Raw genomic sequence first — 72089 nt, 5'->3', positions numbered from 1 at the left:
TGTATCATGGCATCTCCACCTAGAAATCCCCTTCCAGCCGAAGATGATGTCCACAACGATGCTGCAGCACCAGAACCAGCAGACCAGAATCTAGCCATCATCGTTCATCCTGTCAACCTTGAAGCTATGCCGATTAGCTTTTTTTGAGCCCGGAGACGAGCTGAATCCGATTGACCCAGACAACTTCGAGTACGTGGGTCCCTCTTCCACTGCAGGAAGATTTCCAACTCGCCGGTCCAAGCGCATGAATCCTTTCCCAGATCTGAATGCTACTGGGTCACAACGCCGAAGGGAAGAAAATTCTCCCAGCAGAGGCGACAGAGGTGGAAGAAGAGGCGGCAGAGGCAGCCGTACTCCAGTTAGGCCAAACCCACCAAGAGGCCTTCATTTGGTTGATGAAGAAACCGATGATGAAGAAGGAGATCCAACCTTTGCAGAACCAGAAGCCCAAGCTCTCTCCTCAAGCTTTGCTGAGTCATCCTCCAACGACTCAACTCCACCAGCATCAACTCAGGGGGAGACACTTCAGCCTAACATGGCAGCAGCCTCTTCTCAAACATCCTGTTTCCGAAGATGTTGCTGCACATGTTCCTGAAAATGCTGCCGCACCTACTGTCTCAGACAATGCCCTTCAGAATGCTGCTGAGGATGCTGTTCCCTACCAGGATGAGGAAATGCCTGACTTTTCTGGGATGTCTTCTGCTGAGCATGTAGACATTCCCACTGTTGATGCCCAAGATTTCACCACCACTGAAGAAACACCCTCTGCTCCACATGAAAATCCACTGGAAACTCCGGCAGAGGCAGTTGTTCAAGTGGATGCATCACCTTCTCAGGCTGAAGAAGAAGAGAAAAGTGATGATAGCTGGGAAGTTCCCCTTGTCTCATTTCGCAAAAATTTGCCACCCTCAGAGTCAGACAGTGACTCGTCTGAGGAATTCTCTCAGATGCAGGAAAATGTTGTCCCACGTGTTGCATCACCTGAGCCAACATACATCCCAGATGAACTTGAAGACTCAGAAGAAGAGGAATCTTCTGAGGAAGAAGAGCTGAAATTGGATGGGAATGATCTGTCAACTCCTTTTGAGGTAAACAATGCTTTCAGTACAACCTTTTATTTTGAATCTGATTCAAATTTGAGTCCTCAAATCATGAATTGCCAATTCATTGAGGAGAAGAAAATTTCCAAGGATGAGTTTAATAGACATAGGATTACTGATTTTCTTGATCAAAGAAAAATCCTTAGTCTAGTTGAGATTGCCTGTCCTTATGATCCCTCTGTTGTGAAGGAATTTTATGCCAATTTACAAACCTCTTTTTTTAAAGAAAAATTCTCCAAACTTTGGCAAAGTTTTTGTGCGAAATTCTATTTTTTCCCTTTTCTCCCAAAATTATCAACTCTCATTTACAAACTCCTACTGTGATTGATGAGGATAATTATGGTGATTTTACTGAGGTTTGTAAGACTCCTTCTGGCAATCGTTTAAAATGTTGGCCTGCTCACCCCAGAAAATTCAAAGTTTCTCAACTCACTGCATTTTATTCTGTCTTGTTCAGACTCACAGTGATGAATTGGATTCCATCCAAAAATGTCTCTGTGATTACTAAACCTCATGCAGTACTCATGTACAAATTGGGGATGAGATCTTGCCCATAAAATTTCATCCTCCACTCATTTTCCTTATTCTTCTCTCATCTACTCCATTCTGCTTTCTCAAAATTTGGGCCAAGATGAATCAGAATATCTTCACACTCCACTTGGCATGATAACTGTTTCTCAAAATTTTCTCAAAACTCCTCATGTCCAAGATCTTCCCTGGAATGGAGATAATTTTTCTCTCAACTGAATCAGGTCAAAATAATCTTGGTACTGAAGGTGTTGCTCCTCATGTTGACAACACCCCTGACAATCTTGTTTCTGTTCCTCGAGATCTTTTGTTACAACAGCTTACTCACTCCCTAGCTCAGATCACTTATCACCAGTCCATGGTGGAAATGCTTCGAAAAGCTCTTTCTGATCAAAAAGGGGGAGAAAAAGTTAGTCATGCAGTTGAAGCAGGGACTTCTTATCCTTTGGATGCCAGAGGCAGAGAGCAAGGAGTCAGTGAAGAAGGAGCAAAGAATGAAGGAGAAGTTCAAGGAGCAGAGGAAAGCAGTGGGATCCAATGCTGATGATGGAGGAGCAGCAGCTGATACTGAGGAGACTTTGGATATTCTACTTTAATTATTTTTATGAACATTGTTGACTTTGTTCTGTTTTTTTTTTCCTCTGAACGTTTATGTCTATGTTGGTTGTCAAATTCAGGGGGAGTTCAAGCAATGACTCAGGGGGAGTTAAGCTAAAATTTAGTTTTGATCAGAAAGTTAAAAAGGGGGAGTTTGAAACACGTGGATTATTTCCACGTTGTGTTTTTAACTTTCTTATTTTTTAAACTAAATTTTAGTTATGGAATAAGTAGTGCTTAGTGGGTTAAGTATAGTGCTTAGTGGGCTAAGTAGTGCTTAGTGGATTTAATTGTGGATTTTATTCTAACTTCCTAACTAACCCACTAACCCATTTTCTTGAGTGCTCTTGTGGTTGGTTTTCTTGCAGATCATGGGCTGAGGAGTGGAAGCTTGAAATGTCTATAAATACCGATTTCAATACTCAATGCTTTTTATCGATTATATGAAATAAAAAAACCGAGAGCTGAAAAGAATACATGAGTGTTTTAGAGTGGTTTTAGAATCGGTCGTTTGTACTCCTCATGAGTACAATCTTTACGTACTCCTTATGAGTACATTCTTTACGTACTTCTCATTAAGTACATTCTTTGTAGTCTAGATTGTATAGTATATATGTTTCTAGACTTGGTTGTAAGAATGATCAAGATAGTGATTCATTCATAAGTTCTTTACGTACTCCTTATGAGTACATTCTTTGAAATCTAGAATTTTTAATATTTTTCTTTTAGTATCTAGATTTGATTGTAAGAATGATCTTGAAAAAGATTCATTCATAAGGAAGAATTTTTCGCACCTCTTCTGTTTGTATTCTTGGAATACTGATTTTAATATATTTTTCCGTCCTGTAAAGGGCAAGTTCACAAGTCTTTACTTGTGAACATTTTTAATTCTGAGCATTTTCTTTTATCTTTATATTTCCGCTGCATGTTTTCTCAAGTGTCATAACACTTCAGATAACATCTCTGTATTAAACGAATTCGGGACCATAAATTCTTTCAATGTCCGTAGAGGTGAATTCATTGTTTCAAGCGCCTATCTTTCAAATTTTGGCGTAATCACCTAAATTCAAGAAGAATAGCCACATATACCCATATTTCCTACCTCGAACCAAAGAGCCTAACAATTGAAAGCCATAAAGCCCCAATGATCCCAATAGCTTAATGTTCGATATTAGTAGAGTAGAATAATTTGGTGAGTATTTGGAGTCAAGCATATGCATGTAAGTATAAATTATTTCTATTTTTAATTTGCAAATATTGGATGCTTGAAGCAATTGCATGAATTGTGGTTTTTGGTAATGGTGAGTGACTAAGTGTTGTTGAATTTTGAGCTTGCGAATGCCTAAGAATTGTCATTATAATTACAAGTTCTGAAAACGTGAAGTTGACCATTGATCTATGTGATGAGATGTTATCGTTGAGTTATTTGCTTATTGGTAGATTTTGCTTGAGGACAAGCAAAAGTTCAAGTTTGGGGGTGTGTTAAGTGTATATTTTTACACTTTATCGTATCTTTTTATTTGAGCTTTTGGTGTGTTTTAACGATAATTGATGCTTAAAAAGTTGATTTATTGTATTTTAGGTACAAATTGAAGAATTGAAAAAGTATGGGGTCAAAACTGTAATTTTGGCGAAAATATGGGTCAAAAGTGAAAATATCAAAATTCTGAAGATTTAAGGCTCGGACCCCGTCCCAGTTTTAGTGCAAATTGTGGGACCCCCGTCCGAGACTCCGAAGCTGCGCAGTAAAGGGATTTTAATTGCACAAGGAAACTGCCTTCTTCCCCAAGTTTTTCACCCTATATAAGACCAAGCCAAGCACACAATTGTGGATCGATCTTTTTACGCAAATTCAAGAGCAAAGAAGATCAACGAAGATTCAAGCATAGTTTTTCTTATTCAATTATTTTATTTTATTTTATTTATCATAAGAATTACGAGTAGCTAAGTCTTTATTTCTAGGATTTTGTTTGGAACCCTATGTGGGATTTATGAACCCTTTTCTATGATTTTATGCAAGTTTTAATTCCGGATTATTTCTTCTACTTGTTTTATTAAGTGCATGAACTTGATCAACTTATGTGCTTTTATGTTATTGTTAATCGCATGAATCGGAAGATCGGGTTAATAATTAGAACTGTGGTAGAAGAGCCTTTGCGGTATTAACATAGGAATATAGTTAATCTCTTAGGTAGCCATTATTGAGATTTGTGCTTAATGTTGTGTTCTAGAATTAATTGCATAGGAATATAGTAATTGAATCTAGAGTATTAGAATCGTAATACACGCGGAAGCGGGTTATGATTATTTTAGCATCTCAGGTTAATAATCCGGGTTAATTGCTAGCATAATTGAAGGAATTGGGGGAATAATAATCACATAGGGGGAAGAATAAAATCCTAGGCTTGCTTATCTTGATTAAATCTTCGTTTTAAATTGCTTTCTTGTTTTTGCTTGCCTTTTAATTTAGTTTAGTTTAATTTAGTTAATTTTCTCTCTAAAGTCGACTGTGTAGGGTGGGCTTGATAATAATTGGTAGAATTTAACGTCTAGGATTATGTAATTAAATATTCCCTGTGGGTTCGATATCCGGACTTAATTGTCCACTATATTACTTGTACGATACGTGCACTTGCGTGTAGGTATTTCGCCCAACAAGCAACGACGGCCGGCACAAGGCCGTGGCGGAGCAACGACGGCCGGCATAAGGCCGTGGCGGAGCAGCGACGCAAGGCGGCGGCGGAGCAGCGGTGGTGGAGCAGCGACGGCAGCAACGCAAAGAGGTGAGGGGAGCAGCGACGACGGCGGCACAAGGAGGTGGGGGAGCTAGCCGCGACGGCGGAGGGTTGTGGGCAGTGATACGCGTAAAACCTACGTATAAATAACCGCAAGTGTACAGTATCGCGTTTTGCAGAATAGTGAATTCCGGATATCGATCCACAGGGAATTAAGTTCATAAATCTACCAAGTACCGTAATTATACTATCCTAAACTTTATCTAGATGGGAGAAAAAGATGGGAGATGACATGAAGCCAAAATGAAAAAAAAATAAAAACAACGGTCCGCCAGTACAAGCGAGGAATTCCGACGTGTGATGGCTTATAGGGTAAAATCCACCAGTATACTATCGATAAAGATCTACAAATCCGAATCTATTGTCAATTCTATGTTCGCTAACCCAAACACTAAAATACCCTAACCCCCGTCTCCAGTGTAGTTAGAGTCTACCCACAGGTCCGACGTCTCCGTTCAGAAACCTGATATTAAGAGAGCATTTAGGTCAAGTCCTTAAGGGCTACCCGAGGTGCATCACGTCTCCGTTTCCACAACCCGAGCTATGTTTTCCTAAAATCAAACGAGAAATCCTCTCTCGAGTTCATTCCCATTTAGAATCAATTCAACTGTTGGCCAAACAATCGAAAGCATTTAATACAGGAAAACATAAACATAATCAAAGAACGACAAATAGATCACAAATCTGGAAATCAAAATCAATATATACAAGGTTTCATTTCCCTAAAGGAAAATGCTCAGTTCATTACAAACATAGCATCAAAATGAAGAACACGAGAAATTATAAACTAAACGTAAAGAAAAGCTTATGAAAAACCCGAGTCGAAACCCTCGTCGAAGTTTCCCGCGAAGAACTGGCGAAAACCGAAGAGAAAACCGAAGCAAAAGTTGAAGCCGGAAGTGTTAGACGTCTAAATGGAGAGGAAGCTTGTTCTATTTATAGGGGGCTTGCAAAAACACAAATATCTTGCCTCGAAAATTGTGCACCGCCATGCCAGATCGCGATCCATGAATGTGGATCGCGATCTGGATCTTGACCCATTTCAGCTCTGTCGGACCCCCCAGATCGCGATCCGACTTCCTGGATCGCGATCTGGATCTTCAATCATTTCAGCTCTGTCGGACCCCCCAGATCGCGATCCGGAATGCTGGATCGCGATCTGGGCTTCTGTGCCATCTTCAAACACTGTTTTGACCATTTTTTAGCCCGAATTTGACAATTTTTCATTTCACAAAAGTTGTAGATATTGAAGTTAGATTTCTCAGGCCACTTGAATCAGCTCAATCGGAGGTCGTATGAAAGAGTTATGCTGGAAATACGAAACAATGCCACAATCCGCGAGAATGCACTTTTGCACGTGTTTGGTTTGATTTTCGGCTTCGCTTCCAAAATCGTTTCGAATCGGCAAAAATAGCTTCTCTTTACCTAAAATATAAATAAAACAAAAACAACATAATATATACAAATAAAGCCGAAAACACGGACGAACGAAGACCAAAACTCGAAGAATTGATAAGTGAAAATCATGCAAAATGAACACTTATCAGGCAGCCACAGAGAGAGAGAGAGAGAAAAAGAGTGAGAAAGAAAGAGAAGAGAGAGAGTTAGAGAGAGATGAAGAGAGAGAGTGGGTGAGGGGAAATGGCGGCACAAAAAAGGGGAAGGGAGTTGGAGAAAAAGATTAGGGGTTAGGGTTTTAAATTATAACTAAAAGGGCAAAACGTGTATTTTAATTTGTCTAGGGGGTCTATCAAATTAAGATTAGAATTTGGGTTTTTGACTAGAGAAGAAAAATCCATAGGACCTATCCCTATATATTTTCAAAACTAGGGGGTTATCTCACATTTCCCCATATAATAATGTATATTTTTCGTTTAAAAACTAGAAAATTTACTTATAATATTATAGATAAATTAATTTGATTTACCCAACAAATATACTTATTGCATTTAAAAAAGAAAAAGGCAAACTGAACGTCGCCCCCTGTAAATTTCTAACTTTTGCATTTTACCCCCTCAAAATTTAAAAAAGTGAATGTTCCTCTTCAAAATGTTATTCTTGTTGCACATTGATGAATCATTCTCCGGAAGTGAGCGTTTTTGTTGCACGTTGCCCCCCTAAAAAATATTTTTCTACACATTACCCCTTTAAAATATTATTTTTGTTGCACGTACGATGCCCACCAAAAAATATTTTTTGGAGGAAAGTCCAATGGAAACAATATTTCGAGAGGGATAATCTCTTTTTTGAATTTGTAGGGGTGAAAATGCGAAAATGCAAAATTTATAAGGGGGTGAAGTGCATTTTGTTCTTAAAGAAATCCACACATCTTATTTGAATATAAAAATGTATATGGAATACATATTTGATTTGCAATAAAAAACATTAACTTAACAATAAGACGAAGGCATCGGTAACTAAAATAACACGAAGTGGTGATATTTTTCATCGACATCTTGAACTATCGAGTTGTAAAATATTCATTATTGTTTTTGAATTGTATACGAACTCGAAGTTTGACGTTTCCAAGACTCTCTTGTTCCTCCAGTATTCTAGCGGCTGAAACGGATGCTGATTCGCTACAGTTGAACATCTGAATAATGTCAAGTGTAGGTATTTCCCCAATGCCTGAAGGAATCTCATCCAGTTGGAATATTCCATTAAGAACAAGATTCTCCGCATTCTAATGTTTCAGTTCGAAACAGCTGATAAATAAATATTTTAGGCGAATAAATTCCCCCTCAACAGGGTTCCATTCGGATCCTCTAACTGAACCAATTCCCAATAGGAGACCTTCAAGATTTGGCAACGAACCAATCATTGTCAAATCTTCCCAATCAAGACCGCTACCAATTTAGCTCAACTTCTTGAGCGAAGTTGGAAATTTGACGTTCCGCAGTAAATTCGAGTTCTCGGTATTTTCCAACACCGACAAGTCACCAAAATCAATACATAGTAGTTCGAGTTTATGCAACATGCTAGTATTGTAGAGATTGTTGTAACAAGAGCTTTTTGAGAAACCTTCGTACACTATGTTCAATTTCTTGACATTGGGGATTCTCTTACATACCTCTTCACTCAAATTCAAATTCACTACTTTCTTAATTGTTTGCAAATTTTTCAAAACAATGAACTCATCATTTTCTTGGCTTCTCAAAAGAGGTTCTGGAAGATTGATCCCTGCAGAGAACTCCACATGCCTAAGTTGTGGCATTGACCATATTACAGACGGTGCGACAAATCGTTGTGTACCTCCAATTTTCAATGTTTGCACAATTCGGAGTAGAGGGTCGCAATTTACCTCTGGAAATTTGTCAAGATGTAAAATGCGGCCCTTCTTATGCAAAAACTGAAACTTCTCCTTTTTATATGCATTTACGCATAAGTCTCTTACAAGATCGTGTACAGTGCAAGTTTTTATTTTTCCATTCCACCTCAACCTACCAACTAAAAAAAGATTCTTCTCAACAAGATCCTTTAAGTATCCCTCTGCAACATCTTCCAAACTTTGGGTTTTATTTGCTTTTATAAATCCCTCACCAATCCAAAGTTTGATAAGGTGGGACACACTAATTTCTCTGTCTTCTGGAAAAGTTATTCCCGTATAAAGAAAACACGGTTTTAAATGGACAGGTACTGATGCAAATGGAACCATAAGAGACGAAGTCCACCAAGAGACACTAAGCTTGCCAAGCGGACCAATCACAATGCTTAGAGCCAAGCGTTTCAAGGAAGCATTATATGGGCTGATTCAAGAAGAAGTTGAGATGGCAAACAATTGGAGGCCCAACATGAGTTCAAATCCATGTACAAGCCCATTCACAATTCAAATGGACCCAAATCATGTTGGAGGGAAGTCAATCACAAAGATATCAGTTATAGAAGGGTCTAATTGAAGCAATGACGTTTTTCAAGGCTTTGGAGAGTCCTTCACTTGTGCAATTTCAGCTTTAGAATATCAATATTCTGATTTAGATGTTACCTTAATTTAGAATCAATAATTGTTAATTAGATTGGCTTATTTGTGGCTGATTTGATTAGATAGATAATAATTCCTTATTCTTAGTTTATTTCCATAGATTAGAGAATATTGAACCCTATATAAAGGGGCTAAGTTGTATGTTTCAGCAATCAATTCATAAATCATTTTTGTGAGATATTAGTATTCTTCTTTCTATCTTGAAAGAGCTTTTCAACTTATCAAGTTATCTTGTGGCGTTCAAACAATCAGACTTATCATCAAGATTCTTGAATCCATCTTGAACTCTTGGTGTGGCGTCTTCGTATCTATTGTAACCTTGGTTCGTGATTTACTAATCATTGGGTCAAGGTTCGACAAACTTGTTTCTTTGGGGGGTCTTGGGGTTCCAAAACCATGTATTGTTATTGGGTTTCGTCACATGTTGATGTAGTTCATATCAGGTACGTGCTTATAACTCAAAGACAATATGTCGAGGTTTTGCTCCTCCTCTATTAAACTCGGAATCGAATTTATATCTTTTGAAATAATCTCCCATAATTCTTGTGACCTAGAAGACTTTCTAAGAAGTCCTCCAATCACAAGAATCAAAAGAGGAAGCCCTTTGCATTTTTTAGCAATATTCTTTCCAATTTCCTCTAATTCAGAAGGGCAACAAGCTTCTTGTGGAAATGCCGTTTCGCAAAACAACTTCCAACTTTCACCTTCATCTAGAAGTTTCTTTGAAAAGTACGATGAGACAAAATGACTAGCAACATTTGACAGCCTAGTGGTTACGATAATTCGACTCCCATTGTTGTTATCCGGAAAATAAGACTTAATCTTTTCCCAAACTTCGATACTCCAAATATCGTCCAATATAATCAAATATTTCCTACCTATTAGACTTTGATACAATTGTTGTGCTAATTGTTATTCTGTTTTTTGACCTTATTCACCAACAGATTGACTACTTTGGTGAGAAAGAAACTTTGAAAAGATATCGTTCACACTATACCCTTGAGATATTGTAACCCAAGCACGAAAATCAAAGTATCCAAAATAAGCGAACTATCATAAAAATAGCTAGCAAGAGTAGTCTTACCAATGCCGCCCATGCCTACAATTGGAATGATTTGCAGACTCGATTGTTGTTCGGTGAGTGCTTCCGAAAGTTGAACCAACTCCTCATCAAATCGCACCATCTTGCTTTTTCCGTTACTTGATGAAGTACTAGGATTAGGCAATGAATATGTGGGGCCCTCTGGAACATCATCTTTAAATATCCATTCTTTAACAATGAGAACCTTATCCTTGACATAATCCATGTCATGCATTGTTGTCTGTAGATCGAGCAACGAAATCGAACCGGAGTGAATTTGGTCAACTACGTGAGATTCAATTGCATCTTCGGCTGCATGAGCTGCACGTGCAATTTGGCTCTCCAGAAGTTCTGCTTCGTTGTTATAAGCTCCATGAGAATGATTACTCTCTACAAAATCTAACAAGAAACTGAGATGAACGGAAAGAGATTCCATATGTTTCTTGTCGATGGAGTTGCAAAGAAGAGGATGAATTTGGATGTGATCAATAGTATTCATAAGAGAAACTAAAGCCGCATAAGCTGCCATATTTAGTCCTCTGGCCTTTCTTAAAACAATATTTGTAACAAGAGGCAAAATAATTGTTGTTAATGTGAGAATGTGTGTGATTGATGATATATGGTAAATTGTGTTGCTTATAAAGAGTGTTCCAAGACATTTCTAGTCCACACGTATGTTGTTGATTTTATTTGGTTTGCGCGTAAGATGACGCTTCTGCGCGTAAGATGACGCTTCTAAATAACAACTGCTCAAACATTCAAAATAACAATTAGTCATGCCTCAATTATTGTAATGTTCATTTTCTCTAAGCGCAATTGGTTTTTTGGGAGAAAATGTCTAAACTTTTGACTTGTTAACATTGAATTGTAGAGAAGATTATTCAAACAAATATATTTTTGATGTCTTAATATCATATAATGTTTGAAAGCTACTTAGTGTTTCTTCTTGTCTTCACATCATATGACAAGTATATAATAAGCATATCCTTCCATTGAATTTTTCAAAGTCTAAAAATTTGAAATCCAAGTTTTTTCTCTACAAAATAATAAAGACATGCATAATGATATTATTTTTTTTCATTTAGTTAAATTTATTGAAGTCAAGAGGGCTTTGATGGTTTCAATAGCTTTGGGATATTTGATGCATCAGATGTAGTTCGATCAGGAGTGTAAAGTGTATTTAACCGTTGTTTTTAACTATAACTCAAACTCTAGAATTACATTAAATGATGTGCATAATATTTGTTTGTTAAACTCACACCATGCATGAATATATAACTAAGTTCTGCAAATAAGCTCTGTATCTAATTCTTTCAAACTAAACTCTAACTATGATCTCTAAATAAGCTCTCTATTCAATTCTTTCTAGCTAAACTCTAACTATGATCTCTAACGAAGCTTTTGCTTACGCTGTCGGTTTAATTCACACACTTTTAATAATAAACGTTACTATAAAACCCCTCAAACTTAACGGCATGGCCGAGGGGTTTGGAAGGCCATATGCAAGGATAAAAAAATGAGGCCTTATAATACTTTTAGGCCTCGTTTGGTTGAGTAGATTAGCCATTACTAACTGAATAATTGAACTTTCTTTGATGTTTGTATAGGAGAAATAGATTTTGGAGAAAAGAGAGAATGAGTATCTCTCACGTATATTAATCATATATATAGTTACATGTACGAAACCCTAACCTACTACACAAGGTAACATATTATACAAGGTAACTAGAATAAATAAGAATAATAATAATATACGTAATATATATAATATATACGCTAATACACCCCCGCAGTCGAAACAGGAAAGGAAAGGACGTGGAGACTGTAGACAAACTGTTGGAACAGTTGAGTAGGGAGTCCTTTCGTGAAGATATCGGCAAACTGGTAGGCGGATGGGACGTGAAGAACTCGAATGTGTCCCAAAGCAACTTTGTCTCGGACAAAGTGGATATCGATCTCCACATGTTTCGTACGAGAGTGTTGAATAGGATTGCTGGATAGGTAGACGGCACTGACGTCGTCACAGTAGACAATAGTGGCTTTCGAAAGTGGGCAGAGCAACTCAGAGAGTAGGTTGCGTAACCAAGTCGTTTCGGCGACGGCATTTGCGACAACTCGATATTCGGCCTCCGCACTCGATCGAGAAGTAGTGACCTGTCGTTTGGAGGACCAAGATATGAGGTTGTTGCCAAGGAAAACACAATAGCCCGATGTCGAACGACGAGTGTCAGGGCAGCCACCCCAATCGGCGTCGGAGTAAGCGATAAGGGAGAGGTCCGGATTGGGGGAGAGCTGAAGGCCGTGATCGAGAGTGGCACGAATGTAGCGAAGGCTATGCTTGAGAGCATCCATATGAGGTTCCCTCGGATCATGCATGAATAAACATATTTGTTGCACAACATAGCAGATGTCGGGACGAGTGAACGTGAGGTATTGCAGTGCACCGGCAAGGCTGCGATAAAGAGTAGGGTCAGCAACGGGGGGTCCAGTGGTCGAAGACAACTTGCTCTTTGTGTCAGCCGGCGTAAGACAAGGGTTGCAGGAAGCCATGTGTGCACGCTCTAGTATCTCGTCGGCGTACTTGCGTTGAGAGAGAAATAGCCCCTTCGACGAGCGAGTAACTGAGATGCCGAGAAAGTAGTGAAGGTCGCCAAGATCCTTCATTGCGAACTCTTGATTGAGGGCAGCGGTGATAGAGCGGATCAATTCAGGTATGGAGGCCGTAAGTACAATGTCATCGACATACAGCAGAAGGTAGGCGCATGAACTGTTGCGACAGTCGCGTGAACTGTTGCAACAGTCGCGTGAACTGTTGCGACAGTACACAAAGAGTGAAGTGTCGGACTTGCATTCTCTGAACCCCATGGTAGTAATGTGAGATGCAAAACGCATGTACCAAGCACGTGGTGCCTGCTTGAGACCGTAGAGTGCTTTGTTGAGACGATACACGTGAGTGGGGCGAGATGGATCGACGAATCCGGGAGGTTGCTCGCAGTAGACAGTTTCAGAGAGATTGCCATGTAAGAAGGCATTTTTCACATCAAGCTGGTGGATTGGCCATGATCTCGAGAGAGCAATACTGAGAACTGTTCGAACAGTGGCTGGTTTGACAAATGGGCTAAAAGTCTCGTCGAAATTGATGCCAGCCTGCTGGTGAAACCCACGAACAACCCATCGTGCTTTGTATCGCTCAAGGGAGCCATCAGACTTGAGTTTTTGTTTGTATATCCACTTACCAGAAATAACTTTAGTGAACAGGGGGCGGGGCACAACATTCCAAGTATTGTTTTTAATTAAAACAGTATATTCCTCAATCATGGCGTTTCGCCAATTTTGGTTAAGAAGAGCTTGACGATAGTTGGTGGGAATGGAAGAGGTAGAGGACGCAACAAGAGAGAAAGGGACTTTGGGTTTGTGGATGCCCATTTTACTACGAGTCACCATAGGGTGAGCAGAGGGAGGTGTGGGAGTAGGAGAAGGAGACGTGGGAGTAGGAGAAGGGGTTGTGAGCTGGTCGTGGTCGAGAGGTGGTGCTGCAGGTGAAACAGGTGTTGGCTGTGTTATAGGACTGTTGGACGAACTGTTGGAACAGGGTGGTTCACTGTTGGAATAGTTGGAGGTACTGATGCAAAAGTTAGACGAAGTCTGAGGGAGGAGGAACATGGAGGGTTTGTTTTCGTCCAAAGCAAAGGTAGGAAGTGTGTTTTGGGGGAAGTTGACTCAGCAAAAGGAAAGCGAGTTTCGTCGAAGGTAACATGACGAGAAATTATGATTCGGCCAGTGGATCTATCAAGGCAACGATAGCCTTTGTGAGAGGAAGGGTGACCGAGATAGACACAAAGAGTAGAACGGGGGGCGAGTTTATGTGGTGTGGTGGCGGTGAGGTTGGGATAACAGAGACAGCCGAATACTCGAAGATGAGAGTATGTAAATTTGATGAGGTAAAGAGCTTCGTGAGGAGTCCGGTTTTGTGTGGTTTTGGTAGGTAAGATATTTAGTAGGTGTGTGGCCATATGAAGGGCTTCGACCCAATAAGTAGGAGGAAGATGAGCTTGAAAGATGAGGGATCGAATCATGTTAGAAATAGTGCGGATCATTCGTTCTGCGTGTCCGTTTTGAGGGGAGGTGCGGGGACACGAGAAACGATTTAGGATGCCGTGTTTAGTGAAGTAGTTTTGAAAATCCGCATTTTTTAATTCACGACCATTATCACTTTGTAAGGCTTTCGGGGATGTTGGAATTGATTTTTGAGAAATGTATGAAAATTGACAAAGGTTGTAAAAACGTCAGATTTATTTCGAAGAGGAAAAGTCCATAAATAATGGGTAAAATCATCAACTAACACAAGGTAATATTTGAAACCCGTAAGACTAGAAACAGGATAAGTCCATAAATCAGCATGAATAATTTGGAATGGAGCAACAGTAGTAGATTTTTGAGAAAAAAATGGTAGACGAAAATGTTTGCCTAATTGACAGGCATTACAAAGAGACTCCCTATGGTCTTTATTATAGGAAAGAAAAGTGCTAGAAAATAAACGGGACATGACGTGTTTGCCGGGATGGCCTAGACGCCGACGCCATAGAGTGCGAGGCGAAGGTGTTGCGACAGTGACGAAAGCAGTGGGAGGTGAGGTGGGAGGAGGAACGCCAATGGATATAGGTCACCGGAGCTATTGCACCTGAAAATCTCGACTCGACTCCGAAGATCCTTCACATAAACACCAAATGGGTCAAATTCAACCGAACATGAGTTATCGCGGGTGAACTTTCGAACATAGATAAGGTGTTTGACGATATTGGGTGTGACATAGACATTTGTGAGGCGGAAAAGAGTGGTGGGAAGAATTGTGTGGCCTATGTGGGTTATAGGAAGGGTGGAACCATTACCGACGACGACATGTTTGGGGAAATTACTGCCAGGATTAAAAACAAAATTGAAATTACCTGAGTGTGGTGCCATATGAGAGGTCGCCCCGCTGTCCATGAACCACTGTGACTCGGTATGTGACTCGGTAGGCTGCTGAAGTGTCACCGTATTCAAACGGTTTGCGAGATCCACCACGTTGGCACTGTTGCAGGAACTGTTGCAACTGTTGATGAAACTGTTAGAGCCGTGGCATGGTTGCTGGTGCGGATGAACCTGAGTAAGAGCCGAGTGGCCGGTGTAGGGTTCAGGTGGTCCAGTAAAGTAGGCTTGAGCCGCTGGAGTGGATGGGTGGCCCGACGTATTTGGAGCGGATCCCAGAATTGACGGGTGTCGGTAAGATGCGCGCCAGAGGTGAGATGTACCATGAGCACTATGGTAGCCGTAGTGCTGCATGGGGTGACGGTCAGTGCTGCGACCTCCGCGACGGTTGGATCGGCCACCCCCGCGCTGATAGTGCGAAGAACTACCTCCGCGGGAACTGTTGCAGGAACCGTTGCAACTGTTGGATGGACAGTTCGCGTTGGAGGCGTAGAAAACAGCAGCGGTCTGCTCCGGTTCAGCAATTCTTGTTTCTTCCATCTGAAGAAGCGATCGAGTCTGTAGAAAGGTGGGAAGGGAATTCTGAAAGGAGATGAGGTTGGCGACGGTCTCGTAATTTTTCGGAAGGCCGTGTAGGGTTTGTAGGACGAGTTGTTTGTCGGAGATTGGATTTCCGACATCGGCCAAGTTGTCCGCCGTGGTTTTGATTATTTGGCAATAATCGTGAATGGAGAGAGTGCCTTTCTTGAGGGACTTGAATTTTTCTTCAAGTTGAATGGCTCGATAATCTTTGTTATCGGTGAAGAGGGAAGAGATGGCGGTCTATAGATCACTGGCGGTGGAAGTTTTTGAGAGAACCATGCTGGACAAATCATCGGAGATGGTGCCGTAGATCCAATATTGGAGGAGATAGTCGGCGCGCTGCCATTCATCGGCAGAAATCGAATCCGGTCGGGGTTTTCCATGTAGAAGATCGGACATGTAGAAGATCGGAGAGGCAGAAACGACTGACGGTAATTGTGAAAAAGTGGCTCCACTTTTGATAATTGGGATTTTTCAGATCTAGAGTAACGGGGATAAGAGATTTGATATTAGAGATGACATGAGCAAGGTGAAAGGGATTGAGAGGGGCGGTGGAGGGAGAAGAAGTGTCGCCGGCCATGGAGAAGAAGGGGGGGCGACGGCTATGGAGAAGAAGGGGTGGTGACGGCTAGGTTAACCTAGTGTATGATACCATATAGGAGAAATATTTTGGAGAAAAGAGAGAATGAGTATCTCTCACGTATATTAATCATATATATAGTTACATGTAGGAAACTCTAACCTACTACACAAGGTAACCTATTATACAAGGTAACTAGAATAAATAAGAATAATAATAATATACGTAATATATATAATATATACGCTAATAGTTTGATATCCTCAATAACTTACCGGGTTGATCCGCAAATATTATGTTATCATGGCTTATTTTAAAACTCCGATACCTAGCTATCAAAGGCTTTGGGAGAAATATATGTTGGCTGGTCATATCACATACTATCTATCATTTTCTTACATTTGAAGGATTTTTTTCGGCATACAAGATAAATTAACTGGGGCTCGATCTCCACTAGCATAATGCACATAATATAAGTCAATATTAGCATTTTTGCTGGATCGGGATGAATTTTCAATGTCCAAATATTTAGAATCGGATTCGGGATCAATTCATTACCGACCTTGCTGAATAGCCATTCTCTTGGCATAGAAAAAACATGTAGACAACAGCAATGACGCTTTATATATCATTAATTACACGTCGCAAAAAAAGAAAAAAAAGCAAATTCTAAGAATGTTGTAACAATTTATACCTTGATATATTTATATTGACGCCTAGTTCGTTTTTTGACCGTAGCATACGGCTATTTAGGAACGCTAGTTTTTGAAGGGCCACATCTTTCTTTCATGGCATTGTAGAGTTGCTCTCCGTTCTGTATGCCACGAAGAAACACGACTGTCAAATATTGAGGGTTATAAGCAAATAATAAGACGGCTAAAAATTCTACGGAAACTTACAAATATTACTGGGAAGAAGTGAATTTGTCCTTCGGGTTTTGTTTGTGTCTCCTTAAAGTAAACCAAGATTGGGAAACTAGGCCACCAGAGCTCCCAATTCACAAATGTTGAATATCTAGCAATTTTATTTAAATAGTAAAACAATTGCTTTAGTGTGAGGAAATGAATCAGGTTACTAAAAGTAAAAGGGTATATACTTACTTCCAGCGGTTTTTGCCACCTACAAAAGCATTTTCACCCGAGTCTTGGAGCTCATCACCGACTTTTACCTCCTGCGATCACGTTTCTTGGAATAAATACGATATGTATAGAGATGCCGTATATCAAGATGTAAAACAACCGTGCTAATTGTTTATGCTGATTTCTGTTTATATATATATATAAATGCAGAAGGTGATTAGACGGCGCTACGACATCTGAAACTCGTATATGGGGCAAAATGCACCAAGTTGTATGTTTCGAAGCGGGACAGTCTCATTTTTGTATTTTGAGGGGGGAAGTGCAAAAAAGGATTCTTTTGAGGGGGCGAAGTGCAATTTGCCCCTAATCAAATGCAAGATTATAAAATGCATCGGTCATGATTGTAGATTGTTCTGGGCTGAGAAAACAAACCAGGGAATTTTCATCAAACACGAATCTCACTCTCGTTGCCTGAAACAAGAAAATCAAAATTACTGATTTTCAATTTTCAAATGATAAAAAAATCAACTAGGAAGAATATCAACTCTATGATTTTCGATTGAAAAATTACCTGTACTAAGAGGAGTAACCCTAGAAGGCCAAAAGGGGCGGCTGCTGCTAAATTATCCGTATAAACAAAACCGCCACTCATACCTGCCCAAGTTAAGAGACTCCGACATTAAGAACGTAACCATTATATGCGAGCTTCTACACATGTGTGTGTGGAACATATATAAAACACATCGAACAATGTAAGAGATCGTAAAAATGAAAAATAGAAATGAACATCGATAAACTATGTGCATCTCGGTTGTGAGGACCCACCGAGAAGTACGATTGGAATGCGGTAATCGGGTTCGGGAATGATTGTCCGTTTCTTAACTCCCTTTCCGAGCTGCAAAACGCGAAAACTAGTTAGTTCTTGCATTTTAAGGATGCGGTTTTATAAGCTTCAAATCCGGAGAAAAGGCAATAAAATTGTTGCCTCAGACCATAAGTTTCCATCCAATTGCAAAAGCATTTCCGGAAATTTTCTTCACTGACATTCAAAAAGGTTAAAAGCTATGTAGCACGGAAACTTCAACTTCCTAACGTATCCGCGTTTCGTTTCCAACACTCGAGGACACCTGCCGGACACTTTATGGACCATTTTGCAATTTCTGAAAAGTTAGAAACATGCTTGACTACCGAATTTCCAAATAGTGTTTTTACTTCCCTAATTATTTACATGATTTAATGATCAATTGCGAATTGATAGTTTGATAATAATATATATATTGAATATATTTGTATAGAAATGTTAAAAAGAACTTATATTTAAATAAAATCTTAAATGTTTATATAGCATATTTATAAGGGCAAATTACCAAAACCCCCCTGAGGTAAGCCTAAATAACGAAAATCTCCCTCACGTTCTCGTAATTACGAAAACCCCCCTTGACTAACGGTTGACCGAATTTTTTTAACCGAAAACGTGAAATGTCTATTATATCCTTCTGTTAAATATGTAAAAAATAAAGGGCAAATTACCAAAACCCCCCTGGGGTAAGCCTAAATAACGAAAATCCCCCCTGACATCCCTTTCACTTGATGATTTATTGCTTTTATAAATTTATTTATTACTTTGTAATTTGTATTGATAATTTGATATTATAATTTTTTTATTTTTTTTATTTATATATTTTAATTGATTTTATTTATCCAGAGGAGAATGGTTATGTTTTTCGGTGTAGTAACGAGCTTTGGTGTTTTTTTCACTATTTTAACGAATATTTTTAGCTAAAATAATGAATAAATAGAAATTAAATAATAAAAGTACCCGAATAATATAAATAATAATTACTATTTCGTAAAAGAACTATCCACAGTACCTTTCCACTCTTCAAACCTCATACCCGAATTAATATTCTCTAATTATTATCTATTTTTTGAATTAAAATAATAAAAATATGTAATTAAAAATCATAAAAATATAATAAAAATTTCATAAATTCATGTAACTTCAGTAGGAGCCATATGGGATAATTTTCGTGATTTTTTGAATATATTTTGATATTTTTCTCTATTTATTATCTATTTTACTGTATTTCTTGAATTAAAATAATAAAAAAATATAATTAAAAACCAGAAAAATAAAATAAAATTTCAATAATTCTTGAATAATCAACAGGAACTAATTGGCATAACTTTCGTGATTTTTAAAATATATTTCGATATTTTTCTCTATTTATTATCTATTTTATTGTATTTTTTTGAATTAATATAATAAAAAATATAATTACAAACCAGAAAAATATAAAAAAAATTCAACAATTATTTTAATATCAACAGGAATTATTTGGCATAATTTTCGTGATTTTTAAAATGTATATTGATATTTTTCTCTATTTATTTGGTAAATAAAATGCTTACAATTACCCCCCTAAGGGTAATTTCGTGTACAAGGGCAAAATTGGTATTATCGGAGGAATATTCGGGAGAATCAAAAAGATTCTATCGAGTTTAACACCGTTAGAGCGATTTGTAAGATGTCTGCATACCTCAGGGGGGTTTTCGTAATTACGAGAACGTGAGGGGGATTTTCGTTATTTAGGCTTACCTCAGGGGGGTTTTGGTAATTTGCCCTATTTATAATTTTAGAGACATGTCATTTCCCTGTATCGCCGTTTCTGTTTCCATGTCAGTGCTACATAGGTTAAAAGTGATTTTTTTTCAACATAATTTGATGATTCTAACATGAAATACACATTGTTTGAGATAATATGAAAAAAATAAAATCTCAAGAAAAAAAAACATTTCTCACTTCTCAAAAAAAAAAAAAAAAAAATCAAAAATAGCGATTAATGAAAAATGAGAGAAAAATACGAACCGCAGAAGAAACAACTGCACGCCTTCTCGGAGCAATTCCTGAATTTCTCGTAGAAAGGGAAAATGTGTACATAAATTTGCCGCTCAGCAAATTGTGAGATGATTGGCTTCCAGAAACGCCTACTTTGTCATAATCTGATAAGAGAAGAAGCTTAATCGCTCAAATTGCAACAGAAGTAATGAAGAAAATTGAAAGCGAATTGGGGGCAGAAGGCTCACGGTGTGAATAAACAAATGGAGAAGAAGCGCATAAGAGAGCTGTTTCCATGGCGGAAATGCAGAGAAGAGAGTTTTTCTCTCACTAGAAAAAAAAAATGTTCGATTTGTAGAAGTGGGAATTAATGAGAGGTGGAGGAGTGATGCTGCTGTGCGTGTGTCTTCCAGTTTCAGATGATCCCTACACTGACTCTGTGTGTAAACAACTTACTCGAGATATTTTATTAACAACTTTATTTTAGCTCGATTTTTTTTAGGGTTAATAGCACTTAACCCCCCTGTGGTTTCCACGTTGTGCACTTTACCCCCCTCTGATATCAACTTAAGCACTTAACCCCCATGTGGTTGTCAGTTTGTAGCGGCCGTCTAATAATCCGTTAAAGTTAACAGCAAGTGCATCTCACTCGCCCAAAATTGAAGTGGTTGAAGATTTTGCAAGCTAAAATTCGTGATAATATCCATATTGCCCCTTTTCCTTCAATAAAAAACCCCTACACCAACCTCTCATTTTTCTTTTAATTAAAAAACAAAATAGATTTTTTAAAATTCTATACTACATAATTTTTTGAATTTTAAATTAATTACTGTTTAAATACATATAGGAACTCTTTTACAACTAATAATCATCATCTGCTATGAGATGAAAACAAATTTACAACTGATGCTAAGAAATATATATATATATATATATATATATATATATATATATATATATATATATATATATATATATATATATATATATATATATATATATACATATATATATATATATATATATAAAAGAAATCAATTTAAAAATTAGAAAAAAAATTCCTAAAAAAACCAGTTACAAAATAAGGTTTAAATAATGGCTGATTGATTTATAAAGCCTAATAAAAAATAATACGAAAAAAAAGTAAAAATAGAGTAAAGGAAACGGATGTAAGAAAATGGAAAATTTGGATGATGAGGATTAATTAAAAAACAAAATAGATTTTTTAAAATTCTATACTACAAAATTTTTTGAATTTTAAATTAATTACTGTTTAAATACATATAGGAACTCTTTTACAACTAATAATCATCATCTGCTATGAGATGAAAACAAATTTACAACTGATGCTAAGAAATATATATATATATATATATATATATATATATATATATATATATATATATATATATATATATATATATATAAAAGAAATCAATTTAAAAATTAGAAAAAAAATTCCTAAAAAAACCAGTTACAAAATAAGGTTTAAATAATGGCTGATTGATTTATAAAGCCTTATAAAAAATAATACGAAAAAAAGTAAAAATAGAGTAAAGGAAACGGATGTAAGAAAATGGAAAATTTGGATGATGAGGATTTTGATCGACCCGCCGCCGATGAAAAAAAAAACGCACGTTTCTTTCTGGAAAATTTCGGAGGCCATAATCTGCCTGGGGTTCTTGCTTCCCATTTACGTACCCCCTCCATCACCCAACTCAATGCCCCGATTCAAGATTCTCAAATCTAATATATTCTGTGTCTACAATAATACAAAATACCTATATTTCTGAAACCGTAAAATATCAAACCCCCAACCATATTCTCTGAATGTAATCATACGTAACATAAAATTATCAATATTCTTCACAAAATTGAGGACTTCAAAGAAGAATCGAAACCCTAGGAATCTGATATGTTTGCCCGAGAAGACAAAAAAACTCGAACATTGGTTTTTGACATGAAATCTTTGGGCTTTTTCCTCTGTTTTTTAGATGTAATTTTCTGAGTTTTCTTGGAATTTTATTTTTTTCAAGGAGTCTGGAACAGTTCAAGGGGATTTGAAGACGAGGAGAAGAAGCAATTCTGATAATTGTAATTTAGTCCTATGAATTGGTGTTATTTCTAATTTAATGCAATTGAATTTTTATTTATTTACAAAAAGAAATATAACCTGCAAATAGTAGGAAAAATAATGGGGTAGTTCAGATATTTAACATTTTCAGTTAACTTTAACGGTATATCTGACGGCCGCTACAACTTGTCAACCACAAGGGGGTAAAATGACGAAATTGATATCAGAGGGGGGTAAAGTGCACAACGTGAAAACCACAGGGGGGCTAAGTGCTATTTACCCTTTTTTTTATTTTGTTTGGTAGCTCGAGTTTTTAGCGTTACGAGTTCAAATTGAACATTTATTTTCGTGTTCGATAAGTTACAAAGTTTGGTTCGATTAGGAAAAAAACAAGCAATTGGAGCACGATTTGTGTCTGATCATGTTAAGGTCTATGTAACACGGAAACTTCAACGTCTTAATGTTTCCGCGTTTCGGACACGTTTCTGTCCGATACGAGAACATTTGACGGACACCTTATGGGTCGTTTTGCAATTTCTAAGAAGTTAGAGACTTGTTTGAATAGCATTTTTTTTAATATTTTGTTGTTTTCCTAATTATTTATATGATTAAATCCATCAATTACAAATTGATACTTGATAGTAAAATTATTTTGAATATGTTTGCATGAAAATAAAAAATAATAATTTATATATAAAAAAACTTATATATGTTCATATAGCATATTTATAAATACACGTTTCTCCTAATCTCTTGTATCACCGTATCGTCGTTTCCGTCTCCATGCTACGTAGGTTAAAGCTGAATTGAGCTTGACTCAATCCCCTAAACCAATTTTAAAACACTTATCGAAAGTTCGATAACATCTATTCACATCGGATCAATTCATTTACACACCTAGCAATAATCGACGGATCATATCAAAATTAGCATATTCGAAACAAAGTCAATTAGATTTGAAGGTGCAAACTAATTCAAATTTGTTCAAAACATTTTCGTATAGGCAGGAAAATTAGAATTTCAGAGATCGAAATGAAATATATATCTTTTCCCAAATTTGAAATCGACAAAATTCGTATATTTTGTTTATTTATTAAAAAATTAAAATCCGGCTGCAAATCAGAATCTCTTATAAAATGACAATTCCAATAAATGAAATTTGAAAACCAAATTCAATAATCATAATTAAAAAAAAATGGAAAAACATTCGAATATCTAATCGGAATCCACAACATTCGCAAATGCCTACTACCTCTAGCTGTTATTTGTCTCATACTCTACTTTTAATAGAGGGTAAATTACAACTACACCTTTGAAGTATATTAAAATAACTTTTAAGCCCCTATTGTATTGGTAATTACAGCCACACTCCTGAAACAATTATCGGAGCCAAGATTTTTTGCCCTGGAGACCGATATGCACTATATTTGTTTACCACAGAGCCGTTAATGCTACCATAGACGAAAATTTATAAATCTTATATAAAATAATAAGAATTTAAGAAATATTAGGAGAACTATGTCACCTCTTAGCTCTATGTTTTATCTACCACAGTCTGAAGCTAATAGTCCGTAGAACCCTAACGGAATAACTTATACAATGCATCATCCCGTTAAAGTTCCTAACAATATTTCAAGAGTGATTGTAATACCGATACTATAGGGACCTTAAAGATATTTTAGCATACCTAAGGACGAAAATGTAACTTACCCTTCATAATAAGATCTTAAAATTCTGAAAATCATAATTCCAAAAATACCCATTCAATTTCAAACACCGGAAGAAGCGAAAAAAGTGAATAATACAGCAGTATTATTTTTGAAAATCATAATTCCAAAAACCATTAAACAAACAATAGATCATTCCAACATTCATATTTTCAATATGATGATAAAAATCATAAACAATGTAATAAGATCCCATGTTTTCATTATTAAACAAGCACAAACATCTGAAGGATTCAAACACTATTTAAATCGGTCCAATCGATTCTTCCAAAGGCTAGTTATTCTGTGGGTCGGTAAAGAAGCTGTTAAGCGACGGCATAATCTCCGGTTTTCGATTACGAACATATTTTCTCAGAGCATGCTCCTTGTACTTGTGTCCCTCGTCGAAATTATCCAAAATTCCAGCAGCCCTGTTTTCCTTGTTCACCCTGCCCAGACAACAACACGCATATATATAACATCCGGTATTATTGCAATTATATTTCCAAAAGATATTTAGCATTTGAAGCTAATAAATACGGAGATCTGTTTGCTTCATAGATTTGAGAGACGGAAACAAGTCGAATCTTTTCTACCACATGCAACGATGGCTTGTAAAACAACCGCTTAGACCTCCCGAATGTGATGATTTGTAAAATTTTGTACGATTGATTTAGTATTTAATAATAATAAATACATATGATATTTTACTGCAAATAAAATGTACACAAAAAATAGTCAGTCATACAAGTATTGTTAAAGGTCTCTTAAGTTTGTGTTTTCGTCGGTTTCGTGTATCTGTAGTTAATATTAAAGGTCTCTTAAGTTTATGTTTTAGTAAGTAAAAATTTTACTTTCTTGAATCAAGATCAGTACTGATGAATATTTGACTACTTAAGAAATTCCGTATTTGTTCGCCTGTGATATTCGCAGAAACTTAATTTGTAATGTAGAAAAAGAAACCAAAAAAAAAACAAAAATTAGAGAGCATCGGCTTGTTTTTGTTTTAGGGAACAAAATAACTAATTACAGACACCTTGGAGGCAACCAATATAGCAGATATCGAATTCACAACTCGAACTACTTAGACAAAGGTTGACCTCATACTTCATATTTCTAAATCAAGAATTCAGGAAAAAAAACAATGTCAAGAACCCGATTTCTTAAGGTTTTCAGACTTGATATTGCCAAAGTTTCATGATTAAGAGTACTCATATATACCTAGGGTAAATTATGGCCACCCCTGAGGTAAGGTCAAATTACGAAAAACCCCACATGTTTGGGTAATTATAATCTCCCATCCCCTGTGAATCTTCTTACACGTCCATCCTTTAAGTGTCAAATTTAGTGGAATCTTCTAAATTATGTAGAATGTTCTCCAGTTTGTACCCGTTTTACCCCATTAGAGCTCCACATTTTCAAGCAAGATGATAAAAATATGTATCTCTTGGCTTGTAAATATCAGATTGTGATGAGAAAATGCATTTTTTTTTTGCATAAAATGAGTACAAACTAGAGAGCATTCCACAAAATCTAGAAGATTATGTTGAATTTGCCACCATAAGGGTGGACGTGTAATAAAATTCACAGTTGAAGGGCTGGTTGTAATTACCCAAAGATGAGGGGGTTTTCGTGATATGACCTTACCTCAGGGGTGACCGTAATTTACCATATATATGGCCTATATATAGAAGTATGTCTCAAAGGCCCAAAAGATTACGAAATAATTCTTCGTTCAATTACAACTAATTAAAATCAATCCAAGGGTCCATTTGGATAGAAGGATTTAATTTGGGAGAAGAGATTTGAAATGACACCAATTTGAATTCATTTGAAATCCACCACAATTGCTCCAAAAATAACAAAAAATGAGGAATGTGGATTTGAAATTCCTGTTCAAATCCCTCAATCCAAACAAGTCCAACGGATTCGTTAATATGGATTCGAAATCACAAACCCCCAAAAAATTCCTTCCATCCAAATGAAATCCAAGAAATTTAACCTTAACTTCGAAATTCACAAATTAAAGACACATCAATTAAATTTCCCCAATTTCCCCAGTCATCAACTGACACCAAATCACCCCAGAAAATTAATTACTCTTCCAAATCTACATCTCACTTTACTTATACACGCAGGAAGTGTGTGTGTGTGTGTGTTCTAGAGAGAGAGAGAGAGAGAGAGAGAGAGAGAGAGAGAGAGAGGGTATACCGGACTTCAGGGTTGCCGCAGATATTGCGGACCAGTTGAAAACCACAGATCCCCACAGCAAGCCCTGTAGCTGCAAACAGTGGATACACCTACACACACACACACACAAACACAAGATGCATCAGCGATAAAGATCCAGTAAATTAAAATCGATTAATCAAAAACAGATGATAAAGAAAAATAAAGTTGAGAAAAAAACCTCAGGCCGGATCCAGCGGTTGGCAGCGGCCATTTTCAAGATTTTTCCTTTTTTTTTTCTCTCTCTTTTTCTTTGGGTAGAGGGGAAAATGAGGGTTGAGGAATGATTTTTAGTTTATTTATTTGTTGAAGACTGCTTCAATTTTATTTATTTTCGGGTAACATATTATTTACCCTCTAATGTATAGAAAACATCAAATGCCCCCCTTTATTTTTTGGTCAATGGTCAAACTTTTAACGGTGTTAAATTTGAGTGTGTAATGACTCTTTTACTCCACTTCATGTCTGATATAATCCCCTGATTTTTTTTCTAGGTTGTTTCACTTTCTAGGATTGTTGACGATTTTTAGCGTTCGATTTAATTAGATTTTTTTGTCGATTTTAGTGTTTGATTTTGGGGGGTTTCAGTTTTCTTTTTTGTGGGTTTAATATGAAAAACTTTAATTTTAATTTGCAATTCTTACAAATTACGGATACATTTTAATTTTAGGGTTTTTTTAGATTTTAGGGATTTTTGGTTTTCTTTTTTGTGAGTTTTTGCATTCATAATTTGCAAAGCTTCATTTTTATTGATTCGATTTTTCAGTTTATTTATGCAGAAACGAAAGAAAAATGTTTGAAAGAGTTAAAAATGACTGGAAAATGTGAGGAAAAAAAGAGCTGAAAATAATGAAAATTTTGATGAAAAATGGCCAAACTATGCTTAAAGATTTTTTGGGGTATCGTCAAAAAAAAACCAACAACTCTTTGCAACAATCAGTCTAAGGGTTTGACTAACGAAATCAGTAAAAATGTTGACGGTAGCTGTTTGTTTGATGTTTTTTTAAACATTAGAGGGTAAATAATATATGGGCAAATTACCAAAACCCCCCTGAGGTAAGCCTAAATAACGAAAATCCCCCCCATGTTCTCGTAATTACGAAAACCCCCCTTGACTAACGGTTGACCAAATTTTTTTAACCGAAAACGTGAAATGTCTATTATATCCTTCTGTTAAATATGTAAAAAATAAAGGGCAAATTACCAAAACCCCCCTGAGGTAAGCCTAAATAACGAAAATCCCCCCTGGCATCCCTTTCAGTTGATGATTTATTGCTTTTATAAATTTATTTATTACTTTGTAATTTGTATTGATAATTTGATATTATAATTTTTTATTTTTTTTATTTATATATTTTAATTGATTTTATTTATCCAGAGGAGTATTCATACGGATTTATGCTTTTAGCTTGAATGATGCATGGTTGTATTTCTCGAATTGTAAAATATTTAATTTTATATATAAAAAATAATTAAATTTTGAAATCTCATTCATTGATTTTTTTTAATCCAATAAAAATACATTGTACATTCATAATGATTGATTATATTTGGGTTTAATTTAAGAAAAATAAGTATTTTGTACATTCATAATGACCCCTCATTAAATAAAATGCTTACAATTACCCCCCTAAGGTTAATTTCGTGTACAAGGGCAAAATTGGCATTATCGGAGGAATATTCGGGAGAATCAAAAAGATTCTATCGAGTCTAACACCGTTAGAGCGATTTGTAAGACGTCTGCATACCTCAGGGGGGTTTTCGTAATTACGAGAACATGGGGGGGATTTTCGTTATTTAAGCTTACCTCAGGGGGGTTTTGGTAATTTGCCCATAATATATTTCGAATAGTACAGGGTGAAAAAAATACCCTTTATTTTTTAAATGCCTTGCAATATAATTTTGATATTACTACGGAAAAGATAAGGTTCTTGGAATTGGAGAGAAGGCTGATTGGCAAGTTGGTGGGGACATTTGACTTTTGGGTCCATACTTAGCCAATGACATGTCAACACGTCTCCACAACCTTAAAAGAAAATCATATTTTTTTCACTATTACTAGGGCAAATTACCACTGCCCTAATATATTCAAATTACGAAAAAATTTCCTCTTATTAATAGAAATTATTATAATTACCTTAACATAATGGATTGTTTGGTAATTTGACCTTAAATCAGGGACTGCTGTAATTTACCCAAACAAATAATGAAAAATGAGATTCGGGCTATTGTAAAGCATACAAGTTACCAAAAAATCTAATGGGCTGGGCCGGCTTAATTCTAGTTGTTAAAAAAATACCAGCCCGTTATGATTCTGAGCTATAAATATGAAACGAGAATAATCCTTTTCTTTTTCCTTTATGTCGAATTGCTAAAAAAATATTACATGTTATTCTATTGGCAAAAACTCCCTATGATTTAATTTTGCTTTAACACGCAACTGCCTAAACATGAGTAATTGCTAAAAAATTTGCAGATATAACAAATGCTCGATTTTTACTTTCGCCTAAGTCCGCCTAAACCCTAAGGTCCGGATAAAGGTGTATGTATATCTGCACAATGACATGTTATCTATCATTTATATATAAAATAAAAAAAATCATGTTTTCAAGAATTTTATTTAATCCTCCATCTACTGTATTTTTCAAAAAAGAGAAGATTAACATAATAAAGAGTGAAATTTGAGAATTTAGAACTTAGGTATCTAAATTTTGAACAAAGAAAAGAAAAATGAATAGAAAAGGAGAGAACAAGATATATAATTCGGGGGTTGGCTTACCAATTCTAATATTTCCATGGTCTAAATTACTACTTTTCGCTTTTTTGGGGTGTAAAATGCAATTCAGCCATTTATTCCCCAACCAATTTGGGAGGGGAAACAAAAAAGGAAATAATTTTTTAAAATCAATAATAACAAGTTTCTTCATTTGCATTTGGATTGAATGGTTCGAATTCGACGATAAAATTTGTGGGATTGAAATGATTTCGTCAAAATTAATGATAATATTCATTAAGTGACGGTAATAAAATGAACTATAGAGATAACGGATGAAAATAAAACATACGATAAATAAAAATTAAAATAAAACTATATGTTAAAATAAACGATAGCTTATGAAATTTGGCCTAATTCATTATTTTATATGAATTGATCAACCAATATTTTCACACAATTTTCCCATTGTAATAATTTCCAAATTTATGATGTCGGTTTTATTATTAGAACCTAACAAAAATCATTAACTCACCACCACCTTTAACATTTCCACCATATTTCTTAACCCAAAAATAATAAATAAAGAAAAAAGAAAAAGAATGTATACACCCTATCAAAATACCATTGATTAAATTTTGGATAGAATTCTATTAAAACGATAGAGAAAGTTTTATTGTTAGTTACAAAAACATTTAGTAACTTTCTTCATTTCATAAAAGCGAAAATCACATCACTATATAGCATAAAAAAGACGCTCGCCTTAGTCACAAGTGGCCGCTGACGAGTTATCACGGAAAATCAAGAACCTATTGAAGACAAAGAATACATGCGATCGATCATTTTAAATTTAATTTTTCCTTTTACAAACAGTTAGTTTCTCTTGATTATATTTTAACTTTTATATATAAAAAAGTGCGCATCGTATCAATCCATCGTTACTACAGTAAACCAAGAATCTATTGAAAACAGTACACGTGTGAGTTAATTAACTCGAGCAGAGTGTTACTACAAAAAGTTGAATAATATCTTTTGGTAACTTTTATATAAAATTCTCACATTCTATTTAATTTTTTTTTTTTTTTTACCTACATTCAACAACTTGTTTTAATTTGCAAAATAGTTTTTGACTCTCTCTCATATTTACGTGGGGATTAATTAACCTTTTTTGAATAGAAACAAAATCTTAAATACATGGTTACAAAAAGGCCCCGCAAATCCATAGTGATATTCGCATCACCTACCATAGGGGCCAACTGTAAATAACGTGAAATAGAGGGGTAAAATTGTCAGTTAAGGTACTATATATATGTCTTCCCAGTTGTAACTCACGCTCACGCATTCCCGTTTGAAGAGTCGAAAAAAAAGAGAAAAAAAAAAAAACGGAAGGGTTGGAGCGCAGCAGAAGCAGTTTCCGTTATCCACATTCTCTCCTCTTTCTCTCTCTATATCTAGGCGTTTTTCTCTCTCTCTCTCTCTCTCTCCTCGCGTATCTCCGATCAAGTTAGGGTTTTTCCGATTGGCGAACGAGTTGACTCAGCCATGATTTCTGATTCGATCCCCAACGCCTCAATCGCCATGGCCTCGGCTAACCCCAAAGAGTTCGCCAAGAAAAAGAGGGTACGCCGATTCTGTAAATTTGAGAATTTTTTTTTTCTTCTCTTCACCTCCATTAAAGCTGCGCTTGTATTTCTGGATTGTCTTTAATCTTTCTCTTCACGTTTCCTGTAATTTCAAATTTGTTTTCGGGAATTGTTTTTTTTGTTGAATTTGATTGGGGAAAGTTTTTGATTTTATCTAATTGCTTCAATACGTTTCCGTGTGTGGTTACAATTATTTTATCAATTATCTTCATATTTTTCTTCTTCTAATTTATTGTGTCCCCTAAAATTTGCCCCGCTTTTAATGACCTTGTTGTCAGTTTCTGCTATTAGATATTTATCGCCAGCTTGAAAAGTATGCAATTTTTCCTTTTCGTCGTTTCTAATACTAGATATTTTTTCTATCAATTTAAAATTTAGGCGAATCGGTCGGCGAAGTTGAAGCAGTGCAAGCTTGATGCTCGTCGCGAGCAGTGGCTTTCTCAAGGTTTGTGGAAGATCTTGCTTTCCTTAGGATCTTAGATCTCTTACACATTCAAATTTCAATATATATACATACACACATATATTATATATGTGCAAAAGAATGCATGTGAGGACCTTGGTCTACCTTTTTTTATTGAAATTTGGACCTTTCATCAATTTCTTATTTAACCTAGTGGATGCGTGTCCACTTGTAATTTCCTTTAAATATCGGATAAGATTTAGTGATGAGGGGTTTGTTTATGGTTCCAGTGAAAAATAAGGGTGGGTGTAAGGATGAAGTGACCGGTGGAGCAGTTGCACATGGAGGGCCACCACTGCAACTGGTGACCAAGAGCAGCCGATCGATCGAGAAGCTGGAGAAGATAAAGACAAAGTGCGAGGATGAGATTTACGGAGAAGAAGGATCGTTAATGAATCACTTCAGCGATTCCGAGTCGTTGCCTTCAAACAGCCCGACCAGCCACACAAGCAGCGTGTTGGGCAGCAATGATTCGGGGCTCAATTTCACCGCAAGCAGCAGAAGCAGCATAAGCAGCAGCGGTCGAAGTAGTAGCAGCAGCAGTAACTGTTTCTGCACAGGAAATATGAGCGAGGAAGATGAAGAAGGAGATGCTGATGTGGAAGACGATTGTTTGGATGATTGGGAGGCTGTGGCTGATGCCTTAGCTGCCTCTGATAAGAAACAGCAGCAAGAGCATGCCCCTAACACAGGCTCTGGTTTAAAGAATCACGAAAATGCTATAGAATCTGGTACGCAGGTGGGAGTGGGACCCACAAGTGCAAATCAGGAGAGTGGAGGAACTGCCAAAGAGAGGTCGCTCGTAAATTGCTGTGCTTGGAGGCCTGACGATGCTTGTCGTCCTCAAAGCTTGCCCAATTTGGCGAAGCAATATAGTTTCCCCTTAAATTCGGAGCGGCATTTGGGCGGCAGAGGAGCTGTTTGGGCATGCAAGAATCTTGGACCGACACCCACTTCTTGTCCGATATGCTTTGAGGATTTGGACTGCACAGACTCGAGCTTTGTTCCATGTTCGTGTGGGTTCAGGCTTTGCCTTTTCTGTCACAAGAGGATTCTTGAGGAAGATGGGCGTTGCCCAGGTTGTAGGAAGCAGTACGAGTTCGAGCCACTTGAGGGAGAGGCTATGGTGGATGGTGGAAGCTTGACTTTTCGATTGGGATTGACCAGGTCTTGTAGCATGATCACAAGATCTTGAAAAAAGAGTCTCTGTTCTTCAGAAACTTGTATGTTGGGTTTCTCTCTTTCTCTGAGCGTGTCTTTGCGTTTTTTGTCCTTTACTGTTAAGACTGTTTTCTTTTTGTTAACAGCCTTTAGATATTGGTATAGAAATGTGATTTTGAAAGCACAGGGGTTGATCTAGCTCGCTATCTCTCTCTCTCTCTTTCTCTCTCTTTGTTTTTTTGTGGATATGTTCTGTATTGTGCCTATGCCTTGTGCTGATGTAGAAGACTTGTTATGTGAATAGATAAAGGTGATAGAAAAAACTGAATACATATTACTTCTCGACTGTGGTATTTTTGCCGTTTGTGTTTTGGTGAATAAATGTATGGTAGTTGGAGTTTCTTGGGATAATTGATTTACCTGTCTGAGTTGACTTAGATTAATTGATTATCCAGCCCCAGTTAGTGGTTTGGATTTGGATTTGGATTTGGATTGGTGAAGTAGAGTATCTGTACATTATGTTAATCTGTGTAGAGAGAGATCAAGCGAGTAATAACTTTCCATGTCGTTATATTGAAGAGCCTTTATGGACCGCCTTGACTGATCAAGCTGTTATTTTCATTTGGTTCGTTTTTTTCGTTAGACAGGCAAAAGTTCCATGTTCGATAATCCGATTATTACTTTGATTGTTTCTTACTATTTATGTCTTGGGACTTGATTTAAATGACCTTGAGAATATTCGAACTTAGAGGGCAATATGATTTTGAAAATATATGATTGCAGAGTTGGATAGCTAAAAATAAATAAATGTTAAATATCTGTTTATTATTATTATTATTTTTTTTTTGTACGCTTTTTGCTGATCTGTTAAATATGCTATGTAAGAGCAGTTAATCTGGTTTTGTTTTGCCATAACATCTAGTTGTGTTGGAGTGAAGACAATGCCATGTGAGGCTGATATAAGGATTATTACTTGCTGATTTGGATTACTGGATTAGTTGATTTCTTGATTTGTGCTCATTTTGGAGTGTTGTTATCTGTTGATGCCCGACACCATTCCTACCACTGCTCTCTCTATCTCTCTCTGTATATATATATATATATATATATATATATATATATATACACACACGTGTAAGTAAAGTACATTCTCGTAGGTGCTCCTGCCCCAGTGGAGAAAGCAGATCATCTCATGCCATGGTAGAGGTAACCTGAAACTACACTACACTTTGTGTTTTCTTTTTTTTGGTAGATGCTCGTACTTTTAATTTGATAGAAAGCGGGCAATTAATGCTTGGTAAATGTCTCGACTAATTGGTAATAGTTTCCGTACCTTTTTTTTCTTTTCGTAGTTCAATCGATTTTAGCTTTCTGCTGTGCTGCTAGTTCCACATATGATTTTAGAGAATTTTATGTTTTGTTGCGTAACAGGTAAAAGTCTTCTTCTTTAGCTATCACTTTTCTGTTCAAAGGTTTGGCAATCTACTTTGTTCAGTGTTTATTGTTTAATTAGTCCTGACTGTTGGTCTATAACTAAATCTATAAATTATAAATTTCCCCTCGACTTTTGCTTGATTTTCGTACTGCGCCTATTGTGTCGGGTGTTTGTCGAATACATCCTAACTTTAAAGGGTAATTTGTAATTGAACTCAGAGCTCGAGTTCGGCAGGACTTCGCAACTTATCAAACAAAATTATTTGTTCGAATGCGATTGGCCACGTTAACAAACAGAGATGATTTTACCAAATGATCTCGAATCGAGTAACGAGTAACGAGTAACTTGAACTTAATTTTCAACCCTATCTATACGACAAGGACCTTCTTATGTGTATATGCATATACAGTTAAACCTCTATAAATTAATACCGTTGGGACCATCAAAATTTCATTGATTTAGCGAAATATTAACTTATCGATAAATTAATAATTATTAATTTATACATTAATTAATAAATTATTAATTTATAAAATTACTTTTATTATTATTTTCAATAAATACATTTTTTTTTATTTTTTTATGTGTATATTATTCACTGTACCATTAGTTCAATGCATTATAGAGCTCGTTTCACGAACGGAATCTCTTAAAGTAGCAATGGTATAGAACGATTTTATGTTGAGTTACGACAAAACTGAACTTCAATAAGAAACAAGCAACAATTAAATTATATTGTATTAAGCTTTCATAGATCTATAAAATATGTACTATAGCATGTACTTTAAGAATTGTTTTTATGCATTATTAATTTATATATTATATGGGGCTTCTTAAATTTTTCGAATGTGTATTATCTTATAAATTTAGCGAATTATTAATTTAGCACGTTGTCCCCGAGTCGGGACCGGGAAAATTTATTATTTAAGCGAGATTATTAATTTATCGGGTATTAATTTATCGAGGTTCTACTGTATGTACTTTCCTAGTACTCGGTCGATTAAAAGAAAAACGATCCAACCAACAATTAGTTTCTAGAAAACTCGGAAAATTTGATAAATTCTACGTAGCGACCGCAACAAAAACCCCAATTCTTTTTTATTTATTTATTAAATTTCACAAGACATCACACTCACAAGCTCACAGTACAGGACAAATTAATTAATTTATTTAAATATCATGCATGACAACATTAATTTTGGCAAACATACTTCATTAGTAGCCATTAACATGAGGCTTAGCCACAGCACAAAGTGCACTCTTTTTATGCATTGCCATTCCAGGCAATGCATCAAAAGTAACATCCTCACCCTTCATTCCGTAAGGCAATTCCCAATCGAACTCGTTCAATAGATTGGCCAAACAAATCTCGACTTTCGCCATACCTATCGATATCGCAGGGCAACCCCTACGCCCTATTCCGAACGGAATAAGCTCCGGGTCCCGCCCCCTCACGTCCACCCCGCTCCCCAAGAATCTCTCTGGCGAAAACTCGTTAGGGTTTTCCCATATCTCGGAATCTCTTCCGATGGACCATGCATTGATGTACACCAAAGTTCCGGGCTCGATTTCGTAACCATCTATGGTACATTTTTGCATGGTCTCCCTTGGGGCTAAAAGTGGAGCTGGTGGATACAATCTGAAAGTTTCCTTTATGACTGCCCTTAGATACGGAAGGTTTGCAATGTCGTCTTCGTCTATTAAATCTTTTTTCTCGTTCTTGGCGAATTCCCGTATTTCCGTTTGGACTTTCTTCATTATCGAAGGGTTCTTGATTAGGGCCGTCATTGCCCATATTGGGACAACTGAACTCGGATCTACTCCACCCGATATAATATTCTGCAAATTGAAAAGATGTGTTTGAAAAGTACTCAGGCCTCGTTTGGCTGACAAGATTATAGTTAACCTTTTGATTGTTAAGTATTTGGGAAGATTGAGCTTTTATCTATACTAACCCTAATGAGAAATGGTTCTTTATTAATATGTTGGATTAAATTGAAGGAAAAAATACCATGAGGAGTGCTTTGATGTGGTCCAAGGTAATATCAATGGAAGATGATCCATCTCTTCTAATCCCAAGTAGAAGACCGAGAATGTCATCGTCCATTGATGTCGGTCTATTCGGATCCAAGTGTTCCTCGATGAGTTCTTGATAGAAAGAATCCAAGTCGTTGAAATTCTTCTCGAGCCTCCTAGCCATTCCGTTGATCTTATCAATCCATGCGAACGAAGGCAAATAATCCCCAACAAAGAACCCTCCGAGCATGGCTTGAGCTTCATGCAGGAGGTGGAAAAAGCGGTTCCTCTCGTACCCTTCGGCCCCATAGTCCTTGCCAAACGCGACCCTACATATCGTGTTGCTCGTAAACGAGATCATGACCTCGCTCAAATTAGTGATCCTAGACATGGATGCATCCTTGGATATCTTCTTGATCATTCTAGAAACTTCGTCTTTGCAAATGGGGTGGAAAGATTGGACTTGCTTGAGGCTAAAGAGATGGAGGGTAGAAATCTTTCTCATCTCCCTCCAAGTTTCGTTGTAGGTCGAGAACGCTACATCGAGACAGTTGTAAGACAACCTCTGTAGGCTGACGAGGACGGGCCGGCCCGAAAAGGCAAAGTCGTGGGACTTCATGATTTCTTTCACCGTATTCGCGGAGGAGATCACAAGCACTTGTCTGAAACCGAGCTTCATTGACATGATTGGACCGTATTGTCTCGAAAGGGTGTATAGATACTTGTGGGGATTTTTGCCGTCAAATTGATGCAAATTTCCGATGAATGGAAGCCCACGAGGCCCCGGCGGACGATTCTTTCGGGAAGGTTTTGTTTTGTGATTTTGAAAATAGAGAATGAGGAGTATAGGAAGAGATAAAAACACAAGTATTGTCATTGGTGTCATCTTCTTTAATATTTTTTTTGTTTTTTTTTTGTTTTATGGTTCTTGAAAATATATGCTGTCTTTATTTATAGATTTAATTTCATGCCTGCATGGGGTTAATGGATTTAGGCAATATTAATGGAAGGTATTAAGTTGATAGAATTCCTAATTCTGAAAAAGGGAATCAGCTAAGACAACTTTAATTGGATTGGTTTATGTATCATCTCATTTTAAGTTAGCATACTCCAGCTAGCTAATTTATTATATGATCATTTGAAATTCTTGATCTATGGTCCCCATATATCAAGGCTATATCTATGGATAGTCGGAGCGGCGCGAAATATCGTGAGTCGCGTTATCGCGCCATTGTTCTAGGAAAAAAAAAATAGTATATATGAATCTAGAATGGAGGTGACAAACATATCTTTACATAATAATAACATAGTTTTGCATCTTTGTAATTATAATTATATGTTGCATGCGCACAACATTGTCCTACAATTCTCTACTATACATGATGGATTTTCAAAAGAATTCTAAATTATTTTAGCATTTCTTTTATGGACAAATGGTAAAGAAAGACATGACAAGGGACTTAAATGCATATTGGTCCACAACAAAAACAGTCTTTCAAATAAACTCATCCCCATGTCTTTAGTCTAAAGTACCCTCCATAATATATTTTTTATTAATTCCATCCATTATACTCTAACTTCCTTAATATTACACATTGACCCAGGATTTAAACAAATATATCATATTAACCCCTATTTTAATTTTTTTTTTCAGAAAATAATTTTTTTTTCGCCCGGTCAACCGTGTCTCCGGCGTTGACTTTTTTTTTTTTTTTTTTGAAATTTTGTTTTTTCTTAGAAAAATTTATTTTAAGTAATATTACTTTCTTGGCTGCTAAATTACTGTCTCATACATAAATATTACTGTTTGGAACAGTAATATTATGAATATTATTTTTCCGAACAGTAATATTACTAACATTACTGTCCCACACAGTAATATTATTACATGAGATAGTAATATTGTGGTCAAAGAGTAATATTACAGTCGGAGACAGCAAAATTGTAGGCCAAGACGATAAAATTAAAATACAGTAAAAGTACTGTCTCAGACAATTAAATTACTGTTGGAGACAATAATTTAGCAACCAAGACAGTAATATTAATTAAAATAATTTTTTTGAAGAAAAACAAAATTTCAAAAAAAGAAGAAGTCAATTAACAGTTAAGTTACTGTTAGAGACAGTAATTTAGCAGCCAAGACAATAATATTAATTAAAATAATTATTTTTAAGAAAAAAAAACGTCAATCAACAGTTAAATTACTGTCTCACACAGTTAAATAACTGTTGGAGACAGTAATTTAACAGCCAATACAGTAATATTAATTAAAATATTTTTTTTAAGAAAAAAAGAGTCAAGTAATTAACAGTTAAATTACTATTTCCGACAGTTGAATAACTGCCGGAGACAATAATTTAGCAGCCAAGACAGTAATATTTATTAAAACAATTAAAAAAATAAAATAAAAAGTCAACGCCGGAGACCCGGTGGTTGACCTACCGGAAAAAAAATGTTTTCAAAGAAAAAAAAAGTCAATGCCGGAGACCGGTGGTCACGGCGGCGACCGGCGGTCTCCGGTGGTGGCGGTCAAAATTGAAATTATGGTCAAAATTAGTTAATTGGTAAAATTGGGCTAAATTGGGATGTAAATCATGAAATTAGAGTTGAATTATTTGGTTTCTAGGAATTGAGGGTCATTTTGGTATATATAAAAATGTTTTCCTTATTTACAAATAGATTTGAATGAACTGGAAATATTTGAAAGACAAAAAATTTGGATGTCCTCCTTTTTAAAAAGTGCCCTTGTTATGGGCCTCTTTGCCATTAACCCTTCTTCTTCCAAATATCCGTTTTGTCCGCAAGATACTCGCGGCATTGCAATGGAATTTGAACAGTTGTCCCAGCATCATCCTAATCGATTATTTTGACGAACATGGCCAAGTCCACTATCAATCAAACAATATACTGCATAAATTACCGATTTCTTATTCAATGCCAACCCGTAATCAAGTATAAGCGATAAATTATACTAGGCATAAATTACGTGTGACAATCTCTACTTAGAAAACGTAAAACAAATAAATCTAAATTCTCGGGTGATTTGGATTCAAGCAATTAGCCTTGGTATGAAGTTAGATAAGTGGTGTATCTTTGCGTGGGCAAGTGTTTTTTAGGAAACTGTCATGAAAAATATGGATCGATACTTAACCAAAATGGTCCATGACTCCATGGTCTATTCTCATGCATAACAACCTATTTTTGGTGGAATTGAATTTATTTAATTATGTGGGCATGCATTAATGTTTTTGGGTGTTATTTTGATCTTTTGTTCCCCGAGTGAGAGTGACATGTAGAGACAAATAGTAGGCATATATAAATGAACCTACAGCCTATTACCTATAGGTGGACTAGGTAAATCTCGAGTTTCATGCAACAACACGCGAGCTGCATGCATCTGTTGTTGCATCTGTTGTAATAAACTACACTATGCTAATCTCACCACGTGTCACTAGTAGAAAAATGATTTTTTACTACGATCATTAACCGTAGCAAAATGTATCAAATTCGTACTAAAAAGGCTTTTGCTACGCACCTGCTACGAATTTGCCCCGTAGCATATACGGGCGTGACCAAAACTTTGCTATGGTAAATAGCCGTACCAAATACTTTTTTGTAACGGTAAATCCTAGTATTTACTATGACTTTAAAATTGCTCCATAGTAAAAGGTACCTTTTATTACGGTTTTTTACCGTAGCAAAAAGTTTCGTAGTAATAAGCAAATTTTCTACTAGTGTGTGACGAGTCACGAGTTTGATCTAGAGAACGTTTGGAAGAAAAATTCAAACCTAGGTCAAATGACACCATGCTTTCTTACTATATACCCACTAGGCTGAAGAAAAAACACGGACCATTGATGCATTTTTTGCCAAGGAAAGGAAACGCGCCTAGCTCATAGGTTAGTTGCGATATATGTTTCGAATATTTTGGAAGATGATATTCTTCTAACCCTACGTGCTATGCAAGCCTAACAATCTCCTATTTTTTTCCTCAAGAAAAAAGAAAAAAAAAAAGGCAAATATATATCTAACCACGTTTTTATATTTGTTATGGACAAAACTAATTAAAAATCGGTTTCCATCATGACTAAAATTTTACAAGATTAATTATGGAAAACAAAATTCTCTAAAACTATGTATGCTTGGTGAAAGACTTAAAAACTCCTACCTTTGACAACTAAGGTCATGTGTGGAGATGCTTTAAAAACAATAGAAGCTCGTGTTTGTAAGTAAAATTTGAAACAATAATTTATTTTTAAAAGTGGAAGTGTGTAAATATCATGAAAAATCAATTTAAATTAATTAATACATACATCAAAATAGCAAATTTAAAGTATACTGATTTAAATTTAATTTTACAAATTTATTGGAACATGAATGTATATACAGTTGAACCTCTATAAATTTATACAGTCGGGACTAGGGGAATTCTATTAATTTAGCGAATTATTAAATTATCGAGTTAATAATTTAACATATTTTCACCGAGTCGGGATTGAGAAAAACTATTATTTAACCGAGGTTATTAATTTATCGAGGTTCTACTGTATTAGTAATATATTAATTAGGTTTACGGTTGTCTTTTGTCTCCAATAGGTTATCGGCTTTCTGCAGTAAAGACAAGCTCATCGAGTTCTTGTTGGCGGTGGTTGCTGGTGGTGGCGCGGGGGTTGGGGAAATTGCAATCAAGTCCTTAAATTAAGTTTCAGAAATTTAGCATAAATTGTAATTTGACCCCTAAATTTGTTTTTATTCAATTTGGCCTGTATTTTGATGTTATTCTAATTTATATTTTTTTTATTGAAGGGTATATTCTAATTCAATTTGGCAGGTTGAACAAATACACGATACCAACAAAAAATAAGTATTTCACTCTCACATCTCTCTCTCTCTCTCTCTCCTCCCCTGTTTTTCTTTTCTCTACAAACACTCTTCTGGAGAAACTTGGCCAACATCAATCACTGGGTCAACACAAAGTCAATTTTTAGGGGAAATAAAATGGCAATTGTTTTGAACCTTGCCTGGCTGATTTGTACGATGTTTTTATTTATTTATTTATGGGAATTAATATATTTAGTGTAAGTTCAAGTTCAATCGAAGAAAATTGTTGGTTGGAAGGAATCTGTGTGTATAAGGAGAAACTTGACAAAACATGAATTTTTGCTGCTGATTGCTGAACTACCAAATCTAGTGTTACTTGACATTTGACGTACTATATATGTATATATATAAATGTGTGACGGGCGGGCGGTTTTGCTGGGTTTATGTTCACCCTAGCTATAGCAATTGCCCTTACATATATTTTGACGCAAATGTTCAAGCTTTGATTTTGGCCGAAATTTATTAATTTTCTACAAAGTTTAAAATGTTGAAACAAGCAGTTTGAGATGCTTTTAAATTCAAATAAGCAATGCAGTTGGAGTGAGTTGTTGGATAGTATTGCGCTTATTGAGTAAATGAATGGATATTATGAATACATAAAGAGTTTCACGCAAAATGGTACATTCTAAAAAATAGCTAAAAATATCAATTGTCAAAAAATAAAATCTATTAAAATGAGATAACACTGGCAAAACAGGTAACCCAAAATAAAGATATGGCAGAAGAATGGGAATGATCACATAAAACTTGGGGAAATCCAAAAAACCCGTTCACCTCACCATAACAGTCAAGGCCACTTACAATACCACAAAAGATTGGCGGAACAAGTATAACGGCTGCAAAAAGTGTGGCATCATGCGGCAAACAGACAACTCAATAAATAGACCCAAACAAACTATGATCACACCATTCATGTCTATCATAGAATAGACGATAACCTGCCTAATATGAAAAACTACTAAAAATAGACATTAACGAAAAAAAAAACATGAAAATCATGGCACATATGTAGAGGATTGGCATCAAAATATTTTTTCATTTTAAGTTAATATTAAGCAAGGTATACTTATACTACATGTCCTTTTAGTATTTACTAATTTGCTAATTGTTGGCGCCAGATTTCTGTTAGTGATGATTGAAGAAATCCGTCATACCTTCGAATTCAAAGATTGGTAAAAATTTATTTTCATGTTTATTTTGGAATTAATTAGAGTCCTATTCTTGGAATATTTTTATTATGACTTAGATTTATTTCCATGTATTATATTCTAGTTAGGTATCTTTTGTACTTATCTAGAATAGAAGTAGAAATCGACTAGGATTCTATTACCTAGTTACATCGATTTCTTTAGGTTTAAGCTAGGTTTAGAAGGCTTATTTTCGTCCTTATATAAGCCGAACCAGTAAGAACATGTAGTTTTAATCGAAAAATTCCAGCATAAAGGCTTTGAAGGGTGCAGCCGGTGCTGCAGCCCTGTCTGCACGTCAGGTGTGGCAACACGACGAGTTTCTTCTACCAGGCCATAAAGAAGATCGGCGTTTCGAGAGAAGTGCTTAAAAGATCTCGGGAGAGGTCGGCCCGCCGTCTGAAGGGAGTTCATCATTGGAGGGAGTCCAAAAGTGCGGATGGAGGAATTGCTTAAATATCAACAAGTTCGAGTCGTGTGCAATAACGGCATATAACATAAAGAGGGATTTTATTAAGTCCAATATTGTACATTTAAATCTGAACTAGTTTGCGAGTCGTCGTGGATGTAGGGTACATTTGTATCCGAACCACATTAAATTATTGTGTTCTTTTATTTATCTTTTAGTAAATTAATTATGTATACACACAAGAATTCTGTTACCACACGTAATGTCGTAACAATTAATATGTCTCAACAGCATGAGTAGATTTTCATAGGCATATAAATTAACACTAATGATTAAGTAAAAATAACTACATAATAGTTCATCTCCACTCTGAAAGAAATCTTCAAAGTTAACTAAATTTTGCTTTTTCTTTTTCCTTGATATGTTAAAGGGTAAATTACGAACACCCCCTGAGGTATGGTTAATTTAAGAAAAAACCCCTCTTGTTTGGATAATTACATCTACCCTCCTCAACTATGATTTTTCCTTACACCTCCATCCTTATGGTGTCAAATTCAACATAATTATCTAGATTTCATGGAATGTGCTCTAGTTTGTACTCTTTTTATGTAAAAATACAGTTTATGATGCACCACAATCTGATATATACAAGCCAAAAAACACATATTATGATCATCTTGCTTCAAAATGTAGAGTTCGAATGGTATAAAACGAGTACAACAGAGATAATATTCCATATAATCTCGAAGATTCCACTAAATTTGAGGAGTTGAGTGGGTGGTTGTAATTATCCAAACAAGAGGAGGATTTTTGTAATTTGAATATACCTCAGTGATGGTTGTAATTTACCCTATGTTAAATGATAAAATCTTAGTGAGGAATACTAAAATATATAAGACAATCTAGAGATAAGAGATTAAAAGGAGACCGTTAAATGTAATTTAGAATATTAAATGAGTCGAAGGGAGACTACTAGTAAGATTTATCAACAAATTAATATTGACAAGTATTTACTCAAATTCTTGACAGTATAATCTAGGTAAGTTAGATGTCACACCTAATTATTTATATTTGGTGGATTTGAACCATAAATCTACATATAATCCACAGACTTGCGGACCAATATAGAGATGTGGGGGTGGGGGTGCTTCCGACCCTGCAGGTTTTTTTTTTCCTACCACTTTTTTAAAAAAATAATTTATTTTTGGTATTTATATGTTAATTTATAGACTTTACCCTCAAGATTTGAATTTTGTACACTTTTAGCTCAAAAAATACATTTTTCCTTCTCTTAATTAACACCCATATTTTAGCCCCCACCAAAAAGTTCCTAGATCCACCCCTGTGTATGTGTACTTAGTGGATAGTTACTTAATCATATCTGCGATTCAAATCCACTCAGTATAAATAACCAGGTGTAACATCTAACTCCCCATATAATCTTCAGATTATTTTTCGGGGAAAACTAGCTCCAACATTAGATTTTCTTGAGAGAATTGCATGCATGCACTACAAGAAAAACGTGTTTTAACAACATGCGTTACGTGTTGTTACTGCGATAGACAACACGCAGACGCGTGCGGTCAATCTTCATGTTGTTAAATCATTGCTACATTTCACCACGCTCTTCGAACATTGTCGATTGAATAAATGGCCGTTGTATAAAACCGATGACAACACGTTACGCGTATTGTTAAATGTAATTAACAACACGCACCTACGTCTCGTAAATAGTGTGACGACAATGGTTCCATGCCCGTTGTAATATATTAACAACATTTTTCCGCAACTTGTTAAAACACATACCACAAGCCATCACGCATGTAGTCATAGAGGAAATAACAACACTTGGCCCGTGTTGCCGGTAGAGTAGTAACAATACTCTCTGACTGTTGTAGTTAACATTTTAACTATATGTCTTGCGGCTTGTAGTTAGTATATTAACAATATGCTGCTCGCGTTGTTGTTAATGCAGTAACAATACGCCACTTTTGTTGTTGTTAATACACTCTGCACTTGTTGTTCATATCTATCCCTACACGTTTGTTTTATAAAATGTAATAAGTTATTTACGTTTTTTACCTGCTTCAAGCTGTACAATATATTTATCAAATTTCACTATTCCATTAACTAACAAAAACTAAATGTAAAATAAAATTAGGAATTCAAAATTGAATAATCAAAATCACAAAACCATCCATAATATTCTAATCAACTTGTCCATGTACTCGAAACATAGTACGAATGCTAAGACAAAAAAAATTAACATTGAACTTGTCGTAGTTTCAAAAAAAAAAAAAGAGACTAAGCTTACATGCTATTCATGTAAAATATCCATCTACTCTTCACATTCCCACAACTTTCCTCAATTTCCCCGACGACAATAAATATTACGAATTTGTCAATACCAATGACAAGAAAGAATAACAATTAACAACAAATATTGTATATAATCAGTATATGTATCAGATTAAAACCATACAGTTAATGAATAATACCTTCAATGGCGATTTTAATAGAACTTTTTGGCCACGCAATTGTACTGCCTAAATCCTCACCGAGCTTGCTGAATTCATCGTTGGATCTAACCAACCGCAGATCGTCATTGTAAACGTGGTCAACCCAAACCTTCCAAAAATCTCTTCCAAGAGGAGCATGATGAACTTTAGCGCTTGGATCAACCGATGCGATGCGTCCTTCAGCCACAACTTCCTCACCTTCAATATACCAATGTAATAGTTGGCACTTCTTATTCATTGTGGGTTGGTTTGGTAAATGATGGCTTCCTTGTTCTGACTGATATCATTAGATCATTTAAGGAACTCAATATATTAGTTGTTGATTAATTTAAAACAATAAAAAATTTTATGATTACTTAAACTAAATAAAATTGTATGTTAATGTTTCTAAAATTCATACATATTTATTCATTCGTTGTTTCTAATACATGACGAAACATTAAACGATACTTTAATTCGAAACGAACATAATAGTAATCCTACAGAAGTAATTACACAAAAGTCGATTAATTAAAATACTTTATCTAGACATTTATTTATAAGACAGTTGTCTTACGGTTTAAGGTTATTTTCCGAGACAAATAAGCCGTGGAAGCCATAGGGCACCCGACCAGGCAACCAAACTTTAGCAACAATTTCAAGGTTCGGGGATTTGGCATTCATAACCAAGAACCACGATTCATCTGTGTTCTCATCGTGCACATATGTCACTAGATAGCCATCATCCTCCTCAGCAGCTGGATTATCGGGCTCCCTCGCAACAAAATAAGGTTCACCTCCATAACAGCCCGGCCCGTATAATCGGCTCGCCACTATACTATCATCACTATTACCATCAGGTGGCCCCGACGAAATCGATAGGTCTATTTTCATCACCCCCGCTGCTTTAGGCAACTGGTCTGTCACAGTTGCGTATATATACCTGTTGTATATATATGTTACTTTTAGCCAGTGCATGCATGCATTTAAATTAAGGAGTGTAGTATATTATATATATGGATAAATTACACCCACACCCCTGAGGTATGCTAAAATAACTTTAAGGTCCCTGTGGTATCAATAATTACACTCACCCCTGAAACATAGTTAGAAGAAACTCTAATGGATAATGCATAATTAGATACGTATAGTTATGTATATTATAGCTATACCTGTTCTTCTTTTGGGCATATTGAGGATTGATCACTCCCATGTCAAGGTTCTTGTCGGAAACCGGAAACCTAGCCACTACCTTCTTCGCCTTGGCGTCAATAGTAATTTTCTCCAACGACAGCTGTCTCGTTTCCATTTGATCCATGGCGTGCTCCACCGTCAAAGTGTTGGACGCAACCATAACGATTGTGTCTCCGTCTTCTTCCCATGCATTCACCACGTGCAAAATGTTTAGACCCGGAACATCGAACCACGTCATCTCCGACTCGTCGTCGGCGTACTTGGGCATGACTCCGATCCTCGGAGTCTTACGTGGATCGACTCCCACAGGAGATTTCCCCCTGAGAATCTCCATCGGCTCCATCACGATCTGAGTGTCCGGGAATACAGCGTAGTTTTGCGTGACGGCGAAATCGTGAACGAACGAGGCGCGATCCAACGAGTATATGGGCACCTCTTTCTGCTTCCTCCCGTCGGGGCTGATTCTGAACACCGTCATGAAAGGGCGCCGGAGTATGTTGTACCGGAAGGCGAAGACCTCTTTGGTGGCCGGATCGAACTTCGGGTGGGCCGTCATGCTCGTGAACGGCTCGCCGTGGAAGATCTGGCGGCCGACGGTCACCAAGTCGCCGCCGGAAGTGAGTTCGACGGCGTAGGGGAAATCGGACTCGCACAGGGCGTACAGCCTCCCGCAGAAGAAGCCCAGGCTCGTGTTGGCCTGCCCGAAGCCGTTGGCCACTGGGTCGAACTGCCCGGCGAGCACCCGCGCGGCGGCGAGTACAAACCGCGCGGCGGAAGCAGAGAAGACACTCGGGAAAATGGGGTAACCCATTTTCTTCTCCACCTGGTACTTATAAGTCTTGACGTAGCGGCTGCAGAAAGTGGCCTTCCCGCCGGAGATTCTGACGGAGTGGAGCATCCCGTCGCCGTCGAGTAGGTGGTAAGGGCAGCCGGGAGGGGTGAACTGAGGGTTGGGCCCCACGCGGATGTACGCGCCGTCGAGGCAGCTCGGAAGGTAGCCTTCCACTGTCTCACAGGCGGTGGGCGGAAGCTCAGCCACCGGCGCGAAGTTTCCGGCGAGCACTTTCTTCGGGTCGATGGAGGGGTGTAGGGGTGAGTCCTCCAGGAACGTGGAGATGAAATCATCCATGGATTTGAAGATTCTTTCGATCAAGTTAATTTTCATGGGAGGCAGCGCTGAGTATTTCCGGCGGCGGAAGAGCTTTTCCGGCGCCGGCATTGCCAGAGGCTTGGCTGATTTGATGACGGCTGTAAATTTTTGATGGCTCTTCTTAACATTAATATTATTATTTCGAGGAAATATTCTTGCATGGAAGGAAGAAGAAAGAGATTCCATTATCTTAATTATTACTCCTAACTTGTTTTATTTAACTACATATTTTCTTGGTAATATGCATGATACTTATATATAGAGATACAAAATTTGAAAATTGACCGTAAGTATTACTCCCTCCACAAAATTAAATATGCACGAAATCTCTGGATTCAGTTACCTACTAAACGCGTTAAGGCACTAATAAGGTATTATTTGGTGGACGTTGTCATCTTAAAATGTATATTTAGGTAACATAGAATATTTTGTCATTACCAACCCTCGATTGGAGAGTTGGTACCTAACCTTTACCAATAGGATAATGGTCTAGGGTTCGAGTCCCCCCTTCCCTACTGTTACCCCCTTAATCGGTGATATCGGTAATGACTCGAGTGTGGCCGAGTCATGACCGATAAATGGTGCCAAGTGGGGATTGGCACAAGGCAGCCACACAATCGGCCAATGAGTGGTCGAGTGATCGGCAAGCATTTGGGGTGCTTGGCCGAGAAAAGCAAGGATCGGCTTGATTCAAGTGGGAACGGTGATCGAAAGTACTTGTGGCTGGCACGGGCGTTGCTCGGCAGCAAAGACGGACAAAGCGTGGGCAATAATCGGCATGTGGCCGATAACGTGGGCAAACGAACGTTCGAGGGAAATCGACCACGACTTGACAAGTGTGGGCAAAATTGGCAAGGCAAGCAAGGCAGCCCGATGAGCGGGCGTGCCGATGACCGTGTGGGCAAAGACTGGCAAGTAATCGGTAAAGGAAGGCAAACGTGCGGAAAAGGCAAGGCAGATGGGCTGCCTAGCAACCGACCGGGCTGTTTGGGCCGTTTGGCGCGCACGGGCGCGCCCGGTCAAGTTGGGCTTCGGAAATCAGCCTTGTGGGCGGATTTGAGGCAGTTATGGAGCGGTTGAGGCCTGGAAATGCATGAAAACTGCCCCTTATTACTTGTAATAGTTAGCCAAGTGTCATGTTTGTATGCTGCCATGTGTCCTTAGGTAGTTTTGTGTGAAAACTACCTTTTCCTTGTATTTATTTGGCTATGAGTGCACAAATCCGAGGTATCTAGCATATGAGAGTTCAGATTGCAATTGTTGGGCAATTCTGAGTGAGGATTTTGTGTGTGCACCTTAGTCTCCTTTGTATTCGTTGTGGGAATTAATATAAAGGTTGGGCATTGCCCGTAAACGTGTTTGTGTGTTTGATTTCCGCTGCATACTCTTGTATTCGTTTACGTGGCTGAAAAGACTTGTGTTTGTGCGTGTTTGTGCGAAGAAAATCGTGAGGAAGGCTGACTGATTTGGTGGGCAAATCAGGCCGTACGGGCGGAAAATTTCGGTGATAAATTAACCCCTGTAACAGTTGGTATCAGAGCCAGGTTCAAGGGTTCTGAACGTGTTGCTGTTTCGGCATGGCTGAAGATTTTGGTTCTTCGACAAATCCAAATCCTACTCGTGTGATGTTGCTAGATATGGAATCAAGGCTGCAACGTCTTGAAGCCTTGGTTGGGCCGCCCCTAGATCCAACGGATCCACCGATCTTACAAAGACTTGCTGATGGGAAGCGAGATATCGATCGTTTGTCAAGATCGTTGGACGATCTGCCCGAATTTGTGGAGGGCAGATTCACGTCCGTTGCCGAGGAGATGGGACTCCTCATTGATGCCGTTGAGACGAAGCTTGATGGGATGCTTACAGATCTGGCGGTGCTTAAGAGGGCTGTTCGTAATGAAGGCTCGAGTTCTGAGGACAGAACATCGGGATCCAAGGTTCGTGTGCCGGAACCGACTGCGTTTGATGGTGTACGCAGCGCCAAAGAAGTTGAAAACTTCGTGTGGGATATGGAGAATTACTTCGAGGCAGCGAAGGTTCCGGATCGCGAGAAAGTTACCATTACAAGTATGTATCTTGTGGGCGATGCAAAGTTGTGGTGGCGTGCTCGTTTGTCAGACGATGCAAGTGCTAACCGAGTCAAGATCGAGACTTGGGAGGTGCTGAAACGGGAGTTGAAAGAGCAATTCCTACCTTGCAACGTGGGCTGGATTGCAAGGGAATCCCTTCGGCAATTGAAGCACAAGGGAACCGTGAGGGAGTATGTCAAGGAATTCAGTTCTCTGCTCCTTGACATACGTGATATGTCCGATGAAGATAAGCTGTTCAACTTCATGGCTGGATTGCAGCCATGGGCCCAAACCGAGTTGCGGAGACAAGGTGTGAAGGATCTGCCAAGTGCCATCTCGGCAGCGGACCGACTTGTCGATTACAAGGTGATGGGGGCCGATGATTCCGATAAGGAATGCTCGAAGAAGGACAAGTCCAAGGGAAAGAAGTTCGGTGGCAAGGGTGGCCGAAATTGGAAGCAAAAAGAGAGCGGTGATGGCGAGGGATCCACGGCGCATGCCAAGACCGGTGGACAGCCCGTCGTCAACAAACAGAACCGTGGGTGCTTTCTATGTGATGGCAACCACCGAATGAGGGACTGCCCTAAGAGGAGCAAGTTGAATGCTTTGATGCGGGAGTCGGATAGTGAGGAGTCGGACGAGACGAGGAGTGCGAATCCGATTCAGTTGTTGAGTGCTTTGGTCGTGGACAAGGCACCCAACGGCACCAAGGGCTTGATGTATGCCACGGTGCTGATCAATGGCAAAGAAGTGAAGGCGATGGTTGATTCGGGAGCAACTCACAACTTCGTTGCCGAGAGAGAAGTCAAGAAGCTGGGCTTGACTCTCTCAAAACATGCAAGTCAAGTGAAGGCTGTTAATTCAGAGGCGGGGCCGGTGAAAGGCAGAACCGATGTCGATCTAGTGATCGGTTCTTGGAAAGGGCAGTGCGGGCTGACTGCCGTACCACTAGACGATTTCGATGTGATATTGGGGCAAGAGTTCCTACTTGCTGCCAAGGCTGCGGTGATACCGTTTCTCGGTGGGTTGATGATTATGGATGAAGAGCATCCATGCTTCGTCGAATGCTCGTACGTGACGAAAGCAAAGGCGGGAAAGAAACCGGTGGCTATGTTGGCTGCGGTGCAATTGGAGGCAGAATCGAACGACGAGGAGTCATCGAGCCAAATTGCAGCCGTTAGAAACAAGACGGTGAATTCTCGGGCTGGTTTGCTTGTACGTGCATTGCCGAGAAACGAGTCATGGGCAGAAGGCAAGTTGAGGTATTCATTTGGGCTTATGAATGGGCAGTGTGGCCTTACTTTTGTTCCAAGTTGCTGCCGTGCGTGGCACAACTCGTGGGTTCGAAATGTGGTATTCTCTGAATTTCTGTGGCATGTTGGGTTTTTGTTGGGCTGGTTTCTGTTGTTGATGAAATGGGAGCCGTGCTTGGGTGATTTCCGTGGGTTGGTGATCTCCTTTCTTGGTTGGCTGGACAATCAAGATAAAATACTAGTTGTGCCAAAAACTAGTATTTTCACTTGTGGTTGGGTGCTGCCGTTTGAACGTGGTTGGCGTTCGTTTTTCCGAGGGCTGAAAGAATTTGTGGGAAGTTCGTGGGATCAGACTTGGAATATTTTGGGTTTCGATGTGGTGCTAGTGCTCAAGCACAATCGAAGACGGTGGCAAGACAAGTGGAAAGCTGAAGCCGATGGTGTCGGTTCGACGAGGGCGTCGAACACCGTTGGTGGGGGAGGTCTGTTACCCCCTTAATCGGTGATATCGGTAATGACTCGAGTGTGGCCGAGTCATGACCGATAAATGGTGCCAAGTGGGGATTGGCACAAGGCAGCCACACAATCGGCCAATGAGTGGTCGAGTGATCGGCAAGCATTTGGGGTGCTTGGCCGAGAAAAGCAAGGATCGGCTTGATTCAAGTGGGAACGGTGATCGAAAGTACTTGTGGATGGCACGGGCGTTGCTCGGCAGCAAAGACGGACAAAGCGTGGGCAATAATCGGCATGTGGCCGATAACGTGGGCAAACGAACGTTCGAGGGAAATCGACCACGACTTGACAAGTGTGGGCAAAATTGGCAAGGCAAGCAAGGCAGCCCGATGAGCGGGCGTGCCGATGACCGTGTGGGCAAAGACTGGCAAGTAATCGGTAAAGGAAGGCAAACGTGCGGAAAAGGCAAGGCAGATGGGCTGCCTAGCAACCGGCCGGGCTGTTTGGGCCGTTTGGCGCGCACGGGCGCGCCCGGTCAAGTTGGGCTTCGGAAATCAGCCTTGTGGGCGGATTTGAGGCAGTTATGGAGCGGTTGAGGCCTGGAAATGCATGAAAACTGCCCCTTATTACTTGTAATAGTTAGCCAAGTGTCATGTTTGTATGCTGCCATGTGTCCTTAGGTAGTTTTGTGTGAAAACTACCTTTTCCTTGTATTTATTTGGCTATGAGTGCACAAATCCGAGGTATCTAGCATATGAGAGTTCAGATTGCAATTGTTGGGCAATTCTGAGTGAGGATTTTGTGTGTGCACCTTAGTCTCCTTTGTATTCGTTGTGGGAATTAATATAAAGGTTGGGCATTGCCCGTAAACGTGTTTGTGTGTTTGATTTCCGCTGCATACTCTTGTATTCGTTTACGTGGCTGAAAAGACTTGTGTTTGTGCGTGTTTGTGCGAAGAAAATCGTGAGGAAGGCTGATTGATTTGGTGGGCAAATCAGGCCGTACGGGCGGAAAATTTCGGTGATAAATTAACCCCTGTAACACCTACTAAGGTGAGAGGGGGGCCATGACGCCCTCATAATTTTGTTTTTGTTTTTGTTTTTGTTTTTGTTTTACGTATATAAAATTTATATATATAATTTATTGTCTTTGTCTCAAGCCATCTCCCATCCTTTAACACTATTTTTCTCCCAAAATTTATTTTTGTTGGTGAAAAGATGGGGTTATCTCACACTCGTAGCACACCATTCTACAATTTATCTAATTTTTATGGAAAAATAGTTTATTTAATCTTCTACTAGTTTCGTCACAATTTACACCAAATAATAAAAGATTAATATTTAACCATTCTGTCATTTATAGATAATACGATTTACTTTGGTCTTCCATGGAATTTTACCAAATATATTACAAAATTATAAATTTAATAATAATTGTAATTTTAGTCTTTTTATTTCCATAATTTTGATTACAGATTCGATTTTAATTAATAATTTAATTAATTTTATTGACTATACAATTTAAAATTAGGGTAAATTACACCTACATCCATGAGGTATGCTAAAATAACTTTATGGTACCTGAGATATTGGTAATTACAGCCACACCCCTGAAAAAGTTACCGGTGCCAAGATTTCATGTCGTGGTGATTGATATGCACTATATTTGTTTCCCATGGGGCTGTTAATAATATCATAGACGACTATTTATGAATCTTATATCAAAAAATAAGGATTTAAGAAATGTTAAGAGAGTTATGTCATCCCCTAGTTCTATGTTGTCTCCACCATTGTCTGAAACTAATAGTATGTTAGAACCCTAACAAAATAACTTATCCAATGCGTTATTCCGTTAGGGTTTCTAACAATAAATGTTTTAGGGGTTGCTAGTAATAACCTATACTACAGAGACCTTAATGTTATTTTAGCATACCTTAAATATGTCGGTGTAATACCCTAAAGATTATGATAAATTTCGAAACAAGAATGAAAATCATTTTTTTTCCACGAATGAATATCAACTTAAATTATCATAAATATAATAAAACCACACATAAATAATAATTTTATAATTATGGCCTAAAAACATTACAATCTAAATTAATCATTAAAACATTAAAACATTTTTTTTGCCCAAAACATTATATCATTAATAACTTTGAAGATCACAGCGACCTTGTTAAAACTTTGTTTTGCCTAACAAGAAAAGAATACCCCTTAATTTTTACCGTTAATAGTCTTAACTATTATAGTTCAAACTAGAGAAATGTCTATTGCCGGTAAAACCTTGTTCGTTTTTTTTTCTTTTTTTTTTTACAAATTCCAATAAAATTAAAGATAAAATGTTTATCGCCAGTAGATTCAGGTTCACAAAATTATTCAACAATTTTCTCATACAATTGTTTTTTTCTTTTTTACAAATTCCAATAAAATTAAAGATACCTATCCAATATTCGTAATTTGTTTATGATAATTATGTTATTGGAATTATATTTTATCACACGAAATAAAGTTTCAGTTGGACTAAAAGATGAAATTATCCTTATTAACCTTAAAATTCTGATTGGGGGGTGCAATATGAAAGATTTATTATCTTTCGAGAGTATCAAATGCTATAAATTTTTTTTAGGGGCACAAAGTGCTAAAAAACTATATTTCAAGGGTGCACAACAAAAATAAGCCTGAAAGCAAATGTATCAGATATCAATGAATGTTGCCCAGTTATTCCAGGTACTAATATACATCCAACAAACATATACACCAAGTGGTGAATGTAGATATTAATTCCATAAATAACTCGGCAACCAATTGGCAAATCATGGCACACACACAACCTTATTTTATAATTTTATATATACATATTTATTAAATCCATCCAATTATTATTATCTGTCCTGCCAAAAATCAAATGAATGCAAAATAAAAATAAAAATCATAAGTTCTTTTTTTTCTATCTTCTGGTTTTGTCGGAAAAAAAAACCTTAAAAAATGATGAAATTCCGGTTTCGCCGCTGCATAACATATTTGTAATGAGCATATATGCTATTTTTTGATTTTTCCAATTTTCTCTTTGAATAACATATATGCTATTTTCAAAAATAGCCCAATCTCAATTTATTAGCATTCTATTGTATGGAGATTAATTGATTAAATGAGAGGTCAATAACCCTTCCATTATTTGAAGCTGGAAATCTCACCACAAAAGACTGTCCTAATAAATATGTCTATGCATGTTAGGAAAATGCTATGTTTTGTACCTATAAGCTAAGTAGCTAGCTAGTTTTATTAGGAAAATGGCTACTCGACGGACGACAATGATTCCTGGCTCTGTTTTTATATTTCGATATAAATTTGTTCAAAATAAGAATATATATATATATATATATATATATATATATATATATATATATATATATATATATATATATATATATATATATTATTACTGAAGGAACCCGCAGTCAATCATATAGGGGTGCACTGAGTAAACTTACACTCTCGAGTCTTGTATAATGAAAATAAGAATATATTTAATTATAGGGTGAATTTGAGCGTGGTCTGTGGAGTATAAAGTTTTAGGGGCTTGCTATTATCAATGCGGTTTTTACCACTCGCAGTGCAAAATAATTCATTTTTTTTCTTTTACAAATCTTATCCAAACCCCCTCTCAAACACTCTCAACCTTTAATTGTTGAAATTTTTCAAATTCAATAATTTTTCGACCAATATCAGTTAGAGCACAAGTATTATCGACATGGATGACAACGACTTCGATTTTGAGGTGAAAATACACGTTTTTTTGTTCATTTCCAACGTTTTTAGACATTTCGTGTTATTTCACACCAAATCTATTCTTCCATTTCGTGTAATACTATATAAATGTGTCTTAAAATCTTTTGTTGTTTGTTTCGTAGAAAAACATACGAAATGAAAGCTTACATTTCGTAGTAAAACCTACGAAATTGAAGCTCTTATTTCGTATATTTTTACACGAAATTGTAGCTTACATTTCGTGTACGAAATCCCTTAAATATTGTCTTTTAATTTCAAATATTTATGCAGGAACTAAGAGAACAATCTGACGATCATAGTCACTTCTTTGAACGTGGTATTGTGTGTGATAGTAGAGAAGCGTTAATTATGTGGGCAAAAGACACAACAATTAGTTATAATCGTCGACTGATTAATCACTGTAAATCAGAAAAATATCACGTTTTAACGTGTGCAAGATATCAATCTGGACGACACGTACTATTGAAGAAACGTTCTTGTCCGTTCAGGTTGATTGGCAAAAAATCAACGGAGGATGGATTTTGGCGATTGAGTGTGAGTAATGGTAATCATAACCATCTGCTGTGTATTTGAAAGTTTAACTTCTGTTTAAATTTGTATTTGTTTTAATTTTGCATTTTAATGTTTAATTTATGTTCTGAAATATTTAAATGTGTAGTGTTGTGTTTTGCATTTTTATGTTTAATCTATGTTTTTGGAATGATAAAATTTGTAAGGTTGTTTTGAAATGTTTAAATGTGTACTTTAATTGCTTCAGTTGTACGTAGTTTCTAAATTCAAATCATAAAACTAGTGAATTAAAATACAAAACAACAAACTAGTAAATTAAATAGTTCGTAATAATAATAAACAAAATTAGTAAAATAATTAGTTCCTAATAATAATAAAAACATATTATTAAATTAAATAGTTCCTAACAATAATAAAAATGCATAGTCCTAATAATAATAAAAATAAACTTTAAAATTAAATAGTTCATAAAAATAAATAACTGGCAAAAAAAATCGATAAATTACCGCCTCGCTCTCCTCGGTGGCTGCACATCATGATCGTCGTCGTCGTCGTCGTCGTCCTGGTCGATGTCAATATATCGGGCGGCGGGCTGCATAATATCTCCAAGGTAGGGATGGCAACGAGTCGGTTCTGGGCCGGGTTTGCCTAAACCCAAGACCCGACCCACGAAAAATATATAAACCCAAGACCTGCCCCAACCCATATATATATATATAGGGTCGGTTCCAATAAGACCCGTAACCAGACCCAGAACCATCCGGTTCTAGAAATTTAAACCCATTACCCGACTCAGAACCATTTAGCTGACCCAGACCGGATGGCAATTGGGTCGGTTCCGGGTCCAAGACCCGCCAAACCCGTACCCATTGCCATCTCTACTCCAAGGTCGGCACGTAGATCGGCAAACTGCAGCATCCAGTCCTGTCCAGTGCTCCTGGTGATCGGGTAGAATGCACGTACTATCTCGTAATAAGTCGGCTGATCTGGTGGCCTCACATTCTCTCGATACAGTGGAGCCAAGCCTACGTCGGGGTTGTTGATCTTCAGATGAGTCCGATCGGTGTACCACTCCATGTAGTTCTCGTCGACTTCCCCTCGTTGTCGTGCCGTCTTGTATATGTTGGCACGAATGGAATGAGCCTGGACCATGTCCCACATACCACCCGGAAACGGTAGTTGACTTTGTACGATGCATCGTCTTTGGGACCGCGTGAACATGGCTCCATCGATGGAATCAAGCGGAGCGGAATATCTGAACTCACCCGAACTATCGGACGCAACGATCAGGCATATACGGCTCTACGACCCACATGTACTGGATCGTGCCATGATACAACGTACGAGGGATACTCTCGTGTATATCCCGACCATACGGTAGCAACTCGAAACAAAAAACAATATAAATACATAAATCAAAAAATTCAATTACCTAGAATCATCGAAAAATTTCATATTTAAAAAAAAATATAAATACATAAATATAAAAAACTTACATCATCCGCTGTCATATTGTCGAGTAAACCTCGAATATGCTCGAGCGTGTCCGCTTTTGGCGGCGCGTTCCACCTCTTGCATCGAGGCTGAAACTCGCGGTACCGCTCGCTTTCCTCCGGTGATTGGAATTTCGGGAAATACTCGTATATCCAGCACTGCAATATTTTATTTAAAGATATTTAGGGAAATAAACAATAGAGAATATATAAATTTAAAAACATTATGAACAAAATAAGTACAAAAATATATTAAAATTTACCTGAAGAAGGGTGGTGCAACCCGCCAAGCTCCTCGACTGTGCTCGACTGCATATACCCAGCTCCCTGTATAGATTGGCCAAACAGGCCGAACCCCACGAATACGTGACGACCTGATCAAGCACTGAATCCTCGAGCACGTGCATATACCACGGCTTCACCCGATCACATGTCTTGTCGGGAAATTAAATCGATCCGAGGAGAAACACCAGATATATCTGAACTCGGCGTCTCATGGGCGTGTCGGGCACCAACAACCGTCCCTGTATCATCCTCCATGTGGGGCCCCCATGCTTCCATGACTCGTCAATCTCCTCAAAATCGAGGTTTAATACCTCGGAAAACAAATACACACAGTTTGTCCGCTCGACGACCTCGTCGTACCTAGGCGCGACCACCCATCCCTCCACATTAGCACCCAGAATCATCTGGACATCGTAGAGAGTGATAGTCATCTCTCCCCACGGCATATGGAAGCTGTTCGTCTCCGGCTGCCTCCGCTCCACGAATGCAAACAACAACAGACCATCTATGCGCGGCAAATAACATTGGGCTAGGGGATACAAACCGGTCATCCGCAGAAAATGCTTGTCTGCTGATACATTTATGTCTTCTAGGGCAGCTGCTTTCTTCTCGTAGTTGAAATGGTTTAGAGAGTTGATACGGGACTCCACTCGTCCAACCGGACGTTCCTGCAATCATTTATATAGAAAATATATTAATTAATCAACTATAAAAATATTTTAATATAAGATACAAAAATTATAATATTAAAATTAAAACAAGTAATTAACTTACTTCTCCCCTCCAAATATATGCCGCTACGTGACTTGAAACTCGGAATCAAAGACGGATGCCACGGGCCACCGGGAAATGGACCATCTAGCACATCCGGATTGACTCGAGTATGACTTCGACACCACGACCTCCACGGCCCCGTGCTCGACCTCCACGATCTCCACGAGCTACAACCTCAGTCTCGTGAATGGGGTCCATAGCATCCTCCTCCTCCTCCATAGCACGAGAAGACCCAACATCGCGATGTGCAACCGATGATCTGGCTTCACCAGCTCTCTTAGCCTCTCGCCTACATCGGGTAAACATAGTCATGCGCTCGCGCTCTTGATGCTCAGCCTCTTCACGAACTGCTCGCATAATTGCCTTTGATTTGCCTTTGCCTGCCATCTGTTAAATAAGACACTATTAACGTCAGTCTAAATAATAATAATAAATAAAATAAATCTTAAAAAAAAAAAAACTGAAATTTTGCAGTAATTTCGTGGAAAAATACACGAAATTAATGCTTACATTTCGTGTTTTTGTTTACGAAATACAAGAATTAATTTCGTGTATTTTTCCACGAATTACTGCAAAATGCCCGAAACACACAGTTTTCGTGCATAGTACCTATGAAAGAAAAGCTTACATTTCGCGCGATTTCTCAAGAAATTAAAGCTTTCGTTTCGTAAGATTTGGCACGAAACGTAAGAGAAACAAAAAGTCATGCTAATTTCGTGGAAAAAATCATGAAATTAACCCTTTAATTTCGTGATTTTGTTCACGAAACGTAATTTTTTTCCGAAAAGTTTCGAAGTGCTTCGAAATATTGAAAACGTATAGATTTTCGACGAAATTTGTTAATATACTAGTATAAAACATTGGATTAACGATTTCGAGTTCGAGTTTTACCTTAAATCGTTGTTGAATTGCTCATTTAATCCGCGGGAATTCGAAGGGCCTTGAATAGGGTTTGAGAGGATTTTGAATTTTTTGAAGAAAAGTTACAAATGAATCTAAAGTGCACTGCAAGGCGGTAAAAGCTACACTATGAATAGCATTTCAGAAGTTTTATTATAAACCAATCATTCCATGAACTTTCATTTCAAATAATTCCATGAGATAAGCCCAATCCACCTCCATCCAACCTTGTCCACCAGGTCCGGTCCGACCCGATCCGAAACGAGTCGACTTTTTTTTTTTTTTTTTTTTTTTGAGGTGACTTGGGTTGTCGGAGCTTCGGTTAGCTTACTCAACATTAGTTAACATCAATATTAGTTGACAGCCTATTTTTTTTTCTTTTAATTAATTTTTCGGGTGGTGGGTCGTTTAAAGTCTGATCAACTGACTCAACATTAATTAACTTTAGAATTAGTTGACATTTCTTTTTTATTTTTTTCTTCTCCGGCGATGGGTCGTTCGATCTCCGGTTAATCAGCCGACTCAATATTAGTTAACTTAACATTAGTTGACATTGACCTTTTTTTTAAATATTTTTTTCCTCTGATGGCGGATAATCGGAGCTACAAGCTAAAGTAGTTGGATATCAGCTCATGCTTAGTCGGCTAATTAGAGCCCTAAATACCCGCCGCCTAAAAAAACGTTAAAAATAAAAATAAAAAAGAAGGTCGGATGTCAGCTAATGCAAAATCAGCTAATGCGAACTAAACTAATGCAAAGTCAGCTAATTTGAGCTCTAACGCTAATTACCTCAAAAAAAAAAAGTTAAAAGAAAAAAAATTGGATGTTAGCTAATATTGATGTAAGCTGATGCAAATCAACTGATTGGAGCTTCCACGACCCGCCGTCGGAAAAGAAAAAAGAAAAAAAGTAAAAAAAAATGGAATGCCAACAAATTTGTTAATTGACTAATACTGAGTCAACTAACCGAAGATCCGACGACCCACCACCGGAAAAAGAAAATTTAAAATAACAGCTAGAATTGTAGATATTCCTGCGTAAGGGTGACTGAAGGTGAAAATTGTGGCAACAAGCGGGGTTACAATGAAATTATTCCTGATTACATGATACGGTTTTCTTTGTGAAATTATACATGGGTGATGATTAATACTGTATTCAAAATTACATGTCATGACAGCAATATATCAAACTTATATATTATTATATATTCGAGGGTCATTTGAGATTGGTCCATTAGAGATTAATTTAACGGTAAATTGCAGTTTGCACCTCTGTACTATGGGAAAGGTTGCATTCACCCCTCTATACTATTAAAATTTACAAAGACCCCCCTGCCGTTAGCACTGACTGTTGACTCCATTGGTTAGACGCGTTGACCGACCGTTCCATAGAGCCTTTGGCTTTCTTTTTTTTTGGACGGAAATTCCCCCAAAAATCACTATATAAATGTTGTATACTTTTCCCCTTTTTTTCTCACCAAAATTTTCACCTTTTTTTTAGCTCGTTTTTGCATCTTTTTTTTTTCCCTCTTTTTTCCTCGTTTTTTCTCATGTTTTATTTTCTCCATGAATTCTGCATTTTATTCAACTTCAATTCCTTTTTTTTCCAGCTTCGTTTCTTTTTTCTTTGTCATGCTAAAAGGTCTTCTAATGGTTCAAATTCTCAACAATCGTGCTTTAGATCCAAACATTATATGTCTTATTTTTTTGGAATCACATGCCGATGTAAAAGAAGTGCTTCAATTCGAACATCTTGGACTTCGAAACATCCAGGAAGAAAATTTCTGCATTAAAAAAAAAAAATTCAATCAATAAAATTCTAGGAAAAAAAACTGAAAAATCCCTCATTTCAAACTATATACGCCATAATTTGAACGAATAGTAAAAATCGCCAAAAAGCCCTAATTTCCACGATCAATAAAAATCGACAACAATAAAAAAAAAACCTTTTTTTTACTCAAAATCATGCCCTAAACCTTCACAGCTCATCGGATTCAAGAACGCCCAAAAAATATTCACTGTACTCGCACAAGTTCACAGCATAGTCGAGAAAAATCCTAAAATCCAAAATCTTACCTTCTTCTACTGTAAGCGTCCTTCGAATGCACTCATGCAGTAGTTCCTCCAACCAATTTTGCAAAAACTTAGAGAGAAGGAGAGATTTTTGTGAGAGTTTTTGCCTTATGAAAATTCGAAACGAGAGTGAATGTTTGTTGTTGTGAGAGAATAAAAGGACTTGAGAAATTTGGACACTCATCAGACGTAAAAACGAGGGTAGAAGAGTAATTGCACAGTAAAAGTTAACATTGTCAAATGTCTGACCCTTGACTGTTAAAAGCGGGGGGGGGGGGGGGGGGGGTCTTTGTAGATTTTGATAGTATATGGGGTGAATGCGACATTTTTCCATAGTACATGAGTGCAAACTGTAATTTACCCTTAACTTAATGGCACTAGACCCGACTCTCTATTTGATCTTTGCAGATAGGGGGTGGCTATAACTAATACCAAAAGTTTCTTACTTTAATATCATCAAAATAAAAATTAGATAATAAATAGTTAATGACATAGATACCCTTAATGAAAATCAAAATAAAAAATAAATTATAAATCTCATTTTTCTTTCTTCAATACCAAACACAAACCGAACTCAAACCCTCTCCTTCTTCATAAACCCCTCACCTCCTCCTCCTCCTCCTTCTTCTTCCTACCAACAAAACCTTCCTAAAAAATCTCAAAACTAAAGAAATTAAAGCCTTACACAACTTGCAAAATTGAGTCAAATGACAATAAAATGGTAGTTTTCGAGCAAGGAGAACCCATTAAAATATATATATATCCATGTCTTTTTTGAGCTTAAAAGTCGATTTTGAAAGTTTTTTTTTTTTTAAACCGCCATCCATTTTCGAAACATACATGTCGAAAATGTGTGTTTTTCGACCGGTATGTGTCGAATAAAATAAAAATAATAATACATATTGTGAATTTCGACGGGTGAGTGTTGAAGTACAGTGAATATTCGACATCAAAGTGTCGAAAATTCTTTAAATTTCGACACTTACCTATCGAAAATCAAAGCACAGCCTTTTTCGATAGATTCCTGTCAAAAATTATGGAAAAATCGACAGGTTGTTGTACCTATCAAGTGCAATGACTTTCAAACCAAATGAGCGATGCATTATGCATAACGCTGTACCTATCAAGTGCAAGGGTTTGAATACCGTAATTTTTTGTTACACGTGTGTGTTGCATTTTTCTTCTATAGAAATCAAATTTTAGAGGGTAAAATTACAAGGTTGTAGATATGTATGACACTCACATACATAATTACAACGTTGTAAGTATATATGTTCGGCAAATGGTAAATAGACCCATAATAAATATACTTAATTAAAAAATGTACATTCTACTTTTTTGTTTTGCAAATATATCCACCTCATTCATGCTTATTCGCTAATAAGAAAAAGTCTTTTATATATACCAAATTACCCCAATTCCTTGAAATCCTAATTCAATTCCAATTTCTTGATTTACAGTACCCCAATTAATCAATTTTGACCATTATTCCAATTTTAACCCCAATTTTGACCATCATCGTCAGTCAGCAGCCGTTGACTTGTTGACTTATTTTTTTGAATTTATTTTTCCTCATTTTTTTCCGGCATGTTAGCCGCCGTTGACTTTTTTTTTTTAATAATTTTTTTTCTCCCTAAATTACTGTGTTGACAACAAAATTACTGTCCGAGACACTGTCTCAGACATGGCTATTTTTGTTAACACAATAATATTAGGCCCCGTTTGGTTGCCAAGATAAGCCATGATTAACTAAATAGTTGGACTTAATTTGATGTTTGGTATCCTCAATAACTTGCCGGGTCGACCCGCCAAAATTAAATAATCATGGCTTATCTTGCCTTATCTTGACTTATCTTGCCTCTTAATGAGTTTTTTTTGTTGGACCTTTCAAGCTCCAATAAAATAATTGGGTCTCATTAGATTATTTAACCTTATCTTGGCTAATCTTATCTTGTCAACCAAACGGGGCCTTAATGTATTAAATAATTTTATCGTCTTGTCTTGCAATATTGTTGTGTCCGACGGTAATATTACTATTTAGGGCAATAATATCAATAATAATACAAAAAAAAAAGTACTGTTTAATAAGCTCAGTTTAAATAACTAACTTCAAATACTTAAGCTTGTTAGGCCGAATTAGGGGTGAAAGTCGGATGGATCGGATCGGAATTAGCCTTTTCGGAAAATTTCCAAAAAATTTCGGAAGTACAAAATCAATTCCAATTCCAATTCCAAAATTTTCGGAATCTAAAAATTCATTCCAATTCCAAAAGCCCCGGAAATTTCGGAATTTCGGAAAAAAATCGGAAATCACATAAGCTTTAAAATTTCAAAATTTAGCCGAAATTTTCTAAAATGTTCATAATTTTTCAAAAATAAGAACATCCATGTCGATAAAAGTAAAACTAATAACTACTAAATTTCAGTTCAAAAAAATTAATATAAATAAACACAACATAATATCCAATAAAACTTCTAACAACAAATCATTATGTCAAAATCCTAAAACAAACCTTATAGGTGTATTTTTCGGAAAATAAGAATTTTATAAAATATATTATTTTTAGGTGTATTTTTCGGAAAAAAATCGAAATTTTTCGGAATTAATTTCGGAATTAAATCGGATCGGAAATCGGAAATTCCATATTTATTTTATATAATTCCAATTCCAATCCAAAAAATTCGGAAAAATTCGGAAATCGGAATTTCGGAAGTCGGAATGAAAAAAGTTGTTCCAAAATCGGAACTTTTCGGATCGGAACCGGCGGAAATTGGAAATTCCGTTCCAACTTGCACCCCTAGGCCGAATGATTGTTAACTAAGAAATGCAGGGGCAATTTTGTCAAAACAACAAGTGAGGGGCTTTAGCCGAAACTTTGAAAAAGAACCTAATTGTTAATAAAATTAGGCCGAGTAAGTGACTTTTAGATAATTGCACCTAAAATATAAGGAGAGCAAATGGTAAATTTCACTTTGAACCTTCGAAATATAGTATTTGAGATATTTTAATAGCTCTTTGCACTCTCAAAAAATAAATACATCATTATATTTGATAAAACAAATTTATGGACTTTATTTTTATATAACAAAATTTAATTTTGAAGTAATTTAGTGAGAAAATATTTAATGGTGGATAAAAAAAAATTACTTGGCACTTTCGAGCACAAAAGTAAGTACTATGACACTGACAAAAATACCATCAATAATACACCCATACAAAATTATTTCTCTTCTTGGTACAAAGTATTAAACTTTTTAATATCTCCACCATTCAACTATTTTTTTTCACAAAATTACATCAAAATTTATATTCTCATACAAAAAACAAAATAATTCCAATAAATTAAAGATACCTATCCATTTTTCATATATTGTTTATGAGAACTATGTCATTGAATTATATTTTATCACATAAAAGAAAGTTTTCAATTGGAACTAGCTACTAAAGGATGAAATTATCCTTATTAAACTTAAAATTTCAATTGAGGTGCGATGTGAAATTATCCTCATTAATCTTTTTTAGAGGCACAAAGTACCAAATTACGTGCATTTTGAGGGTGCAAAACAGAATTAAGCCTGATAGTAGATATATCAAATATTAATGAATGTTGCTCAATTATTCCCGGTACTAATATACATCCAACAAACATATACTTTATTCATCCAAGTGGAGATAAAAATTATTATACGAGAGCGTATGTTTACCCAGTGCACCTATACAGTTGAATGCGGGTTCCTTCATTTAAAAAAAAAGAAGTGAAGATAGAAATTAATTCCATAAATAACTCGGCAAACCAATTGCCAAATATATCAAATTATCAATACACATGAAGTTTGGCCAAAACACACAACGCATTCTTCTTATGCATAGTCATTCCAGGCAACACATCAAAATCAATATCCCCTTCCTTCATCCCAACAGGCAATTCCCAATCGAAACTGCGCAAAACATTAGCCAAAGCAATCTCTATTTTCGCAACCCCTATCGATATTCCAGGGCAACGCCTTCGCCCGATCCCGAATGGGATCAACTCGGGATCCTTCCCCTTCAAATCTATGTCACATTTCAAGAATCTCTCCGGCAAGAAATCGTTAGGGTTTTCCCATGTTTGCGGGTCCCTTCCGATAGCCCATGCGTTCAAGTACACCAAAGTTCCGGGTTCGATTTCGTAACCGTTTATGCGACATTTCTGGATTGTCTCTCTTGGAGACAAAAGTGGAGCAGGTGGATATAATCGGAAAGTCTCTTTTATGACTGCCCTTAAATAGGGAAGATTTGAAATGTCGTCTTCGTCTAATAAATCTTTATTATCTATTGTTGCCAATTGCCGTACCTCTGTCTGCACTTTCTTCATTATCAAAGGGTTCTTCATTAGGGCTGTCATGGCCCATACTAAAAGAGCTGAAGTTGTGTCGGTTCCGGCGGTTAATATATTCTGCAAATATTAGTTTATCGAAACGAGTGACTATAATTGCTAAAAGTCTAAAACCGACTTTTTTTTTTTTGCTAATAAACGTGAAGGTAAATTGCTCATGACCCCGTGAATTTCTAATTTTTGCACTTTACCCCTTCATTTTTTTTTAAAAAAGTGAGTGTTCCCTTGAAAATGTTATTCTTATTGCACATTGCCCATGTAGGAAACTCTGATGGATTATTCATCGAAATTGATTATTTTTGTTGCACGTTGCCCCTTTAATTGTTATTTTTTTATATGTTGCCCCGTAAAAACACATTTTTTTGCACGTTGCCCTTTAAACTGTTATTTTTGTTGCACAATGCCTCTAAAAATTGACTTATAGGGCAAAGTGCAACCAAATTAAAATTTTGAAGTGGGAGTATCCCTTTTTCGAATTTTTCAAGAGGAAAGTGCAAAACTGAGAAATTTACTTGGGGCAAAGTCCATATTGTCAATAAATACTTAATAATAATTAATAAGATTACCATGAGGAGTGCTTTGATGTGGTCGAAAGTAATATCAACTGAAGATGATCCATCCTTTCTCATCCCAAGTAAAAGATCAAGAATGTCACCTTCCATTGATTTAGGCCTATTTGAATAATCCAAGTGTTCTTGAATGAGTTCTTCATATAAAGAATCAAACTCCCCGAAATTCTTCTCAAGCCTTTTACCCATTCCGAAAAACTTGTCGATCCATCCCAATAAAGGAAAATAATCCTCCACAAAGAAACCCGCCAAGAGGGACTGAGTTTCCCGGAGAAGCCCGGTCAACTCGTCCCCGCAACTCCTCCCAAAAGCCACTCTACATACCGCGTTGCTAGTAAACGAACGCATATACTCACTGAGGTCGGTAACCCTGGAGAGAGAAGCGTCCTCGGCTATCTTCCGGATCATTCTAGAAACTTCCTCTCGGAAAACGGGCCGGAAAGACCGGGCCTGCTTGACGCTGAAAAGATGGAGATTGGACACCCTTTTCATCTCCTTCCACGTGTCGCTGTACGACGAAAAGGCCACGTCCATGCCGTTGTACGACAGCTTCTGCAGGCTGACCAGAACGGGCCGGCCCGAAAAGCCGAGGTCGTGGGATTTCATGATTTCGTGCACTGTGTTCGATGAGGAAACAACCATGACTTTTCGGAACCCGAGCTTCATAAACATGAGCGGGCCGTATTTTTTCGAAAGATTGTACAGATATGTATGAGGGTTTCGGCCGTCAAATTGGTGCAGATTTCCGATGAACGGCAGCCCATGAGGCCCTGGTGGATTATGATGATGGTTGGTTTTGTGTTTTTGGAGATAGAAAAATATTAGGAATATTGGCAGAGATAAAAGAAGTAGTGTCAACATTTTAATTCTTAGTAATATTGTATTGGTGTAGGGCTTCTTTGGAATATATGTTCATTTTATAAGCCCGAGATATCGGTGTGGAAGGTATCGTCAGGGGGAGTTAGATGCTACGCCTCGTAGTATACACCGGGTGTTTGTTAACCGACACATACACATAGGTGTTTGTCAGAGCCGGCCCTAGGGTTTCCAGGGCCTTAGGCGAGATTAAAAATCGAGGCCCCGATCTTATAAATTTTTGTTTGCAATATTCTTTTCTATTAAAAAAAATTATCTATATATATATATTAGGCTTTCTTTTATTTAATTTTTGGGGCCCAGATTAAAATGGGGCCCTAAGCGATGGCATCTCTGGCTTCCCCTCAGGACCGGCTCTGGTGTTTGTGATTCTGTGTAGATGTACGGTATGGTTAACAACCACTCCGTGTAAATAACTAGGTGTAGTAGCATCTAATTTTTCACTGGGATTTTATTGATGCTATATCTAATGATTTTAAAACGTAAATCTAAATATGATAATATACATAGTCATGCATGCATATGTGTATGTGTGCCTAGTGGGTAGTGGATTGTTAATTGTATAGATCTACGATTTAAAATCACCGAATGTATTTCATCAGTGTAGCATCTCATAGACCATCAAACTGGTGCAAAATTGTCTTTGATTTTTTGTCCAAGTACACGAAACTTAAACTCACTAATTAATTTCCAAAACAATCTCGTTTTCCTATTTTTAGGGGGAAAGTGCAAAAATGGCATTTTTTAGGGGGGGGTGCAATTTGCCCTTTATTTTATAGACAGCCATCGAGTAGGTGCAGTTTGTAATTGAAATAAATTTAAAAAAATTGTAAAGTATATAATTCCTTTACAAAATCATGGATCTTTCTATATATACATCAAGTTTCTTCAATGATAGCTAATAATATTTAAGGTAAATTACAACCAAACCTCTAAGGTTTGCTATAATAGTTTTAAGATCTTTATAGTATTGATAATAATTACAATTACCCCTAAAACTAATGGAACGTTAGAAACCCTAATGTCAAGGGGTGGTTGTAAATACGAATATCATATTTTAATGTAATAGTTTAAATATTTTTTAATTGTTCAAAGTTCTAATTTTTTTCACCATTTTTTTATAGTCGTTGGTGCCACAGGGAGTAATTGTAATGAATGAACATAAATAATCGGTCCAAATTTTATTTATTTTTGAAAAAAAATAGAATTCCTAAATCTGGAAACCTAAAATCAGTAAAAACAGGAAGCTTAAAATTTGGAAATTAAAAACCATAAATGAGGTATGCTATAAATATAATAAATTCAAGTATAAATAGGACCAACATTTTTTTAATTCATTACAATTACCGGCTAGGGCACCAACGACTAAAAAAATGATTAAAAATATTAGAATTTTTACTATCAGGTCAAAATGTTACATTTAGCCATAAAGCATGATATAATAACTTTGAAGTCCTTGTGGTATTTGTTATTACAACCACCCTCGATGTTAGGGTTTCTAATGTCACGTAATTATCGATACAACATGGACTTATTCTTCTATTTGTCTGGTAAATGTAATTGAAATTGATTCTATTAGTAACCAGAATTGTGGTCCTCCTCCTATATGAATCGCTGGAAAGGCTATATATCGCCAAACTACCACTTTGTTAAGTACAACAGGTTGAAACTCTCTCATTCGAACTAATTAATTTTCACTCCTTTTGTGCTTCAAGGTGGTCCTAGTTGTAAACAACTTTGATTAGGTTGATGGGATTGATACTGAAGCCGGTGGCGAGTCCAGGAATGTGTTACATGGTGGACTTAAATTTTGCAGGGTACGGAGGCAGCTCTCCCGAATAAAAATTAGGATTTTTTTTGTGACAAAATCACAAAATAGGGATATAAAAAGAAGAAAAGAAAAAAATGAGTCTTTTGGCATTAATTTGAATTGTCGGTGGGCTAATTACTAATAATTGGGATTATTTTGCATTAATTTGGATTTTGGGTAAGCTAATTAATAAAAACTTAGTAGACTTAATAGATATATAGGTATAATATGAGAGAAAATTTGTAAATTAAGGGTGGACTCGCCCCTGATTGAAGCCTGCAGCCTTCTTTTACGCCTGAAAAATTGGTCGGATTCAACTGCGATTATTTGAGACGTACACAAGAAATTAACAAGGTTGGAGAACGAACAACTATGCAATGACTATTATATTGGAAGAAATTCATGATGTTCAAAAGGAAGGAAAAACTATAAACATAACACTAACGGAACCCTTTTAATTAAATGTAGGTGTCATGATAGACTGGTTATTGAAAAGTGTCACATTAGAGCGTCATTGTAGTGTCACTAAACACTTTTTTTTTCGAATAGTTAGATGAAAAAGTATTGGTGATTGCAGATGAAGTGCAAACCGAAAAGCCGATTGAGAAGGCTTATTTACCCTACAAAACAATAATATCTAGTGACTACACCAACTTTCACATAACTAGGCAGAAAAATATTGTCACTAATGAGGTGTCACTAATGTTGAACATCGTCAACAAAATAGAATAAATGACAACAAAAAGAGTTAAAAAAATGTTGTCACTTATTAATGTTATTTAGTGACAATTTTTTATGTTGTCATAATTTAAATGTCACTAATGCCATTTTTTCTTGCAGGACTTTTCATTTGCTCTGATTCTGATACCATGTTGAATTGACCACTTCAACCAAACGTTTAAGTTGTTAGTAACCTGTATGATCTAATATTAATTTTTTCAATAAAAACATGATTAGGTAGTAGAAGATATATATAGGAATGTGACATAATTGTATCTAATTTTTTAGCATCTCCAATATTAGTATTCCACTATTCCTAACTCTAATAAGGGAAATCAGCTGAACCAACTTTAACTTGATTGGTTTAATCTGTGTCATCTCATTGAAATTAGAACTCTAAAATGATTGTCTGCGAACTATTGTCATTTTAGTCTTTATGGAATAAATCAGCTGAACCAACTTTAACTATTTGTTTTCCATTTAAATTAAAATTAAAATTAATTAAGCAGAATAAATTTATTAATTTACAATATGAAATAAACAAATAATAACAATAGAGATGCGAATTAGAACCCATTTTTCAATTATTTATATTCTTTTTACATATAATTAATTTAGAATAAATTATATAAATGTATAATAATTTTAATATTATAAATACGTATTTTAGAAAATCAATTTTATAAATACATTAATAAATTAAATTGTATAAAAAAAATTTGAATAAAAAAAATGGAACTTAAAAAACAATTGAGTTCTTAAAAAATAATTCACCCCAACTATTTTTTTTTAATATTGTAACTGAATAAATGTGTTCGACTTTTTACATGAATAAATTAATTTATATAAAATCTCATGTGTTATAGAAAACATTCACCAAATGTCCCTATGTTACGAAAAAAATTGCATAAAACCCCCTTTATGGTTAATGTCGTTAACTATTAATGAAAAATGGGATTTCATGCAAAGAATTAAAAACGAAACATATTGGAGTTTTATGCAATAAAACAAACATATGAAGATGTGGTGCATATTTTGCTTAACACGGGAGGATTTTATACTGTTTACACGTGTTTAGTGGTCCTAGTTCTAAACAACTAACTACATTAACTATAATCAGATTTGTCGGAATGGGTCTATTCTATGCTATATTGGGTGATATACATAGGGTAAATTTTTACCATTCCTAAACACACACACCCATATTGATGTGTGTAGATCAACGATAAAAAAATCATCCAGTGTAATCTTCACCTGTTATAACATGGAAAACTACGACTTAAATTGCATACACCCCCAGTGAAAAGTATAATTTTCAAAAAAGAAAAAAAAAACCATGTTAACTCAATTAGCACTGACCCCTATGATGGGTTTTATTTAGCCCACCACCCTTTACCCAAATAAAGTGCGTTGACTGTGTGAGATGACTATATTATCCTTATGAAACAATGAATATAATAAACATAAATATTTGTATTTTGGGATTATTTGAGAAAAACCCCCCATATGCCTTTTATACTTAGTGTAGACCCAATTTTTTTTTCCCTTTTTGAGATAAATCCTAAATGTTATTTATTAACTATTTTTATTATGATCTCTCCATAATACCCTTAAGTATTTCCTTGTATAGATCCAATTTTCTATTTAACAAAACCTATAATTTAATATTAAATTATAATAATTTAATTACATCAACCCTAATCTTACCAAACGATGTTTCACGATTCTTTTTCTTTCAACATCAGCGCCCCCCTCTCTTCCTCAACACTCCAAATCTCGGCCTTCTCCATCGATGTAAGACATCCACTGTTTCGCCATCATCAACGCCTTGATGGACCGACTGCGCTTGTGTCCTTGTCATCCACTACATCAGTCGTCGCGGCTCCTTCATCCTCTAGATCAGAGATCTCCATCTTTCCAGATCTTGTGTTTTTTTTGTGATGGGATCGACGAGTTGTACGGGTAATTTGAAAAATATGGAGAATTTTAATTATTTCTTGTTCTATTTTTTTACTTGATTTTCGGAGCCTTTCAGTTTTTATTGAATTTGTTTTATTCAATAAATTGGAACGCACAATTGTTAATAATAATATAATTTAATATCGTATTCAATTGGAACGCACAAATTTGGAGATATTGACTTGAACTATGAATAATCATGATTTTCAACTAAAAATAATAATTTGATTGTAATTAGATTGTAATTTTTATTTTGAATTGGATTTTTTCTTTGAAAAGGTGATTTGTTGTAGTGGATTAGGTTAATTCCGTAGTGGTTTACATTACTATTTTAGTGAATTTCGATATAATTGAACTCAATTTTGTCTTTGAAAAAAGGGATTTGTCGTAGTGAATTAGTTTAATTTCGTAGTAGATTACATTAATATTTTTGTAATTGTTTTGTAGTGGATTAGGTTAATTTCATAGTGGATTATGCTAATATTTTGGTGAATTTCGATATTTTTTTGTAGTGGGCTTGCACAAGGAGTGATGGCAACAAGTGAGACGAGGTTGGGTGATGCCCGGGTGAATCTACTATTGTAATTAAAGGGGACTTTTGTGTTGATTTAGGCAAGTTTTTAGTGGATTTTCTCTTTGTAAAGTAGATCTTTTGTAATGAATTTTTATATTTTTGTAGTGTTTTTTATGAACTTGTAGTGGATTTCAAACAAAATATACCTGACGCAGCGCGAGCAATAGAGGAGGGGTGTCGATGCGCTTACAGTAAATAGTGGTTTTTGAATACACACGCGACATTATATAGTGGATTTCGACCAGTGAATAGGGGATTTCAAATTCAGACATTGAATAGTCGATTTCAAACAGTGAATAGTGGATTTCAAATTTATAAAATGAATAGTGGATTTCAAATTCAGGCAATAAAATAGTGGATTATGGTAATTTTATAGTATTTCATTAAATTTTGAAATATTTATAGTGAATAGTGGATTTCAAACAGTGAATAGTGAATTTCAAATTTATAAAATGAATAGTGGATTTCAAATTCAGGCAATAAAATAGTGGATTATGGTAATTTTATAGTATTTCATTAAATTTTGAAATATTTATAGTGCGGATTATGTTAATTTTATAGTATTTCATTAAATTTCAAAATATTTATATATAGTGAAATTCGATAAGTGTAGTGTATTTCAATTTGGTAAAGTGAAAAAAATTAATAAAAAAAATTAATTAAAAGAATAAACCGGAAAAAAATTAATATTAAAAAAATGAAAATTAAAAATAATAAACAA

At 36.5% G+C, this 72089-nt stretch overlaps 6 protein-coding genes, 1 long non-coding RNA gene and 1 pseudogene across 7 annotated transcripts; 2 read left to right on the top strand and 6 right to left on the bottom strand.

The window, feature by feature from the left end:
- Positions 1–9871: 9871 nt before the first annotated feature.
- Positions 9872–10692, bottom strand: LOC148771279 (uncharacterized). The gene has a single exon (XM_088817021.1). The coding sequence runs from the start codon at positions 10607–10609 to the stop codon at positions 9986–9988; it is 624 nt and encodes a 207-aa protein (XP_088673147.1). The 5' UTR covers positions 10610–10692; the 3' UTR covers positions 9872–9985.
- Positions 10693–16699: 6007 nt separating this feature from the next.
- On the bottom strand, positions 16700–20577 carry LOC105966792 (uncharacterized). The gene is made up of 8 exons (XM_012991373.2): positions 20377–20577; positions 20159–20292; positions 18115–18184; positions 17861–17943; positions 17722–17760; positions 17311–17381; positions 17110–17224; positions 16700–17024 (listed from the first exon to the last, which is right to left on the bottom strand). Exons 1-8 carry the CDS (start codon positions 20423–20425, stop codon positions 16956–16958), a joined length of 630 nt encoding a protein of 209 aa, XP_012846827.2. The 5' UTR covers positions 20426–20577; the 3' UTR covers positions 16700–16955.
- Positions 20578–24014: 3437 nt separating this feature from the next.
- Positions 24015–26484, bottom strand: LOC105966791 (uncharacterized). Its single transcript, XM_088817018.1, has 3 exons — positions 26319–26484; positions 26120–26208; positions 24015–24357 (listed from the first exon to the last, which is right to left on the bottom strand). Exons 1-3 carry the CDS (start codon positions 26349–26351, stop codon positions 24204–24206), a joined length of 276 nt encoding a protein of 91 aa, XP_088673144.1. The 5' UTR covers positions 26352–26484; the 3' UTR covers positions 24015–24203.
- Positions 26485–30025: 3541 nt separating this feature from the next.
- Positions 30026–32298, top strand: LOC105966790 (RING/U-box superfamily protein). Its single transcript, XM_012991372.2, has 3 exons — positions 30026–30470; positions 30872–30938; positions 31187–32298. The coding sequence occupies exons 1-3, from the start codon at positions 30393–30395 to the stop codon at positions 32149–32151; spliced, it is 1110 nt and encodes a 369-aa protein (XP_012846826.2). The 5' UTR covers positions 30026–30392; the 3' UTR covers positions 32152–32298.
- Positions 32299–34609: 2311 nt separating this feature from the next.
- On the bottom strand, positions 34610–36467 carry LOC148771278 (6,7,8-trihydroxycoumarin synthase-like). The gene is made up of 2 exons (XM_088817679.1): positions 35564–36467; positions 34610–35391 (listed from the first exon to the last, which is right to left on the bottom strand). Exons 1-2 carry the CDS (start codon positions 36452–36454, stop codon positions 34768–34770), a joined length of 1515 nt encoding a protein of 504 aa, XP_088673805.1. The 5' UTR covers positions 36455–36467; the 3' UTR covers positions 34610–34767.
- An 8649-nt stretch (positions 36468–45116) lies between these two features.
- Positions 45117–46940, bottom strand: LOC148771277 (putative carotenoid cleavage dioxygenase 4, chloroplastic pseudogene; annotated as a pseudogene).
- A 6485-nt stretch (positions 46941–53425) lies between these two features.
- LOC105966785 (5-OH-xanthotoxin synthase) lies at positions 53426–66356 on the bottom strand. The gene is made up of 3 exons (XM_088817019.1): positions 65427–66356; positions 64287–64920; positions 53426–53492 (listed from the first exon to the last, which is right to left on the bottom strand). Exons 1-2 carry the CDS (start codon positions 66288–66290, stop codon positions 64303–64305), a joined length of 1482 nt encoding a protein of 493 aa, XP_088673145.1. The 5' UTR covers positions 66291–66356; the 3' UTR covers positions 53426–53492; positions 64287–64302.
- A 4018-nt stretch (positions 66357–70374) lies between these two features.
- On the top strand, positions 70375–71511 carry LOC105949559 (uncharacterized). The gene is made up of 2 exons (XR_001172105.2): positions 70375–70797; positions 71307–71511. It is a non-coding gene; the product is annotated as an uncharacterized LOC105949559 (long non-coding RNA).
- Positions 71512–72089: the final 578 nt, after the last annotated feature.

The sequence above is a fragment of the Erythranthe guttata genome, chromosome 4 (genome assembly GCF_056151865.1).
Source record: "Erythranthe guttata isolate IM_541 chromosome 4, IM_541, whole genome shotgun sequence".
Lineage (NCBI taxonomy): Eukaryota > Viridiplantae > Streptophyta > Magnoliopsida > Lamiales > Phrymaceae > Erythranthe > Erythranthe guttata.
This window is presented reverse-complemented; position numbering and strand designations above follow the sequence as displayed.

Coding starts and splice junctions, on each gene's coding strand:
- LOC105966792 (XM_012991373.2), bottom strand. CDS start 20,425: ATGGAAACAGCTCTCTTATGCGCTTCTTCTCCATTTGTTTATTCACAC. Junction 18,185..20,158: donor GTGCAGTTGTTTCTTCTGCG/GTTCGTATTTTT, acceptor CGCGTTTTGCAG/CTCGGAAAGGGAGTTAAGAA. Junction 17,761..17,860: donor GGTTACTCCTCTTAGTACAG/GTAATTTTTCAA, acceptor TTCTTGTTTCAG/GCAACGAGAGTGAGATTCGT.
- LOC148771279 (XM_088817021.1), bottom strand. CDS start 10,609: ATGGCAGCTTATGCGGCTTTAGTTTCTCTTATGAATACTATTGATCAC.
- LOC105966790 (XM_012991372.2), top strand. CDS start 30,393: ATGATTTCTGATTCGATCCCCAACGCCTCAATCGCCATGGCCTCGGCT. Junction 30,471..30,871: donor AGTTCGCCAAGAAAAAGAGG/GTACGCCGATTC, acceptor TTTAAAATTTAG/GCGAATCGGTCGGCGAAGTT. Junction 30,939..31,186: donor CGAGCAGTGGCTTTCTCAAG/GTTTGTGGAAGA, acceptor TTATGGTTCCAG/TGAAAAATAAGGGTGGGTGT.
- LOC105966785 (XM_088817019.1), bottom strand. CDS start 66,290: ATGTTGACACTACTTCTTTTATCTCTGCCAATATTCCTAATATTTTTC. Junction 64,921..65,426: donor ACATCAAAGCACTCCTCATG/GTAATCTTATTA, acceptor TAATATTTGCAG/AATATATTAACCGCCGGAAC.
- LOC148771278 (XM_088817679.1), bottom strand. CDS start 36,454: ATGACACCAATGACAATACTTGTGTTTTTATCTCTTCCTATACTCCTC. Junction 35,392..35,563: donor ACATCAAAGCACTCCTCATG/GTATTTTTTCCT, acceptor TTCAATTTGCAG/AATATTATATCGGGTGGAGT.
- LOC105966791 (XM_088817018.1), bottom strand. CDS start 26,351: ATGGCCGCTGCCAACCGCTGGATCCGGCCTGAG. Junction 26,209..26,318: donor ACCGCTGGATCCGGCCTGAG/GTTTTTTTCTCA, acceptor GTGTGTGTGTAG/GTGTATCCACTGTTTGCAGC. Junction 24,358..26,119: donor TGCGGCAACCCTGAAGTCCG/GTATACCCTCTC, acceptor TTGTCTGGGCAG/GGTGAACAAGGAAAACAGGG.